Source organism: Grampus griseus (assembly GCF_964374135.1).
Source record: "Grampus griseus genome assembly, chromosome: X".
NCBI lineage: Eukaryota > Metazoa > Chordata > Mammalia > Artiodactyla > Delphinidae > Grampus > Grampus griseus.
Genome location: NC_138999.1, coordinates 106,194,203 through 106,266,291, shown reverse-complemented (window position 1 = coordinate 106,266,291; position 72,089 = coordinate 106,194,203). Strand labels below are relative to the sequence as shown.

The 72,089-nt window shown below is 38.9% G+C and overlaps 2 protein-coding genes across 5 annotated transcripts in view; one reads left to right on the top strand and one right to left on the bottom strand.

Annotated features, from left to right (window-relative positions):
* The window catches only part of TENM1 (teneurin transmembrane protein 1), a gene marked incomplete at both ends in the record, with an annotated part of 571,653 nt that extends 555,562 nt beyond the window's left edge, over positions 1-16,091 (top strand). For all 3 annotated transcript variants that reach the window (XM_082681806.1, XM_082681807.1, XM_082681805.1), the window contains 5 exons: positions 340-636; positions 6,727-7,114; positions 7,966-9,186; positions 9,766-9,908; positions 15,333-16,091. In XM_082681806.1, the coding sequence (XP_082537932.1) occupies positions 340-636; positions 6,727-7,114; positions 7,966-9,186; positions 9,766-9,908; positions 15,333-16,091 (2,808 nt within the window). The remainder of the gene's footprint in view (positions 1-339; positions 637-6,726; positions 7,115-7,965; positions 9,187-9,765; positions 9,909-15,332) is intronic.
* Positions 16,092-25,070: 8,979 nt separating this feature from the next.
* On the bottom strand, positions 25,071-44,008 carry SH2D1A (SH2 domain containing 1A; the record flags this gene model as incomplete). Of its 2 annotated transcripts, none has more annotated exons than XM_082681690.1 (4): positions 25,071-25,299; positions 26,301-26,445; positions 31,071-31,134; positions 43,872-44,008. In XM_082681690.1, the coding sequence occupies 4 exons, from the start codon at positions 44,006-44,008 to the stop codon at positions 25,259-25,261; spliced, it is 387 nt and encodes a 128-aa protein (XP_082537816.1). The 2 variants fall into 2 exon arrangements, with proteins under 2 accessions (XP_082537816.1, XP_082537817.1); XM_082681691.1 differs by having other exon boundaries at positions 25,259-25,299; positions 26,310-26,445.
* Between the last annotated feature and the right edge of the window lie 28,081 nt (positions 44,009-72,089).

Below are 72,089 nucleotides of genomic sequence, written 5' to 3'. Positions count from 1 at the left end.
TCCCGTTCCTTGGTAGGCATCTGACTCACATAAAATAAGATTACATAATCACTGAAAATTGTATCAGCACACTTGAGGCTTGAGTTGGGCAAAAGCAATCAATAACCGTATGTTGAGGAGCTAGCACATACCAGTAGTTAAGACATAGCCCCAACCTTCCAAGACTGTACAGTCTGCTGGGAGAATAAAGACAAGTGTCATCCGAGGAGAAGCCGGTGGATTCAAAGGCAAGAGACACCCCATTGCTGGAGAAACAGAAAAAGCTTTTCAATTGTGAATGCACTTGATGAGGGGAGCTAAGGCAGTGCTTCAAATGTATTTCCTATCTCTTTTTTGTAGGCCCATAACAGAAACCTGCTCTCCATAGATTTTGATCATATGACTCGCACAGGAAAGATCTATGACGACCATCGGAAATTCACCCTTCGAATTCTTTATGACCAGACTGGACGACCTGTTCTATGGTCTCCCATAAGCAGATATAATGAAGTGAATATCACATATTCACCTTCAGGATTGGTGACGTTTATTCAACGAGGGACGTGGAATGAAAAAATGGAATATGACCAGAGTGGAAAAATCATTTCAAGAACTTGGGCTGATGGGAAAATTTGGAGCTATACCTACTTAGAAAAGGTAAGCATGTAGGGGAAATAAACTAGTTCTGAGTTCCCGAATGAGAATATTGAAAGCGGCACTGAACTACCCGCCTTGCTGAGGACCTGCAGGAGAAAAGTCTGTGTTCTGGCTGTTCTGCTCTATAGAAGTAACAACAACAAATTATACCTGTAAGGATAAGCTGTTTTTCAGCTGAAAACTTTCCCCAACCCCACGCTCTGCCAGGTACTCTTTCAAACTGAAGTCAGGATAATGGCTTCGATTTCTCCTCATTTGAGCATATTTGTTCATGCTCCTGAAAATGTATCTTTATTATTATGAAAGCTCACACTGAAGTAAAATAGGTAGAAAATTATAAAATTGCGTGTTAATGTATCGCAGCTCCGGAAAAGAGCCTCTTACGCAGAGGATAAGGACTTCTACTTTTGTTAGGATAGTCAGTAAAAGTTTAGCGGTATACATTTGAAGACTAATTTTCCCAAGTAATCGGTCTGAGGAAATGGTAGCAGTGGGGCCTCGTTGGTAATAGTCCTTTGTATGTAATGACTCTCCAGTAGCATCTGTAATAGGAGCTCGTGGCCTCTGTCTGCTTGGAATGGGCAAGGATTTTAATCCCATCACTGGATCCATTTGTCAAACATCAGCCCCCCACAGCAAAATGATTTCTAGCCGGATCAGTATCAGAAGACAATAAGAGAAATTGATCTCTATCTACCATCTCAATCTCTGATGTCCTAAGATACTGTCTCTTTTTTCCCAAATCTATCCATTCAACTTATCAGTCCTGAATTAATTTCTGGGAAAACTGGAAGATGCCTTCCCTTGAGGATTCAAGGGTAGTCAGTGCAAAGTCACCCCTAGAAGTTCTTAGAAAAGTCATGGGCATTCATAGCTCACATCGCAAAATTTCACTATAATGATGCTAAGCCTTTCTGATATACCCCTGAAAGTTTTTTTTTTAAAAAAGTGTGCCAGCGGTTGTATGTTATTATAAAACTATTGTATTATTTCCCAGAGCCAGTCGCTGGGGAATTTGCCAAGTTGGGAATGCCTAGGAGATAAAGCAGAGCTCCACTTGGGAGCCAGGGTAAAGGAGGGAGTTCTCTGCTGTATCCACCTCCTGTCCTTTTCTGCTGAAGAAATCGATGAAATCTCTATAATCTGTACTCTACACTGGGAACATCTGAATTTTACAGAGTAGATCTTTTATCTTTTGAATTTTAGTAACAAGGATGATTGGCAAAATCGTATGACTACTGTCCACAAAGAGAGGCCACAACAGTGAGAGGCCCGCGTACCGCAAAAAAAAAAAAAAAAAAAAAAAAAATTAACTGAATCCAAAGATTTGGTGTACGTTCACAGAGGCAAGGCATGTAATGATGACCATCATATGAAAAAAAGATGCCACTGATTCTAGCAGAATGTAGGCTGATTAGTCTTTCCAGGAATGAGGATAGGTTTGTGCTGATCCTCCCACAGGTCTACGTGTGACTAGTGAAGGAGCTGGCACTCATTATGAGTATGTACAGTTTTGAGGAAATTCCCTGGTGGTCCAGTGGTTAGGACTCAGCACTTTCACTGCCAGGGCCCGGTTCAATCCCCGGTCGGGGGAACTAAGGTCCCACAAGCCGCCAAAACAAAAAAAAAGTATGAACGGTTTTGAACTCAGAGCCCCAGCCTCATTAGCGCCACAGTCTGGCCACTGAGCTAACTGCCTGTAGACAGTTGCTTCTATGTCTCGTAGAACTTTCCCTTTAGGCTGTCCATACGATGACAAAAGAGCCTGTTGAAACTTAAATTTCAGCCCTGCATATAGTTATTTAGCCTCTTCTCTGACACCAATGAAGCAATTTTATTGTTCCCCTTTTCTGGATTAACTGATTATTTCAGCACAGTTATTTCAGCAAAGAATGATGTGAAGCAAACTTCACATACGTCCGTTTTGCTACAGAAACTTACTTGGCAATAATTCTTTAAAAAAAAAAACACAACAAAGAGAGCTCCCTGAGACTGTCAGTGTCTGCAGTAGACAGAAATAAGACCTTATTGTCACAAAACAATGTATGGAGAAAAGCCCCAGTGACTTCCAAAGACTAGTTAACTGACCAGTGAGACAGCCAAATCGCTTGTGCCTTTTAGTTGACTTTTCTCCCTTTCTTGATTTCACATTTAATTTGTTCTCTAATTACAAGATAGCCCGTGACTTAAGCAATGCTATTATGCAAAACTCAGAACCTACAAAACACATAATTATGGAATGGTTCTTTACTTTCCAAAAATCATCTATCACGAGATTGATTTTATTAACATTATTATTACCAGTGATAATAATTAATTCACTGAATAGAAGCAGCGATTAAATGAAATAACAATATAAAGCACCCAGCACATCTAGTCATTCAATAAAAGTTAATTCCTTTCCATTTAAATTGTGCATTCTAGTATTTATTCTAGTATTTATATGAATCGAAGAACTTAAAGGCTGGCAGTTACTGCTACTTGAAGGTAAATTAAAACAGGAAAGAACGGAAGGAAGGAAAAAAGGAAGGAAATTAAAGCAACTTTGAAATTGTGATTCTAGAAAGAAAAGGTAAAGAATATTCAATTTACCAAAATCCAGTTAACATGTAACTTTTCCAGTGAGGTGATGAGGTTCTGTGCCTCCCCGTGCTCTTTTAAAGTCCTCTCTTTAACATGGCCTTCGCTGGAACATTCTTTCACTATGTCTGGGGCAGAGCAAGACAAAGAGGCTGGCTCTAGTAGTATATTTTGAAGTAAGAGTTCTCAAACTTTAAAATATAAGTCTCTTTTTATACCTCAAAATACTTCTGGTAGTACCTCTGTAAATTTGCTTGCCATCCCTATACCATGATATATTAAAAATCAAACAGCAGATATTTCACCTTAATGTGCAGAAATTTTGTAAAAATTGTTTGACTTCCTCTAGAGTAAGTAAAAACTACTTGTATCATTTTCATGCGCAATGATTTGTAGCCATTAGGAGAAAAATAATTATTTGGCTAATAGCTGCGGTGGCTTAAATGATCTCATCTCTATTTAAAAAAATCAATTATTGTTTCTTAAGTTTTCTCTGTGCGGCCATTAATTCTCTATCTTGATTTATGAGCCTTCCCTGAGTTAATTATATTTTGAAGACTTGTGGGGCTAAAATTTTGTATTACAGTAAATTTACATTTACATCTTTCCGTTTCCTAAAATTGTTCTTAAGAACTTCATTTTTAAATACATTTAAATATATTTTATAATCATTTAATAAGATGCTTTAGTCTGATACATTTACACAAAATTGCCTCTTTGGGGCTGAAATTTTCAAAGGCTGCCTCGAGGGAGAGAATGCAGCCTTTGGCTTGTGCTTCCAGGTGGCCCCAGACTGCCATCTGGTGGTCATTCAAATGCTTTAATTTTTCAAATTTCTGCCATTTCTCATTTCTACTCGTGTTCAAATGAGTATACAGCCATGATTGTTCTTGTTTTCTTCTTTACAATGATGTCACAGTCTTTTCGGATCTCACAATCAATTTTTAAAAAATACAAAGTCTCCCACTCCATTGTTTCAACGAATAAGAAATGGCCTTTTACCGTATAGCTGCACTATGGGCACTGGATGGACTCATAAGTATTGTTTTTGAAAGAGCTGATAATAATGCCCACCCAAAGTGAAAAAGCAGGCAAGTGAGAACTAAATGGTAGTCTGGCAACGCAACGGTTACATTCATGAGATTTCTAATCACATCATCCACATTTTTGCCATTGGCAGGAAGCTTTAAAACAGACCAGGGAGCTTTTGAGACAGCGCAGCATCAGCACCACCCAGGAACAGGGTCAGGCAGTAGTTTACTGCAGCGCAGAGGATGAGAGCAGGGAGAGAACACAATGGCGATGTGCTATAAATGTTTGGCAAGGCTGGTACAGCGACTGGAAAAGGCCTGGCCCAGGCAGGCTGGTACTAGATAATGTGTGCGAGCCATATGGTGATTGTCCCTGGCCCACATCGCAGGTGACAGATGTCATTTGTTCATGGCAAATTGACAGAAGAGAGTGGAAAGTAGCTGAGAAATCTGGCTTTCAGCATAGAGGTGATACAAAGGCATTTCCCACCAATTTCCTCCCAGGTTCTGTTGAGTTCTGCCGTGGTCAAGGACTCAGTGGTCCCTTTGTGTCCTCGTGCCCCCGCAGGAGTTCCAAGTCTCCAGCCTTCTGTTCAGCAGATTTTCTGGAGCTACAGGGTGTCCACAGGTGATGAGGTGATAGGATTTCCACACAGCTCTGTATCCCCGGGCAGAGTACTTGGTGGAAAAGAAGGAAAGGATAAGCAAACAAGCAAATAAGTGCTGACTTTGACTTCACAGTACTGACATGCGATTCCATATCAATTCTCAGACGAGCAGGGATGACGTGCAGTTTCAAGAAGCATGTTCAATATTAGAGTATAATTTCATACTTAGAAGTTTTAAAAGTACATTATATATGCTTATGTAATTCATATTCATAACTATTTATGTAATTTATATTTAGAAAATGAAAAGATACCTATTGTTTTCATAACAGAAACTTCAGAAAATAAAGCTCAACTAAATCTTTTTGCTTGATAAGCCAATTCTCAAGAAAGGAGGGGTAAAAGCTCCCTTAGGGAGATATATCAGAATTCCCAGGGGTGAACAATTTTTATTTTTATTGAAAGATGAGGCTTAAATGCTTTTCAATTAGAAATAGGGTTTGAGTTCTCCCTACAATAGTGTTCTTTTTATGTCTATATTTAAAATTAAAATAAGATAAACCAATATCAATGAAGCACCCATAACGTGCAAAGCATTATACCTCAACAAATAACTGTTTCTGAAATACAGATCAGTTTGGGGGAGAGGGCTTGCATAACCAGAGAAGTCTTCACTGTTAATGGCATGTTTCCCTAATATAGTTTAAAACACGAATTGCAGAGCAATACAGTAGTCCCCCCTTACCTGCGGGGGATACGTTCCGAGGCCCCCAGTGGATGCCTGAAACTGTGGATAGTATGGAACCCCATATATACTGATATTTCCTGTACTATCGGGCGGGTAGCAGATACAGCGTGGATACACTGAACAAAGGGATGATCCACATCCTGGGAAGGACAGCGTGAGATTTCATCACACTACTCAGAACAGTGTGCAATTTAAAACTCATGAATTGTTTATTTCTGGAACTTTCCATTTAATATTTTCAGACAGCAGTTGACTGTGGGTAACTCAGAAAGCAAAACTGCAGATAAGGAGGGGACTACTGTAATAGTAATATTTTATATACAACTTTTCAGAAAGACACCTCTATAAAGTCAATAAGTATTTTTTGGTGACTAATACTTAATATGTGGCATGCCCTGCCCCCCATTTACCTCCCTCCAATCCACCTCCACATTGAAGCAATAGTAACCTTTCTGGAATACCTACTGGATTGCCCTGTCCTTCGATTTGCTTTCAGCGTTTTCCTTGTTGCCAGCAGGTTAAAGTCCAAACTCCTTAGCGTGGCTTAGAAAGCCCAGTGTGATCTAGATCCAGCCTACCTGCCTGGCCTCAGCTCTTGCCATTCACCCACCCCTTCCAACACACCCATACTCTGGCCACACAAAATTCCTGTCATTCCCTGAAAAAGCCATGTTCTCTTTCTTATCCTGACCCTCACAGTGCTATGCCCTGTGTCAGGAATACTCTCCCCATCCTGTTCCACCCACCACCCTGCCTTTATCTGGGCAACCCCTAGTCACCCTTTATGTCTCAACTCAGATGTCCCAGCCTCCAGGACGCCTTTCTTGACCTCTTAAGTCTGAGTTAGCTGCTCTTCCTCCGCTTCCCATAAGCGCCCTGTACTTCCTCTGTCATAACACATTTCACACTATAATTGTCTGGTTATTTGTCTTTCTCTTCCATTAAACTGTAAGTTTAAGATAGACACATTATTGCCCACTACTGCATCCACTAGGGTCCACCACAGTGCCTGGCACACAGTAAGTGCTCCATAAATTTGTGTTGAATGGATGAATGTGTATTTTCTTTAATCTCCTGAACTCCAATGGTACTATTATGCTGTCGTGCCTTTGTCTCGTTTCAGTCTGTGATGCTTCTCTTACATAGCCAGCGGCGTTATATCTTTGAGTATGACCAATCGGATTGTCTGCTCTCAGTCACCATGCCTAGTATGGTGCGCCACAGTTTACAAACCATGCTTTCAGTGGGCTACTACCGGAACATCTACTCCCCACCAGACAGTAGCACTTCTTTTATCCAAGACTATAGTCGAGATGGCCGACTACTACAGACCCTGCAGCTGGGGACAGGGCGCAGAGTTTTATACAAGTACACCAAGCAAGCAAGGCTGTCCGAGATTCTCTATGATACCACCCAGGTCACATTAACATATGAAGAGTCTTCTGGAGTGATTAAGACAATACACCTGATGCACGATGGCTTCATTTGCACAATCAGATACAGGCAAACAGGTTTGTTGTGAAAGGGTGGTGATGTATACAACCACATAAGTCTTATGAAATTTTTGCTGGCCACAGTCTGAGATATAAGCATTAACCTATAGACATTCTTCAATTCAACCAAATTTCACTTGCATTATCAAATTATCTTCCATTGAAAATGAAAAACATAAGTGACATGAAAGCTGATTCCTTAAAAACATACAGTACATTTCTCTTTCTGTGTCTCAGCTCTCAAGAAAGTTGAGTTCTAGGTACCTAGTCTAACTGTGTACCGGTCCCTACTCACCACCAAATCTTCCCAAAGATGCAGCTGCAAGATATGAGTCTCACTGAAACTAACTCAAGCCCTATATAACCTCTATAAGCCTCAGTTGATGGCAACATGTCTTTAAAAGTCACAACTTTTGATTATACTTCATCCTTTCGGTTTATAAAATGCCCAAATCCAGTTACTTGAATGCTGGAATTGGTCAAAACCTGACCCTCTGACTTTGTAGCACAGGTTAAATAAACTGAAAGTATTTTTGTCTGTAATTGTTTTTAAAAAAACATGTTTATAATATCAGTTTCATCACCTCAACTACTGGATGGGTTATTACTTCTAAAGTTCCTATAGTTAAATTATTCTATAACTATAATATACAGTATTTAAAATTTTTTCATATTTGGTGACCACAACTATGAGAATATATATATCTATGAGATGAGATGCCCAGGCATTAGATATCAGAGGTCAATCTCTAATATTTTATTTTGAATGTAAAAGCATCCATACTAAAGAAAAGAACACTAGAACTTTCTGATTGTTCAGTGTTGAGCGCCTAGCTTTGTTCTCATTATTTTTATTTTGATCCCTTCAGGACCTCTTATTGGGCGCCAGATTTTCAGATTCAGTGAAGAAGGCCTTGTGAATGCTCGGTTTGACTACAGCTACAACAACTTCCGCGTCACCAGCATGCAAGCTGTGATAAATGAAACCCCTTTGCCCATAGATCTGTACCGATATGTTGATGTCTCTGGTAGAACAGAGCAGTTTGGAAAATTCAGTGTAATTAATTACGATTTAAATCAGGTCATAACTACTACAGTGATGAAGCACACCAAGATCTTCAACGCCAATGGACAAGTCATTGAAGTCCAGTATGAAATCCTAAAGGCAATTGCCTACTGGATGACTATTCAATACGATAATATGGGCCGAATGGTAATATGTGATATCAGAGTAGGAGTAGATGCCAATATAACAAGATATTTCTATGAATACGATGCTGATGGGCAACTTCAAACTGTTTCTGTAAATGATAAAACCCAGTGGCGTTATAGTTATGATCTGAATGGCAACATCAACCTCTTAAGCCACGGGAATAGTGCTCGTCTTACTCCTCTCCGATATGACCTCCGAGATCGCATCACCAGACTAGGAGAAATTCAGTATAAAATGGATGAAGATGGCTTTCTGAGGCAGAGGGGAAATGACATATTCGAATATAATTCTAATGGTCTGCTGCAGAAAGCCTACAATAAGGCTTCTGGCTGGACTGTGCAGTATTACTACGATGGGCTTGGGCGACGTGTCGCCAGTAAGTCCAGCCTAGGACAGCACCTCCAGTTCTTTTATGCAGACCTTGCCAACCCCATAAGAGTTACTCATTTGTACAACCACACGAGCTCAGAGATTACATCCCTGTATTATGATCTCCAAGGTCACCTTATTGCCATGGAGCTAAGCAGTGGTGAAGAATATTACGTAGCCTGTGATAATACAGGAACCCCGCTAGCCGTGTTCAGCAGTCGAGGTCAGGTGATAAAAGAGATACTGTACACGCCTTATGGAGATATCTATCATGACACTTACCCTGACTTTCAGGTCATCATTGGTTTTCATGGAGGACTCTATGATTTCCTTACTAAATTAGTGCACCTGGGGCAAAGAGACTATGATGTTGTTGCTGGTAGATGGACGACGCCTAATCATCACATATGGAAACAGTTGAACCTCCTTCCTAAACCATTCAACCTCTACTCTTTTGAAAATAACTATCCAGTTGGCAAAATTCAAGATGTTGCAAAGTATACCACAGGTATTTAAACGGTGTAACACTTTATGCTAAGGTAAAGAGAAAACTCGTTTATCACATAATCTCAATGCCTTTGTAAATATGCTTCCTCTTCCTGCCAGCTAGCCCACAAGTTATTGTGCAGTCACTCTCTTCCTTAGTCTTCTAGAGTGAGCAGAACTGTGTATGTTGGCATAAAACATGATGCTTTTGCATCCCAGTACATTTTCTCTTTCCTTTTAAGCTTTCTTTTTGTAGTTTTCACTCTTAAAAGTTTCTACAAATAATTTCATAGAAGAAAAATCGGGATTCTGTTGCATCAAGTAAATCTAATATCACAGTCTGTGTGGCCTTATTACCACTACCACATTGAGAATTTCCACACAGTAAACTGAGCTGATCTCTGTGATTATCCATGAATCAAAAGCTTTCCCTGGGGAACGGATCATATGTTTTGGAGTGGGTGACATAAGGGGGAGTTTATCCCTAACTTACCATTGGCTAAACATATCGAAGGCAGGAGAGGCATCTTTCAAGCTTTCCACAAAATTTGTAAAGTATGGGCTTTAAAATCTTTTTTTCTTTTAAATTTTTGTCTCACAGACATTGGAAGTTGGTTGGAGCTATTTGGTTTCCAACTACACAATGTACTACCTGGATTTCCCAAACCAGAATTAGAAAATTTGGAATTAACTTATGAGCTTCTACAGCTTCAGACAAAAACTCAAGAGTGGGATCCTGGAAAGGTTAGTATATGTTTTACCATCTCTATTTAGCTGAAAAAAACAGAAGAGCATCCAACACCGTGAAACATATATTTGCTTACTTATGTTTGAGTCTTCTTGAATATTCACTTAAATGTCCATGATTAATAAGGAGGTAGAAAAAAGCTTCCATGAGGAAAGGATCAGGGAATTGGAGCTTTGGGAAAAGAAAAGACTAATGTGTGACTTGATGACTGCTGCAGAAGAAAAAAGTGGAACTGAACTTTAACAATTCTAAAATGGGCTACCAAGGGCAATTATGGAGGGGGACTTCCCTGGCGGTCCAGTGGTTAAGACTTTGCCTTCCAATGCAGGGGGTGTGGGTTCGATCCCTGGTGGGGGAGCTAAGATCCCACATGCTTCATGGTCCAAAAACCGAAACATAAAACAGAAGCAGTATTGTAAAAAATTCAATAAAGACTTTAAAAATGGTCCACATCAAAAAAAATCTTTAAAATAAAAAAGGGGCAATTATGGATTCTATATAGAGAAAATTGTTCACTAAGAGACCTAAAACATCAGATCTCCAACTGCAAAATAATTCAGGGCATAGTGCATTAAGAGCATGGGAATAACAAATTAAATTATTCTGATAAATGGGACTTCCCTGGCAGTCCGGTGGTTACGACTCTGACCTCCATTGCACGGGGCACAGGTTCAATCCCTGGTTGGGGAACTAGGATCTTGCATGCCTCATGATGCAGCCAAAAAAAAAAAAAAATTATTCTGATAAAGAAAAAGTATAAAAATACAAACACATGGGCTTCCCTGGTGGCGCAGTGGTTGAGAGTCCGCCTGCCAATGCAGGGGACACGGGTTCATGCCCCGGTCTGGGAAGATCCAACATGCTGCGGAGCAGCTGGCTCCCTGAGCCATGGCCACTGAGCCTGTGCATCCAGAGCCTGTACTCCACAACGGGAGAGGCCACAATGGTGAGAGGCCCACGTACCACAAAAAAAAAAAAAAAAAAAAGGAGGCTAAACAATACACTACTTAATAATGAAGTGATCACTGAAGAAATCAGAGGAAATCAAAAAAATACCTAGAAAAAAATGACAATTGAGACACGACGACCCAAAACCTATGGGATGCAACAAAAGCAGTTCTAAGAGGGAAGTTTATAGCAATACAATCCTGCCTTAAAAAAACAGGAAACATCTCAAATAAACAACCTAACCTTGCACCTAAAGCAATTAGAGAAAGAAAAACAAAAACAGCCCAAAGTTAGCAGAAGGAAAGAAATCATAAAGATCAGATCAGAAATAAATAAAAAAGAAATGAAGGAAACGATAGCAAAGATCAATAAAACTAAAAGCTGGTTCTTTGAGAAGATAAACAAAATTGATAAACCATTAACCAGACTCATCAAGAAAAAAAGGGAGAAGACTCAAATCAATAGAATTAGAAATAAAAAAGGAGAAGTAACTGACACTGCAGAAATACAAAGGATCATGAGAGATTACTACAAGCAACTCTATGCCAAGAAAATGGACAACCTGGAAGAAATGGACAAATTCTTAGAAATGTACAACCTGCCAAGACTGAACCAGGAAGACATAGAAAATATGAACAGATCAATCACAAGCACTGAAATTGAAACTGTGATTAAAAATCTTCCAACAAACAAAAGCCCAGGACCACATGGCTTCACAGGCAAATTCTATCAAACATTTAGAGAAGAGCTAACACCTATCCTTCTCAAACTCTTCCAAAATATAGCAGAGGGAGGAACACTCCCAAACTCATTCTACAAGGCCACCATCACCCTGATACCAAAACCAGACAAAGATGTCACAAAGAAAGAAAACTACAGGCCACTATCACTGATGAACATAGATGCAAAAATCCTCAACAAAATACGAGCAAACAGAATCCAACAGCACATCAAAAGGATCATGCACCATGATCAAGTGGGGTTTATTCCAGGAATGCAAGGATTCTTCAATATACGCAAATCAATCAATGTGATAAACCATATTAACAGATTGCAGGAGAAAAACCATATGATCATCTCAATAGATGCAGAGAAAGTTTTCGACAAAATTCAACACCCATTTATGATAAAAACCCTGCAGAAAGTAGGCATAGAGGGAACTTTCCTCAACATAATAAAGGCCATATATGACAGACCCACAGCCAACATCGTCCTCAATGGTGAAAAACTGAAACCATTTCCACTAAGATCAGGAACAAGACAAGGTTGCCCACTCTCACCACTGTTATTCAACATAGTTTTGGAAGTTTTAGCCACAGCAATCAGAGAAGAAAAAGAAATAAAAGGAATCCAAATCAGAAAAGAAGAAGTAAAGCTGTCACTGTTTGCAGATGACATGATACTATACATAGAGTATCCTAAAGATGCTACCAGAAAACTACTAGAGCTAATCAATGAATTTGGTAAAGTAGCATGACACAAAATTAATGCACAGAAATCTCTTGCATTCCTATACACTAATGATGAAAAATCTGAAAATGAAATTAAGAAAACACTCCGATTTACCAATGCAACAAAAGAATAAAGTATATAGGAATAAACCTACCTAAGGAGACAGAAGACCTGTACGCAGAAAATTATAAGACACTGATGAAAGAAATTAAAGATAATACAAATAGATGGAGAGATATACCATGTTCTTGGATTGGAAGAATCAACACTGTGAAAATGACTCTACTACCCAAAGCAATCTACAGATTCAATGCAATCCCTATCAAACTACCAATGGCATTTTTCACAGAACTAGAACAAAAAATTTCACAATTTGTATGGAAACACAAAAGACCCCGAATAGCCAAAGCAATCTTGAGAAAGAAAAATGGAGCTGGAGGAATCAGCCTCCCTGACTTCCGACTATACTACAAAGCTACAGTAATGAAGACAGTATGGTACTGGCACAAAAACAGAAATATAGACCAATGGAACAGGATAGAAAGCCCAGAGATAAACCCACGCACATATAGTCACCTTATCTTTGATAAAGGAGGCAAGAATATACAGTGGAGAAAAGACAGCCTCTTCAATAAGTGGTGCTGGGAAAACTGGACAGCTACATGTAAAAGTATGAAATTAGAACACTCCCTAACACCATACACAAAAAAAAACTCAAAATGGATTAAAGCCCTAAATGTAACGCCAGACACTATCAAACTCTTAGAGGAAAACATAGGCAGAACCCTCTATGACATAAATCACAACAAGATCCTTTTTGACCCACCTCCTAGAGAAATGGAAATAAAAACAAAAATAAACAAATGGGACCTAATGAAACTTAAAAGCTTTTGCACAGCAAAGGAAACCATAAACAAGACCGAAAGACAACCCTCAGAATGGGAGAAAATATTTGCAAATGAAGCAACTGACAAAGGATTAATCTCCAAAATTACAAGCAGCTCATGCAGCTCAATAACAAAAAACAAACAACCCAATCCAAAAATGGGCAGAAGACCTAAACAGACATTTGTCCAAAGAAGATATACAGACTGCCAACAAACACATGAAAGAATGCTTTAACATCATTAATCATTAGAGAAATGCAAATCAAAACTACAATGAGATATCATTTCACACCAGTCACAATGGCCATCATCAAAAAATCTACAAACAATAAATGCTGGAGAGGGTGTGGAGAAAAGGAAACCCTCTTGCACTGCTGGTGGGAATGTGAATTGGTACAGCCACTATGGAGAACAGTATGGAGGTTCCTTAAAAAACTACAAATAGAACTACCATATGACCCAGCAATCCCACTACTGGGCATATACCCTGAGAAAACCATAATTCAAAAAGAGTCATGTACCAAAATGTTTATTGCAGCTCTATTTACAATAGCCAGGACATGGAAGCAACCTAAGTGTCCATCAACAGATGAATGGATAAAGAAGATGTGGCCGATATATACAATGGAATGTTACGCAGCCATAAAAAGAAACAAAATTGAGTTATTTGTAGTGAGGTGGATGGACCTAGAGTCTGTCATACAGAGTGAAGTAGGTCAGAAAGAGAAAAACAAATACTATATGCTAACACATATATATGGAATCTAAGAAAAAAGAAAAGGTCATGAAGAAACTAGGGGCAAGACGGGTATGAAGACACAGACCTACTAGAGAATGGACTTGAGGATATGCGGAGGGGGAAGGGTAAGCTGTGACAAAGTGAGAGAGTGGCATGGACATATATACACTACAAAACGTAAAATAGATAGCTAGTGGGAAGCAGCCGCATAGCACAGGGAGATCAGCTCGGTGCTTTGTGACCACCTAGAGGGGTGGGACAGGGAGGCGTGGGAGGGAGGGAGACGCAAGAGGGAAGAGATATGGGAACATATGTATATGTATAACTGATTCACTTTGTTATAAAGCAGAAACTAACACACCATTGTAAAGCAATTATACTCCAATAAAGATGTTAAAAAAAAAAACAAGAAAAAACAGTATACAAGGGTAATGAAGCAAAATAATAAATATTACAGAGAGAAAGTCTCTGGAAAAATAGGAATACCAAAACATTCAAGGTTCGGCAGATAATTCCATCACTTAATGAGGTACAAATGACAACAAGAAAAGAACTTTATCTTTTAGCTGAAAGAAAGAGGAATATCTGTGTTTGCCAAAAAAAAATGGCTTTAACAAAATAAAACTGAAACTTGGGGTGAGAGGGCTTGAAATTCAAGTATAAAAATTATAAAGGAAACGAAATTCTAAATAAGTACTATAGGCTTATCCCTTTTTGTAAATACATATAACATGTAAATGCTTTTTGTAATTAAACGTCCTGAAAAAAGTTTAACAAAATTTTGAAAATTTCTGATGCTTTGCAATGGATACTTGGAGGTTCATTATTCTCTTCTCTTTATTTCTTAGTATGTTTGAAATCTGCCATAGTAAAAAGGTTTTTTTTTTAAATCCACATAAAAAGATCCATGGACTTGCTGATTTGCCCTTGTGATTTATAAGGTCATAAGCTACTTGAAAGCAAGAATGATGCCTTATACCGTCTCTTTATACCTCACTGTGGCTAATGTATTACTCTACATCCAATAAGAAACAGCTAGTCAGTGTCCGTTGAATGGGTAAAAATAAAATGTCTTTGTTTGGGGGGAACTAGACCCACTTAAGTGCCTTTTAGCTCTGTGATTCTGTGGTATCAAGTTTTAACGTATTTGCTTATGCTTAACTCTTAACTCACCAAGATATCAAGAAATATATGCCAGGTGATCAAGTCACCTGTTAGTCTTTTCCAAAGCTCTGGTGAAGAGATTCCAAACGTGGCTTGTTTTTAAATCACAAACCAGCAAATTAGAGAGAGAAGGAAGCAACCTGGCAAGCCTTTGCTTTCTACAGTGACCAAGCGTATGCTAGGTGTCTAATCGTCTGCTGCCTTTGCTCTGTGCCTTTCTTCTTTCCTAGACCATCCTGGGTATCCAGTGTGAGCTCCAGAAACAGCTCAGGAATTTCATTTCCTTGGACCAACTTCCTATGACTCCCCGATATAATGATGGACGGTGCCTTGAAGGAGGGAAGCAACCAAGGTTTGCTGCTGTTCCTTCTGTTTTCGGCAAAGGTATAAAATTCGCCATCAAGGATGGCATAGTAACAGCCGATATTATAGGAGTAGCCAATGAAGATAGCAGGCGGCTGGCTGCCATTCTCAATAATGCTCATTACCTGGAAAACCTACATTTTACCATAGAGGGGAGGGACACGCACTACTTCATTAAGCTTGGGTCTCTGGAGGAAGACCTGGTGCTCATCGGGAACACTGGGGGGAGGCGCATTCTGGAGAATGGTGTCAATGTCACTGTGTCCCAGATGACTTCGGTGTTGAATGGGAGGACTAGACGGTTTGCAGATATCCAGCTCCAGCACGGGGCTCTGTGTTTCAACATCCGGTATGGGACAACTGTCGAAGAGGAAAAGAATCACGTGTTGGAGATCGCCAGACAGCGTGCTGTGGCCCAGGCCTGGACTAAGGAGCAAAGAAGGCTGCAAGAAGGGGAAGAGGGTATCCGGGCATGGACAGAGGGGGAAAAGCAGCAGCTGCTGAGCACTGGGAGAGTACAAAGTTATGATGGGTATTTTGTTTTGTCTGTTGAGCAGTATTTAGAACTTTCTGACAGTGCCAACAATATTCACTTTATGAGACAGAGCGAAATAGGCAGGAGGTAACAAAAAAAATCTCTGCCTTTGCGTCACCAAAGACTGCCTGTTTTTAAAACATAAAATGGTTTATTGTATTGGTTTTCTAGATCAGAACTCTGTATATGTAAATATGGAGGAGAAACATATCCAACTGCCTTTCAATGTGACGGAAGATGGTATTTTAATATTGTTTGTTTAAACTCTTTAAGAAATGACAGAGATTTTTAGTTCTTGTGTGGCAGTATTCAAAATAACACAAGTAGAACTCAACTAAAAAAAAATTTTTTTCAGCAAGCACCGCTTTCAATTTGTGGAACCATGCCGATGTTCAAATATAAAGAAAGAACCCAAGGTTCTCTATGTCTGTTGTGACACGTGGTTTCATATTCAGCTTTTGGCAGAACTTGCGGGCTATTTGAAAGGTGGTGCAATCATATCTGAACCTTGCATTTTGAAAGACTGCCAGCTCTTTCACATGTTCCAGATCTGTTATAGGAAACTTTGAAAGAAGTGTAAAATGTCTTCGGCCACCATCTCCTAGAGTCAGGACCCATTTGCCCTTCATCCCTGATGATTCCTCCTTGCTTGTTGAAATAGATGCCATGTTGTTGTGCTGTGTTTTGGCGTGTGGTGGCTGGGTTCTGTCTACCACGCTTCCCTGTGGGTGTGGTCACCAAACCCAATTGCCACTATTTGCTCGTGTGTACATGATACCAAGGCAGCTGGCCAATGTAACTCCTCCCACCCAACTTGTTTTGACTACATTTTGTACTCAGTTGTCCAGCTGTATTAGTGTCATGAAAACATAGCTTTTATTAACCTGGGTAGGAATTTCTCATTTATATATAGGGTGTGTTTTGGTCATAGTTTCACATTCGTGATTCAGTATTTATACACTAATCCAATGGTTTTGTGCACATGAAAGGTAATTTACTACAAAGTGTGATTCTGGTACAAAAAAAAAAAATAGGCTTTCACAGGCATACATGCCTGGGATGCCGACACATTACACTCACTACTACTGCAGAAATTCATAAGAGCCAAAAAAAAAACCTTTAAAAAAAAAATAGACATAGTACTAAGGTGAAAGGAAAGTACCAAAAAGGGAAGACCAAACTAAACATCACGGGAAGTTGCTGCCACATTGTTTCACCCCACTTAGATTTATCTTTCAAATGTGCAATTCTGTATTGAACATCTCCCAGCCATAGGAAATTTAATTAAGTGAGTCCTTTCCAACCTAAAACATTTCAACTAATTATAGAGAGGCAGACTATTTTTTACTAAGATAATTTATATGGTTAGTTATTTTAGTTCTCTGTCTTTGCCCATTTATTTTTGATTTAATCATCTCTCCTGCCTAGGAAAATAGCTATTTTCCAGGAAGGGTTATTTTGTTCTACAATCATTTAAAATGCAGAAAAGATCAGGATTAGTGTTAATATCAGCTGCAGTTTCTCAATCTGTATGAATCCTGTCGTAAAAGAAGCCCCTTGGTGAGCTGGGAGTTTTGTGCCCAGTGACAAAGAGACAGTTTGTAAACTGCTGTGCAATTGTAAGTTACCACAAATGAAAATACAGGACAGCACAATGTGGCCTGTGGAAAATTCTCCTGAGCCAGCTTCAGCACTTTCATCACCAGGTCTGGACACTCACTATGTCTGAAGGAGCATTTATGATGGAATGTCGCAGTTTGGATTCTTTCCAGCCACTACCTAAATGCAGTGTGGGGTCATTGCCTTGCTTTGTGATGACAGTCTTTTTTGAAAATATGCAAAGTCAGAATCCAGGCTCACATTAAGGTTTTTAAAGAGTCTGGCTCCTAACTACACAAAGAGTGAGAGAAAGGCAAGGGCCCGCTGACTGACAGTAGGGGAGGGTGTATCCAGACATTTCATTTTCAAAACCTTCAGGTTGGGATTACACATGTATTCCAAGAGAGAGAAAGAATTCACGATGAACTCATATTGGGGTTTTTTTCCCCTGAATCAGGCCTGTGTTAATGGTATAGTATTTATTCAGGACAGGATCTAAAATTACTAGCAAACTTGTTGAAAATTTGAATACCTCCACACCAGCCTAAAAATGGACCTTAAGTTCCTAGAACCTCTGATGTTCTTTTAAATCAATGGAAAAGTAACTTATGAACTGTATATAAAGAGTGCATTCATAAATGTGATGATGTATTTTATCACTAATCCAAGATGTCAATATTAGAGTCTATTTTGCTTATACTTTAAGCGATTATACTTTTTTGCAATTCACTGATGATGTATCATTTTCAAACTGCTTTAAATATCCATTAGAAACAAGTATTTGAAGCTTTTACTTAATAGTAATTACCATGAACTGTGCATTTCTAGTTTGAAATACATATTTAATTTGTGCCTTTAGTTTCTTAAAGTTATATTTGTATTATATTCAGAAAATGCACTTTTTATCACTTAGAGCTGTGGTTTTAATACTGCCTTGAACTATTACTGTTCTCTTTACCACTTCCAAAGTTTTTTAGGAGGAAAGAGAAAAAAACCCAAAAGGTTAGCACTAATGAGTAGTAAATCTAAGAGAAACATTTTGGCATTTCTTAATAAGAACATGGAGATATTGAGTACATCACTTCCTATTCATGTGAATACAAAGGATGCCTTTATTGACTTGTAGTTCTGAAGTTTAAATTAATGAAAGAACAATTCATTTGTATTTCTTGATGAAAGTAAAAGCATTTTAAAGAGAAATATATGAATTTCTCATACCCAGAAGACAGGTGGCTGACACTACACAGCCACACACCATTCAAGTAAGTTCAAGTGAGAGCACAGCAGTTGGGCTCTCCTATGAAGAATATTCTGGGCCGGAGGCAGGGAATACTCCGTGGTTGTTTCTTTTTCCTAGTTAGGCCCATTTTATTTGTGCTTTGTTTTATTTTGTTTTGACTCTTGCACTACAGTCTAGAGATCCAAATGAGCTGAAAAGTTCAGTTGAACAGACATTTAAATATATTTATTTTTAGTTGTCATTCTAATCATTACTGATTAGAAGCATGATTCCTGAAGGAAAGGGATATAAAGCCCAATTCATACTAATTTTTAGTGAAACACTCACCATATAAATAGGCATATGTTTTATTTTTAACCCAACAAAATAATGTATAAAATAAGCGTGTCCTTTACTGTCAATTTATCTAGAAGATCTATAATATATATACTATATATATAATATAATATATACAACATAGCCAAATGTATGAAAACTTAATGATGTATAATTTGGAATTCACATGCTATGTAGAGAGGTATACAATTAATTCTAATTTTTGTAAGATTGTTCTTTTTCATTACTATTGACACAGTTTCAAGCATCCTATCATGTTGTTTCTACTTTTTTTCCTCTCTTTCCTTTTTTTAAAAAAATTTTTAACCAGACCAGGCCCTACTGTAATAGCACCTAAGAGAGTCAGGGCAAAGTTTTTGCATTTATAAAGATATGTTCCTGTAAGGGCAACTGTAATGGAGTTCAGTGGTAATGGAAGCAAAAGTACAGTAATCAAGTACTGAAAGGAACTTTTGGAGAGACTGGAGAGTATTATAGCTTGTGGAAAAACAGAAGGCTACAGGTTGGATGCAACGTTCTTGTGTTCTTAGAGGAACTCACGTACACATAGCTGACCTGACTAGTACTTCAGATCTCAGACTGCTCTTCCACAGCCTTCTGTAAGGTTCTTTATTCTGCAAAAAAACAAAAAAACAAAAAAAGCAAAAAAACAAAACAAAGAAAAAAACCAGAAAATAACAAACAACAACAAAAAAGAATTCAACCACAAAATAGTGACTGTTTCAGTGTGTCCTTCACGTGAAAGCTATTAAGGACCAACTATACTACTGTGTGTAAGAAGAAATTACTTCCTAAACAGTAACTGAAAATAGTTAGAGTTAAACTTGCTGTGGATTTTGTCTTGGCAGTTGTCATCTTACATTATTTGTCAAAGGAAACGTGTTTGGCAGTTAAAAAAATCTTTCCTTAGATTTAGTGGTGGACTTTAACCTCTTAAATAAATGTTAGTATATCAGATTGTGTCCTTGAAAATATTTTACTTGTATGATTCATGACAATGTCTAAATCTTTACTATTCTTCTGGCAAAAGCATCAGTAAGAAAGAAGGTGAAAAAGAGAAGTATAGCCTTTACGTCAGAAAAATATTCTTTTTAGCTGCTTACTTTCTCATGAGAAGTAAAGATGTTTACAGTGTATGCCAAGATTTTCAGTTTCTATATAACAACAGTTAGAGGTTCTAATCATACAGGAAATTGTGTTATAATGGCCTGAGCCATGTTGCTAGGAAACAATAGGTTCCAGTTTTGTATTCCTGCTCTCAATCCTGTGCTGAAAAGTGACTGGATACTGTACAGGTTCATGTTCTCTGGCTGCAGTTAAATGGTCTTTTGCATTTTGCTCTGGCTTTCAGGCCAGAAGCATGCATTTTTCTACAAGAGCATCACAACATGCTGTAAATATTTAAAGTTAAACATTATGTGTCGATATTTGAAAGAAAAAAGTACTTTGAATATTTCATTTTTAAAAAATAAAATTGCAAATGAACACTGTGTCCCATTTTATTCATGCGCCAAACTGCATTCTCAAGTCAGTCTGGTCACCTGAGATTTGAAAAGTGGCTCCCTAAAAGGGAGCAATAAAACCACATCACCTTGAAAATATAGGTGCATAAGTCAAAAAGGCACTAATCCTAAGCAGACGCCTCTTCACTTTTATTTTTCATACATATAGGATCTCTGCCATAAATGACCATTTAATAAAAATAAAAATAAAAAAAGAGTAGCTGTTTCAAGTTTAAATGCCTCTAGGCTAGGACTCATAAAGGTTCTCTCTCCTGCTGATGCCTTTCTGGGCAATAGAAAGAAAATTAAGAATTGAAAAACAGGGGTGGGAGGGAGCTAGGAGAGCAGGGCAACCCAACGCATTGGCAAAGAATGAATGGGGCAGGGGAGGCAATCAGGAAAGACTAAAAAACAACTCTTCTGAGGCCCGAAGTCCTGGGCAGTTACAATGGCCATTGGCACTTATTTTTCACAAAAAGACATTTACGAGTGACACTGGGAAGGCTGGCCAACAGATCTTCCAAAATTCATCTTGATAGTAATGAGGTACCTATAGTCCAAACAGCCTGTTACTGAAACTTGCTTGGAATCCTGGAATTTACACCACTCTAAAATGCCCTGCTGCCTTTTATTCACTGATATATACAGAGATACAGTGAAAAGATTGACAGAGCAGAAGACAATCCTGATTGTTTCAACACACCAATCAGCAAAAAGCAATGGGGGTGGGGAGTGGAGTTGGGGGATATTAGTAACACCAGGAGATTGGTTTTTCAAAATATGCATCCCACCCTCAGTACAAAAAGAAAGAAGCAAGAGCTCCTACGTGGAGAAAATTATAAAGGAGATAAGGGATTTCTCCATGTTCCTTCCCTATTCACCCTCACTTTTAGAGATCTTTAAATATCAATGCTATTTAAACATTTAGTAATATTACTACCATAAATTTATATAATTCTAGTATCTCAATAATCCTGTGAGGTGAGCAAGACTTAATTGTTCCTATTTGGCAAATGCAATACCAGCAACGGACTGACTTACCTAAGGTCACTGGCATAATCGGTGACAAAGCCGAAAAGCAAATTCAAGTCTCATTTGCGATGTTGATGGGCTCTCTCCAGTCGATCAGGGTATATTCTTTCCACATAAAAATATTCATTTAAAAAGCAAATGACCTAATGATGAAAATTCAGCCTTTTACTGCAAGTTGGGCCAATGACCCCAAATTATGAAAGTGTCCAAACTGGGCAGTTTAACTTCACCCTGAGCTGCAAACTGCAAAATTATGGTGTCCCATTTACTGCAAGGGCAAACATAGGTGACAAAGTTGAATTTATAGCCCACTAACAGGAAGACTAGGCATCTGTAACCTTGAAATGCTCAAGGGCAAATCTGGGTTTTATTATTAATAGACTTTGGATTCTAAACTCAATAAGTGAATCAAATAAAGCATAAGCTGATGTCTAAACATTCTTAACAGATTTTAAAGCTGGTTCTCACATTTTAACTTTTCTATCCATTCTACCACAAATAATATCTTAAATCCAGCCCTTGATTTATACCAGAAGACTTAATCAGAGGCATCCTCTGTAGACCTATTCTACCTATGTACTACCACAAAAGTTCCCTGCCTGTAACAGCCAAATGGACAATTACCTAAGCTTGTCTCCCTACTGACCTTATCTCTTCAGAACAAATTTCAGAGGAAATGAACAAGTATTTGATAAACTGTCATGTTCCTTGTGGGCTTGCTGACACACGTTTTTTTCTGAAGAAAGGTGTGCACTTAGAAATATATGTGCATTTTTCTACCTTTACTCAGCGTCTTACAGGTATATGTTAACATGGCAATATTTTAGATATGGCAAGGATATGACCTTTCTGTAAAGGTGCAAGCTATTATGTACTGGGAAATAGCAAGGATGCTCATGCCAGGAAAGAAAAAGTGCAAAAAACTTGATGAATAAAAGGCCAGCAAAAGAAAACAGTGGGTAGGCACATCAACTGGAAAATTTGACAATAGCAAAATCAGAAAAGCACTTACCTTTTTCAGTGAATCAGTCCAATAAGATAAGATGACCTTCATCGATGCTTTATTTAGTATATTAATAGCACCTATCTTTGAATACTTTTGAAAGGAATATTTTAAGACAAATTAGAAAAATAAAGATTTCAAATACTTTATTAAAATATGAGAAAACATAAATAATTCAAAAAAGGCCCTGGTAAAGGAACATGCAAACAATTCCTATATTTAGGATTATTCCATAATGAACAAATTAGAGTAAAAATTAGTTACACCTATTAAAATTTAAACCCAAGCTACAAATAATTAAAAAGTATCTAAACATATGCATTTTATTTGGAAAGTCAGCTTTCTGAATTCCTTTACAAATTAAAGTGATGCTTTTACTTCCAGAAATGGTAACTGGAGCACAATACATCATTGTGGCTATACCCCACTTTTGCACTCCCAGAGCATCCAGGTTAAATGCTCAGAAGTCAGATGTTGCCAGCAGAGAGAGTAGCTTTGTCTCTTGGCAGTTCGCTAATTATTAACCAAGCTCACCACCTCTCATGTACAACCCAGAATTCCAAGTTACTGGTTTATAATGAAACTTATAATGAACCAGCTTCCTATGGACCATGGGCCAGAGTATTGGGTTAACTCATTCTTCCTTTAAAGACAGATCTACCTAGGGAACCCTTGTACACTGTTGGTGGGAATGTAAATTGGTGCAGCCACTGTGGAAAACAATATGGAGGTTTCTCAAAAAACTAAAAATAGAGCTACCATATGATCCAGCAATTCCACTTCTGGGTATATATCCGAAAAAAACAAAAACACTAATTTGAAAGATACGTGCACCCCAATGTTCACAGCAGTATTATTTACTGCCAAGCTATGGAAGCAACATAAGTGTCCATCAACAGATGAACGGATAAAGAAGATGTGGTATATATATATATACAATGGACTACTACTCAGGCATAAAAAAGAAGGAAATTTTGCCATTTGCAACAACATGGATGGACTTGGAGGGTATTATGCTAAGTGCAATAAGTCAGACAAAGAAAGGCAAATATTGTATGATATCATTTATATGTAGAATCTAAAAAATACAACAAACTAGTGAATATTTTAAAAAAGAAGCAAACTCACAGGTATAGAGAACAAACTATTGATTACCAGTGGGGAGAGAGAAGGGGGGAGGAGCAATATAGGGGTAGGGGATTAAGAGGTACAAACTATTCTGTATAAAATAAGCTACAAGGATATATTGTACAATACAGGGAATATAGCCAATATTTTATAATAACTATAAATGGAGTAGAACCTTTAAAAAAAAGATCTACCTACATGTTGGGACCCTGACTTACCATGTACTTACCACCTTTTATTGTTATTTTCTTGTCTTTTATTGTTATTTTCTTTTATTGTCTTTTATTGCTATTGTTTTCTTGTCCAACTAGGCAGGGGGCTACCTGAGCGTGGAGGCCAGGTGTTTTTACTTCTCTACCCCAGTGCCTATTGTGTTTGCTGGTGAATGAATTCTATGAGGCCCGAAGCAACTTGACATATAATTGAATTGTAAGAGTCATGAAAATATAAATGTGAGAAGAAAATACCAATACCCATCACTGCCTACAATCTTGGCTCTCACTTAGGTTACAATTACTTGGAATTGTTAAAAATTAATGTAACCTGTAAGCTTCCAATGGTCTTGTAAGGCGACCTGATAGGGAGACTGCTTGTAAATCAGCTACTCATGAGCCACAGCTGATGAGCCGCAGCTGCTGTTTTTACATGGAGTGACAACTACTGGGGCAGAGGTAAATGAAAAGAAGAAAAGTCCACTTCATCAGATTTGTAATATAATTTCAAATCCTATAGCATCAAATATAATAAACATTTAGAGCATATTTTAAATTACGGGAATTTTAAACTACAGATTGGTCTGTGGATTTTACTGTCCAACGTCAGAACACTAGGCAAGAAGGTTGCTTTCAGAATTAAACAGAAATTCTTCACTCTCTATCTAGTACTTGTTTTTAGCACACAGTGCACAGTTTCATATATCCCCAGAGAGCCTATAACACTATAGCTATTGGAGAGCATAATACCTAATGTAGAACCGCACATGACAAAGACGAGGGACACGAACCAGCTTCCTGCCATATAATCAAGCAAGACATTTTAAAATCAGTAGCTATCAAATAATATTTCACTAAAAATGGTGCTTTTGAGAAAAACTGAGGATTATTTTTATTTATATTTGGCAAGAATTGACATTAATCTTTTATAAAGTATCATTATGTTTTAAGTCATTTCCCATTTGTAAATACAATAACTGAAAATAACCTGTGGAATTATTTTTCCCCAATCCTCATTTCAAAGCTCCTCATTATCCGAAAAGTCCATTTCAGCTTTAACATCATGCTATAGATGCTTCCATTACAGGACTATGATGGTTTCAGAAATACTTTTGTAGCTCACTGAACTGTATTATCAATTATATATAAGACTTAGCATATATTTAAATTACTGAAAATAAAGTACAAGGTGTGTTTTATTTTTCTTCATGGTGCTTTCAGGAAGACATCAGGATCTTCTCTTCTCCCTAAAGAAAAATAATAACAAAAATCAAGAAGAGATAAACTTACAAGCTATTAAAATTACAGGTTAACTCAAACATAAAATTTCCAACTGCATAAAGTTCACAAAGATACAATCCAATGATATAGCTCAAGCAACAAGTATTTAAAACTGTTATAGAGAATGGCATACTGAGCCAATTTGTAAATTGGAATTCTATTTACATTTCTTTTAAAAAAGCTAACTACTCATTAATTTAATTCACCACTTGAGTCTGAGTCTAATTGTCAGTTTATGCCTGAGCCTGGGTCCCTGTCAAAAAAGGAAATAACAACTCATTTTATTTAATCATAAATATTTATTGTTTCAATCAACGCGTATCCTCTTACTCAAGACAGATGATTAACCCCCTTCAATAGATATCAACTATCACAAATCTGACAGCTGAGGACATTGGCTAGTATTCGGTGATTAGCTTGACATGTCCACTAAAATAGCTTTGCTCAGGAGATGTAACAATTTGCGCTAGTGGAAAAATAAAGTCTACTAACTTCCTTTCCTTTGCTACAATAAAATTGTATTAATTCAAGCACCACAAATTCAGAAATCGGGATCATGTGGACCAAGCTAACATTAGCCTTTCCATCCCTGAAGGGAAAACACTACCTGATAATAAGCAAAAGTAAAGGACAAGTCCAGATGTTCTCTGAATTGTCCCGTCTTTCAAATTATTTGTGTCTGAATTAGTGAAGTGAAATGGTACTCATGGAGCGACAAAACAGGCTGGGGAAAACAAGACGGGATAAGAGAGATTAAAATGTTGTGGGCTCATAGAATTTTTTATATTTTTGCAGAGTTTTATTAAAAGTTTATAGTATAGCATGTGGAAATCATAGTATGTGAATAGCCCCCTCTCACTGGGGCTGCTGGCTCCATCTTCTTATTGCATTTTTCTATATGTTTATGACTAGGGTGACTCATAGCCCTAAGCTTCCAAACCTGTCAAAAATAAACAGTAAACCATACCTGTAGCACCTTGTGTACTTCTAGCTGAGGGCTTCTTCTCAACTGGATACTGCAAAGGTATTACAATACCTTGATCTGGCTTCTGAAATGCTGAAATGAGATTTTTTATTTTCCGGAAAAATCTTTTATGTACCCCAGGTGCTGTCTGGAAAATAAAAGGCCAAGCAGATTATTCATCTACCTCATAATGATACAAAAAAGGGCCTACAAAATGTGCAAGCGATGCTTAGAGAGGTAACATTTGTGTAACTTGTTCAAATATTTGAAAACATAAGGAAGAAGGAAAAACAACATTCTAGAAGAGCTTACTTTGGTTGGCTGAATTTCCCTGCAAGAGGAGCTAATGAGCTGTCATTTCAGTTCTCCCGAGGGTGGTATTAGTTTGTACAAGCTGCTGCTCATCGCCCTGCCCTTCCTGCCTGCTACCCATCATACATCCCGAACCTCTAAGGGTATACAGGCCATTACCCACAATGAATTCACCAACAGAGAGGATGCAGTTAAACAGAGAAAAAACACAGATCCTACAGGTCATTAATAAAAAGCCTAAAGAACCAAAAAAAAAAAAAAAAGCAAACAAACAAATAAAACAACAACTACAACCCATCCTCCCTGCCATCATTCCACAATATAAAATGCTACACAGGAAATTAAAAACTGGCTGTTATGAGGCACACAATGCAAGGCTAGTTAGTCCTCACACTCTTTCACTTCACGATATGTCCTGCCTCATCCTACACATTAAATTTTTTCCTCCTTGGGAAACTTCCCTATCCTCCCCCAAACTGCTCTTTATGTCAACACTTCACTGTGACAAGGTTTTCTCTATGACACGAAAATGAAAGACTAAGGTCACCTTTATTTATTTGTTTGGTTTTGAAGGGATCATTATTTGCAGGTGAGTATTAAAATGTACTCCTCTCCTGACATGAATTCTCTTGTAAAGACACTACTTGAAATCAACAACAATTTCCTGCAAAAGCTTATGAGCCAAGCTTTAAGCGTCAGCTCAAAACTGTCATTTTACATGAAATAAAATAGTATTGCTATAAGCAATTGAACAATGACCAGTTTTTTTAGAAAGCTGTTTTTCAGCTATTCCATCTAGAAAGTTTTTGAGGTGGGAGCTATTTGTTTGTTAGCATTTAATGAGAAAACATGAAGGCTGGCATACAGACGTGTGTCAGCTAGACAAAATGCTAAAGACAGCACACTGTCCACTGTAACTCTTGGTCATTTCCTACACTGGGGTAAAGAGTTTTTCACTGAAAACACTGAAAAAGTTCTTTTTAGCTTTAAATTAGTGTCAGCTCATAGGCTCACACAGCTACTCAGTAGATACAGAATACGCTCCCACTCAGCTCCAGCCTTACAGTCAAAACACCTTCCCAGAACTCTATTGAGACCTCATCCAAAATAATATGGCCATTCTTACAGGGATCCAAACAGTTCTTTGGCTCCAGGATAGAATCTCCAAATGTCAAAGGCAGGCCATAGGCACAAAATAACCTTCTTATGTCTTCCTTGGAGTACTTGTTCATTTTCAAAGCACTTTCCCATCTCCTGGCAGTTATTGGCTGATTTGGTTACTCCCATTTGACAGATAAGAAAATGGAAATACAAAGAGATAATTCAGCTTGCCCAAGGTCACACAGATAACCAGAGGCAGAACTGGCTCCAGATCCCAGGACTCAGTCTCTTTCCTTTCAGATTAGGCAGATTAGAGACCAAACAGGTTCTAGTGAAGTTAGAGTCACCAACCAGAAGAGAAACTAATCCACTCTCCCGGTGTGGAAAGATTTCAAACCACACATCTTTTTACCTGTTCTTGTGGCTTGTAAAACCATTTATCAACAGAAGCATCTTTTTTATGAGGATTTGTATGCAGTTAACACTTGATTCTCCATGCCAATGGAGAGGAATAATAGCACTGAAGGTAAAAAAGCAATTTGAATTTGGCATGCAATGTTGCATTGGCAAATAACTGACTGAATTTATAGTGCTTTGCTTAGGTCAATAAGTAAAATTATTTAACATCCACTGATCTACTGATGATCAAATATCCAGAAAAGCCCAAAAGCACAGAAGTCAGCAGGAGGATGTTAGTACATTTTTTACAAAGTACCACAGACAATGAACATATTAATAAATGATAGGTGACTGTACATGGAATTCTTTGAATTAACAATTTGGCAAAATTTTAGCCTGAGTCACATGAGATAAATTAATATACTAGGCAATGATAAAACCTAAAAGTCTACCTAAAGCTAGAAAATCACATAATATTTGTCTTTCGTAGTTCAGTGGATCCAGGGTTCAATTTCACTCCACTCTTTGAAACAAACTGCAGACACACCTAGATTTCTAGCACAATCTTTGCACAGAAAATTTAGTGCTACTGTCAAGATTTTTCCCGCAATGTGGCAAACTAAAGCATTGTTCCAAAGAGCAATATAAATTATCTGTTATTTACCCCATTCTGAAAATACATTTACCACAAGAATTGTACCACTGACATCTCCCATCCTGTCGCTGAACTCAGCTATTGTTCAAATTTGCACATTTCCCATACAGTTATCCATGGAAACATGCTTTGGATCATAGCTGGTCTTCAATATGCTCTAGAGAAATTTCTTCCAGTCAGATGATATGAGCTCTAAGAATACACACTAGTTTAATATTCACCATAGAAAAACATAACTAGAAGGCAAATTTAGTAGATAGAAAAAAATGCAATATGCATTTCAAAAATAAATCTAAAGAGTTTTTTTTTTTAAACTGTTTTCCCTTTGGAGAAAACATGCCAATCTTCTGCTCTCTTGGTGCAGATAATTACATTATTATTAGATAAACGGGTCAGACCAGACAACAGAATGAGAGAGCATTTGTGTTCAATAAGCCCTTTCTTCCCTAACATGATCACAAACATGTAACAATCTGCATATGATGTTATACTTGAAATGGAAGAAAACAAGTTTAAAGAAAACGTTACCTAAGCCCTACTAATTTAAGATCCTTTCCATAAAGAATATTCTTCAGCAGCTGAAGGCTACTTCTCTAGGAAGAAGGGCTATTTCTGGTCAAATTATATACAACTATATATGTATATATCATACACTACTATTCCTCATAATAAATGAAATTTAATAACCTATTCAATCATCTCTGCAGTGATGCAGAGAACTTTTAAAAATAAATGGGTATAAACAGTTTTGATTAGAAATAGTACTGCTTTTCCTCTAATTAGAATGGTAGCATCAATTATCCTGATATAAAGCAACAATGTGTTTGAAAACTTGCCCTAATTCATCTCAGTAGTTCAAAACATTTGTAGTCTGCAATTTGTGCTTTCTAGTTCACCAGTGCATCTGTAAAGGTTAGAGCTATTTTACTTTTTTTTTTAAGTCTAGACTTCAGAGTTTCTTAAATGCATAGACTGAGTTATTAATACAGGTTGATATTAGCATTTACGTTTTCAAACAACTCATAATGAAGTCCTTTCATTATAAAGACAGACTGTTTTTATAAAAAGTCAGATATCAGAGAAAGCATTTGAAGTCAGAAGTTTCCATTGTAGAGACCTCTACTTTGCTAGCATGGTAATATATTGATACTACCCTGGTATGTGGAAAGAGATTCACTCTACAGGCATTTCTTGCAATGGTACTGTGACTTTCAAATGTTTTCAAAGCCATAAGAACCCATTTTTCTAATGAAATTTTTCTCAGAGCCCCAGTTGATAAGCAAACTAAAAGGGACTGCTCAGATTAAAGACAAATTGGGGACCCAAAGCATACCCACACATCCTCCTATCCTTCTGTAACCCCCTGGGCAACTCCAAGGCACTCAAATGAAAGAACTTCAGGATTTTGCGGAGCATAGCTTAAGAGTCACTGGAATGTTCCCTCTCTCTCTTTTCTACCTATCCTTGTCCTTCCCATATGGCTAAGCTGGGAGTCCTGCCTCCACAGAAGAGTAGCCTTGATTACCCTAATACTTGGAAAATTCTCTATTCTTTAAATGCTTGTGCTAGATAGCACTTGACTATAAACAACCATATTGTTCAGCAACTTGGGTGAGTTCTCATTTTCGAGGGCTTGCTTGCTAGTCCTGTGACTAAGAGCTTTCTTTATATGCATTATCTCATTTAATCTTCAAAATGAGCCCTATGAGTAAGGGACTATTTTTAGGCTTATTTTACAGATGAAGAAAGTGGTTCAAAGAAAAATTAGGTAACCTACCCAAGGTCATAGACCTCTCAGAAAGGGGTTGGGGGTAGATAAGACCTGGAACACACATCCACCTGACAGCAAACACCAGGCTCTCACATTGCTGTTTAATTCATGTTGTATCTCTCAAGGGTCTTACAGGCTGTTAGAAAACAGGAGTCATGTTGTTTAATCCCCCATAGAGCCAACACTTGCATTAGTATCATTTGGTAAATAATTGTCGATTTGATTTTTTAATATATTTTTGATACGCTATCTAAAATTTCACATAGGCACCAAAAGTTTGACACAATCCTTTAACTTTGTTATCTTTCCCCCAAAGTGAGACCACTCCATACAGTGGTGGCTGAACAGAACTGGGACCAAAATTCTCTAAAGGCTTCTTAATGATCCATGAGCAATTTTGGATTGGAGCTTTAGTGATTTGAATCTGATGAATATTTTGGGAACGTAGGATTTGACAGCTCTTTTATAAAAGCAGTCTAAATTTCAAATACCTCCCTGATACCCCCAGAAGCAAAAATAAATAAAAGAGCTATACCTCAGCACTCCAAGAACCTGTTTCTGTCTGAGACACTCGGTATGTATAAATGTAACCTTGATACCTGTGAAAGAATAAACTTCCATTACTGAAAAATTCCAAAAGAACAACGGATGCTCTAAATTTGAGCTTTAACTATTACATATAAATGATACATATACTGGGACACACGTATATTGCACCACTGCATTCATAGAAAGAAAAGCCTGTGGAATCTAACTTGCTTGCATATCACAGTTTCTAGTACGCCTTCTTTATCTTTTCATTTTTTTTTCAAACGAGGGTGCTCACACTTCTAAGGATTTGTCAAGGTGAGAGACTGTTGGGACAGAAAGAAACTAGAGACCTATTGTAATTGGTAAAAATTATGAATTATTAAACAGATTCAACAAAGCATAGTAATATTATTTTTTGAGTACATACAGAGCCTTAAGGTGAAAACATTTCACTGGGGATAAGATACTATCAGGCCCACTTAAGTTAATAATAATATTAATTATAAATATAAATGTGGTATATTCCTATGATATTACTATTACTATATAACTTTATAATACATAATATAGTACTAATAGTAATTCGAATTAAAAAGGAGTCCTGCTAAAGTACTTGAAATTAGCTTGTCCTTTTAGATGGGGTAAACGTTTTCCCCCATTATTCACTGTGTACGCATATTGTACATCTGTATAGTTGATTTCTACTACATGCCAAGAGTTTTACATGTTGTATTAGTTTGCTCAGGCTGCCATAGCAAAATACCAGTCTGTGTGGCTTAAACAAAAGAAATTTATTTTCTCACAGCCCTGGAGGCTGGAAATCTAAGATCAAGGTGACAGTAACATAGGTTTTATTCTGAGGCCTCTACTCTTGGCTTGTAGGCAGCCACCTTTTAGCTGTGTTCACATGACCTTTTCTTTGTATGTGTGTGTGTGTGTGTGTGTGTGTGAAGAGAGAGATTTCTCTTCTTATAAGTCCACCAGTCCTATTGGATTGGGGCCCCATCCTTACAACCTTGTTTAACCTTAATTACATCCTAAAGGCCTATCTCCAAATACAGCCACATCGGGGGTTGAGCTTCAACATATGAATATGGGGGGAGAGGGAACATGATTCAGTCCATAGCATTCCAACACTGGTACCTCCAAATTCACATACAAAATACATTCATTCCATCCCAACAGCCTTAAAAGTCTTAAACACATTCCAGCATCAACTCTGAGGTCTAAATAAAGTCCAGAGTCTCTTCTAAATATCATCTAATGAGATACAGGTGAGACTTGGGGCTATGACTGCTGCTGAGGCAAAATTCTTCTCCAGCTGTGAACCTGTGAAACCAGACAAGTCATGTGCTTCCAAAATACAGGAAGACAAGAATAGGACAGATATTCCCATTCCAAAAGGGAGATATCTGAAGGGGAAAAGGGGTGACAGGTCCCAAAAATGTCCGAAATCTCATAAGGCAAATTCCATTAGATCTTAATGCTTGAGAATAATCCTTTTTGGATTGACGCTCTGCCCTCCAGGCCCACTGGGTGGCACTGCCACCCCCACGGCTCTGCAGGGGCAGCCCCACCCACTTGGCTCTGTTGGGCAGCTGATCCCACCTTTGAAATCTAGGTGGAAGCAGCATTGCCCACCTGGGCTTAGGCACTCTCGGCCTGTGGTGGGAGTGGTAACCCTGATGATCTCTGAAACAACTTCAGGATCATTCTTCCATTTTCTTGAAAGATAAAGCATGTTTGCAGCCAAACTGCACTATTGTCCTGCCCTATTCCCTTTGGTCCAAACTGACAGTGTCTCTGATGCTTTGGTCCAAACTCTATTCCTGGCTTCTGTTGAGATGACTAGTTAACATCATGGGCAATCTCCTTAAGGAGTGATTATCCAGCCATTCCCTTGGTATTCTCTCCAGACCAAGCTTCCTCATTTTTTGCCATATGAGTAGGCTGAGAATTTTCCAAATCTTTGTATTCTGGTTTCTTTTTGCTTAACAATTCCTTCTTCAATTCATGTCTCTCCTTTTGCATTTTATTGTAAGTAGTCAGGAGGAACCAAGCTATTCCTTCAACACCTTGCTTAGAAATCTCTCCAGCTAAATATCCACTTTGCAAGTTCTACCTTCCATAAAATACTAGAACACAGTTCAGCCAAGTTCTTTGCCATTTATAATTAAGGATGGCTTTTTCTTTAGTTTCCAACAACACGTTCCTAATTTCCATCTGAGACCTCATCAGAATGACCTTTAACATCCATCATTCTACCAATACTGTGTTCACAGTATTGGTAGGCTTTTTCTAGCATGCATCTCCAAACACCTCTAGCCTCTACCCATGACCCAGTTCCAAAGCCACTTTCACATTTTTAGGTGTTTGTTACAGCAGCACTGTACTTCTCAGTACCAAAATCTGTACTAGTCTGCTCAGGCTGCCATAACAAAATACCATAGGCTGGGTGGCTTAAACAAAAGAAATTTATTTTCTCACAGTTCTGGAGCTGGAAGTCCAAGATCAAGGTGCTAGCAACATAGGTTTCATTCCAAGGCCTCTTCTCTTGACTTGTAAACAGCCACCTTCTTGCTGTGTGCTCACATGACCTTTTCTTTGTGTGCATTGAGAGAGGGTGCTCTCTCTCTTCTCATAAGGCCAGAACGCTATTGGATTAGGGACCCACCCTTATGATCTCATTTAACCTAAATTACCTCTTAAAGGCCCTATTTCCAAGTATATCCCCATCGGGAGTTAGGGCTTCAATACATGAATTTGACAAGGACACAATTCAGCCCACAGCACATGCATTATCTCTTTTGGGCCCCACAGTAATCTTATGAACTTTATATTGTGAAATTGATTTTATAGATGAGGAAACTGAGACTTTGAGAAGTTAAGTAACCAAAGCCACACTACAAATCAAGCATCAAAGATGGGATTTAAATCAGGCATCTTTGACTCTAGAGCCCTGGCTTTTGATCCCCACACTGTAATGGATATAGATTATTTATTATATTTTAGTATCTATGGTACTGCTACTTAACTTGCCTAACAAACCTTTGCTTCCTAGAAAAGTATGGTAAACTTTATGCTGAATTACTTCAAATTATGAATCTGAATCTTCACAGAGTTTTATTTCAGACATTTTCTGATTGCTATTCTTTGGCACAAGTTTGGGTCAAAATATATCTTTGATTAGAATACATGCTGGGACTTCCCTGGCAGTCCAGTGGTTAAGACTCCACACTTCCAATACAGGGGGCGCAGGTTCCATCCCTGGTTGGGGAACTAAGATCCCATATGCAGCATGGTGCAGCCAAAAAATTTTTTAAAAAAAGAAAAAAAAATACATGCTAAAGTCTGGTAAAATTAAATGTGTTTAAACCTAAAAGAACCTAAAGTATCTCAAACAGGGTCAAGCTTGAGTAACTGACCTCACTTACCATTAATCCCCTATAGAACTAAAAGTCTTTATGTGGATTAAATTACTATATTTTTAATCACTATCCATCAGTACTATTACCTAAAGGATGAAAAAATTAGGTCTAAAACACTCTAATCACGTTCATTCGATTTGTGAAACCCAAAAAAGGGTCAATTTAGTTTGCTGGTACAATTACAGGAAATGTTTCATTTTTGTTATAAAGATCTGCCAGAATACTTAGATCATATATGAAATAGCTTGATATATGCATATAGTATACTTTTTAACATATATAATATGCTAAATAAATATAAAATATTACATTGTAAAGTCTTTTGTTTTTTTAAGCAATTGAAATGTACCTCACTGATTTCAGTAAGTACGCTACAGGGAACAAAGCAAGAGCTTTGATTTCCATTTTTCACCATGGGGACTCCAAACATAAGGGTTTAAGTGGTTTTCTTAAAGTCGCACAGCAGAGAATTCCCTGGCAGTCCAGTGGTTAGGACTCGGTGCTTTCATTGCCAGGGCCCGGGTTCAATCCCTGGTCGGGGAACAAAGACCCACAAGGTGCCGGAAAAAGAAAAGAAAAAAAAAAGTCACACGGCAAAATGGAGGTAGGAGCAGGGAAATAGCATAGGCCTTTAGTTCCATTTTCCCTATGGGAAGAGATGAATGGCAATAATTCAGTATCATTAAAGGTGTTGTGGAAATGCATTATTTAAAATTTCAGCAACGATGCAAACAAAATCATAGGCAACCAGTTTTCCACTTTCTCAAACAGTGGGTTTCTAAAAGATACAATGAATCTATCTCCCTACTATCATTCAGCCTCATTTAGTCAAAATAAATGAGTCTGTTTTGAAAATGATTTCCTAACGAATCTGATCTTATCGCACTTTCAGTTAAGCAGCAGGAACCTGAGTACCACTTCAAAAGTCCTTACCTCCTTCAGTCTTGAACAACCTGGTGCTAGTGGCACATAAAGCTCGTTGTGATTAACCCATCCAATTTTAACAATCTCCTACTCCACAACTCCTCAAATTTCTGAATGAGCAAAATTGTTTCACCCCTCAAACAAGCCAGCAGTTCATCTCTTCCACTTCCAAGTTGCTGAAGTCACTGACCAAAGATCCCCTGTAGCCAACTGTCATTGATATACTCTCATATATCACTGATGGAAGAGATTTAAAACAGTGCGATTCAAATTATGTTCCCAGGGTAATAACAGTGCATCACCTGGGACCTTGCTAGAAATGTAGACTCTCAGGCCCCACTCCAGAATTGCTGAGTCAGAATCTGCGTTTTAACAACATTTCCAGATGATTTGTAGGAACATTAAAGTTACAGAAGGATTGATTAAAATGCATGGAAAATGCTCACACCTCATTGGGAATATTGATGGCAATTTCTCCAAAGTCAAGCTGGCTTCTTTCACCACCCCCATAGTCACTCAATTTTTTTTTTTAGTCTATGCTTTAAGAATGAAATTTTATTTAAATAAAAGCTGAAGCTTTTTCAATGCTTTTGGTCTTCACAGAACAGTGTTTCTGAACTTTTTACTCCCTCTTCCCCAACAAGATTTCATAGTTTTGTTTTCTGTAGCTTGTATTATGAAACAATAATTCTATAATACAAAAGTAAATGAAAATATTGATTATGTTTTTTCCAAACTACACATACTCTCTCCCTGTCCACTGAAAAATCACTCTTTTAGGAAATAAACTGACAAATTATAACAAGAGCCATAAAACTGTGCGTATTTTTACCTAATGACCTTCTTTATCTTCATATACTCTAAGGAATCAAATGGAAAAAGCAATTTGACAAAGATTTTCATAGTAGTTCTATTTTAATAATGAAAAATGGAATTAACCTAAGGAATGTTACTCAAAATAAGGAAATGGCAGCAGAAAGAATGGTTCAAAACTATACCAAAGTTCAAAGGTATTAGAGAGCTACATTTTTCAAAAAATTTTAAACACCTGGACCATGTTGATATAAAATGATGGTATGTGAAAGAAGTGGACTCAAGGAGAGCCGCCACTCTGATTACTGTTCAAAACTATCCCCATATGTATATAAACTAGAAGTAAATTTAAACTAATATAAATGCATCCTTGCATATTAATTTTCCATTTTTTTTTCTTTTGGCCACGCCACCGCATGCAGGATCTTAGTTCCCCAACCAGGGATTGAACCCGTGCCCCCTGCAGTGGAAGCACTGAGTCTTAACCACTGGACCACCAGGGAAGTCTTGTAATTTCCCTTATAAAGTTATACAAATGACTAACAACATTTTTTTAAAGAAACAGAAGTAAAATTACAACCTGGAGCTTTACAAATCTAGCCTAAGCAAATCACAGATCAGAAAAATATCATTCGTCTTTAAAAACTGTTACATCCCTTTTAGGATTATTTTTCCTCTGACTCCCCATTAATATAGACAAACCAAGAATGTAGTGTAATTTTAACTTCCTTCCTCCATCAAACCTTTTTGTCACACTTGATGATAAGCCTGGAATTTTAAATTTATCATGAAAAAATCTAGAAAATAAATAATTGGTAGAAAACAATAGAGATTTCTGTTGTTGTTGTTGCCATTAATTAATTTTCTTAAAAAATTAATTTCTTAAAAAATACATTTTGCATTTTAATGACACAAAGCATGTGTTGATTCAGTCCCTGCTAATATTAAAATTTGCCTTTAATTTTTCAAAAGCTGTCCCCAACTCTTAAAAAAGTGTTCTGGTTAGAAAGAGACAAGAAGAAAGCAACCTGACTTATTTTTTCTTTTCTCAAAGGGTCAGCGTTGGGGACAGGTCTTGCTTTACAATTGACAAAACCACATCAATTCCTTCTTTATACCACTTCAAGGACTACACAAAAGAAAAGGTTTAGGTACATCTGACTTCTTCATGACACCACAAATAAAGCAAGCTAGTGCCCAGGCTGTCTATGTCTATACAAACGAATGTTACATGCAAAATTCAAGGCACAATTATGATGTGACTGTTTTTGTAACAAATATTTCAGAGCTTTTATACCCAGAGGAATGGTATCCTATAGAAAGCCACTTTGATCCAAGAAGTTTTTGAATTTCCTATGGCCCAATCTTCATTCTTTCAGTGAATTTGAATTTTTCAGAACCATCAAAAGTCATTCAGCTTCAAGTTTGATGGTAAAACTATGTAATACCAGTTTCGATGAGTCATGACAATAAATATAATCTCTTCTTCCCTTGAAGTGCCACAGAACGTTTTATTTAAGTACTCATACAATGGTCTAACTTTGTCTCACAATTATTTATGGAGCTTTTATTTATATTAACAAACACCTACTACATATTAACTTTATAAATGTTAACTCATGCAATAATTCTCATAACAACCCTATGAGGTAAAGTACTGTAGTATTATTATTGCCGTCACCCTTTCCACAGATAAGGAACCTGAAACACAAAGTTTAAGTAACTTGCTCAAGGTAAAATAGCTGGTTAAGGGCCAGAATTGAGATGCACACCCAGAGGGTCTGGCTGTAAGATATGGGCTCTTAACCATCTTTCTATGCTGCCTCTCTCTTATATCAGAGGGAATGAGTTAACAAATTGATCTTAAGGTGAATCCAAAAGCATAGTTCTCAAAAAGGGAGGGAGTCTGCTTGGCCTTACGACCGGAGAGAAAGGGCAAAGGAAGGGTATAAAGCATAGAGACAAGATGGGGAGAGCCCAAAAGAGGTCAACCTAGGCTTCCCTTTTGCTTTAAACTAAATGACATCTTCAGACTAATCTTGCAACTTAATTTTACATTGTCAACCAGAGTCAGCACGTGATTTATTGGCCTGTGAATTGTCCATTTGGTGGTTTGTGTATTTGCACATTTAATCCTAGGCTGGCCTTCAGGCTTGCTCTGCCATTAATGGATTGTACTTAGATAATCCAAAGTAATTCTAGTGGCCTCAATTATCATGAAGATAAATGCGGTGCCAACACACATATCCAATTGTATTCAAAAATTAACTAAGTTTTATAATTTCTCATTCTTCTGTTCCCTGCAATTACAACTGATACGCTGGAGTTTTATTTTGTCACTGTTCCTTCACCCATTTCTCCAGTTCAATTGTTTGATAGGCACTTTATTCCCAGTCATCCTTTAAATCTTAAAGGACAAAAAGATAATTATCCTTTTATCTAAAGACGTATATGTCAAATGACTTCATTATGTGTCCTTGAGGCTAAAGAATATAATAGCATTTCTTTTTCCAAATCTTCCATCAGATAAAAGTAGCAAACTGAGATATGTACAGAGGATGTACAGAAATAAACTATTTCTTCAAAGTAATTATTTTAAATATTTTAAATTTGTTTTTCTCTTATCACCATCAAACTATCCCAGTGGGCATTTAGGACTTTCCCAATGGCTGTCTACATTAGGGGTGAAAAGGGGAGAAATGTGAGAGCTCACATGTACCTTAGTGAAAAGAAACTTGATATACCTTGAAAACCAAAAAGAGTAAAATTAAATTAAATTAAATTTAAACTATTTGCATTAATAAGAACATTTAGTATACTGGATGGATACAAAAAAACCCCATAAAGTCAGTAGCTTTCCTGTTGCAAAAGAAAATATAGTGGGAAAAGATTCCATTCATGATAGAAACAAAAAAATAGACACATACATTCATACTCACAATAACTAGAAATAAACAACAAAAACTATGCAAGAGCTATGGGAAGAAAACTACAAACCTCTATTGATGGATGTAAATGAAAAAATTAATAAATGGAGAGACATATCAGGTTTTTGGATAGGAAGACTAAATTCTTTAAAGATGACAATTCCTCCTTAACTTATTAATGAGTTTAAGGTAACCCCAATGGGATTTTTTTCATTTAACAAAATCATTCTAGATTTCATCTTGAAGAACCAACAGGTAAGAACAGCAAATAATTTTTTAAATGTATTAAAACATTATCATACTATATATAGTGCTAGTGGTATAAGAATAAATAGATCAATTGAGCCAAATAGAGAACTGCAAAACAGTAACTGTTATATGTAAGAATTTAATGTATAGTAAAGTAGGCTAATAAATCAATCAGGAATGAAAGTTCTATTTATAAATTATTAGCTATTTCAAAACAAAATCAAATTGGATCCTTTCTCCACATAAAAATATAATTCCAAATGGAATTAAAGAGTTAAGTATAAACTAGCCAAACCATAAATTTAAAACAAAAATTGAAGTGAAGTTTTATGACATCTCTGCAGGTCAAAGAACTTCCTAAGTTGGGAAGCAAAGGGGGAAGTCAAACACAAAGAAAATGAGTGACGGACTTGACTACTAAAAATGTTAATTTTTTGTGTGTCAAAGAAAAGTAATGGCAAACACCAAACTGAGAAAAGATACTTTCAATAGATCAAGGATTAGTATATAAACACTCATTAAAAAAAAAAAAAAAGGGCTTCCCTGGTGGCGCAGTGGTTGGGAGTCCGCCTGCCGATGCTGGGGACGCGGGTTCGTGCCCCGGTCTGGGAGGATCCCACGTGCCACGGAGCGGCTGGGCCCGTGAGCCATGGCCGCTGAGCCTGCGCATCCGGAGCCTGTGCTCCGCAACGGGAGAGGCCACAACAGTGAGAGGCCCACGTACCGCAAAAAAAAAAAAACCTCATAATGTGTTAAGAAAAATAGTAAGATCCAAATGGTTAAATAGGCAAAGTACACAAAGAGCCAATTCATGAACAAGGAAATACAAGTTTACCAACCATATAGACACTCAATCACTAAAGAAATATGAAATAAAGAGTGAGACACCAAATTTCAAGAAGAATTTTTTTTTTTAACAAGAATACCCATTTCTAGGGATGGTGCGGTGAGACAGACACTTTCATGCAGTACTGGTGAGCATATATATAAACTGGAATAACCATTTAGGAAAAAATATTTGGTGATCATGTATACATCAAGAATCTTAAGCTGTTCATGTTTTCTGATCTAAAAATTGCACATCTTGAAATTCATTATAAGGAAGTCATAAATACAAGGAAACCTTTATGGATTGAAATATGAATCATGACGGAATTTATAATAGCAAAAAACTGGAATGATTCAAATGTCTAAAAATAGATGACTGGTTAAGGAAAATATAGTTGGACTGGTTGGACTATCATGAAATCATTAAAAATAATGTTTTAAAATCATTTGTAAGAACATTATATATAACTGTGTTTTTTTCACATTAAGTGGAAAATGCAGCAGAATACAATAGTGTAAGAGCACATATGTTTATAAAGCAATTTGTTTTATTAAACTACAGAAGAAAAAACACTTAATTTTCAACAATAATTGTCTTTAGGTTATAAAACTATAGATGATTTTCCCTCATTTCCATTATCTACATTTTAAAAACTTTCTACAATATGAATAAGTGTTTAGGAACTATTTTTAATAGACTTATACCAAAATCTAGATTTACTTATTGAAAATAATTGGAAGAAAAACTTCTCGCTTTAAATGAAGGTGAGCAATCCTATAAATGGAAAATTTCTTTAATACTTTATGAGATTCAATTTCCCAAAATGAACAGAGGAAAAGGCCTTATCTAAAGGCCAGGATTGGGGGTTCAGAACTGGGGAAAGGAGCAAACCTAGTTAGAAAGTATAGTTTAAAGTAGAGTTAGAAAGGCATATGCAATGTGTTATTTCTACAATAAAAATACAGAAACTGAAGCTCAACCAAACCTTCTTGGATAATGAGAAGAAACAAAAGACAGATTGAGAAACTATTCTGAGTGAACCCTACAGTCAAATATATGTTTGTTAGCTATACCTTGCTGTTCATATATATATGACACCATTTACATTGTTATTTCTGCTGTATATCATAACCATAGATGTTTTGGTTTAAAATGAGTATGTGGTTTGTTTCAAAATAAAATCTGATTTTGTTACTACAGCGTAGTAGTAAAAAGGAGGAAATGAAATGTTTACGTTTATCAAAAGGGATCCTTGGCTCAAAAAAGGCTGAGAAACTGTCATAAAAGGCAATGCATCCTTGTGTCTTTCCTCTGGAGCAGTCTGGCCATCACCCTCCAGGACTCAGAGGCCTCAGTGTGCCCATCGTAAGATATGCTAGGGGGACTCCCAATTTGCTGACAATTTTCTGCTACTTCATAAGGAGGTGTGCACGGAGAACTAAGAGTCATAAAAACTGCATTTATGCAAGATTTACTTTGGGTGAAAACTTAACTTGAGAAATTCCCACCTGCCTAAATTAATACCTTATGTAGTTCTGGCCTACTTGGGAAAAAGGCTAAGATTATCCTTCTCTCTTGCATCTTTTACCAACTGTAATCTTATGCAGAAGGTAGAACATACATTACTATTCCTGTTTTACAAATATGGAAACCAAGACCCAGAGAAGTTGAGTGATTTCCCCAGAGTCCACACCCTGGCCTCCTGATATCAGCCCAAAAGCTTTCTGCAGTAAAGAACAGTATTTGTCTTGACAGTTCATTCATTAATTCAAAACCGTTTATTGAGCACCTATTGCGTGCCTCACAATGCCTGTTACGTGCCAGGCTGTGTTCCTGGTGTGGGAGACAATGTCCCTGTTCTCACGGAGATTACATTTTAGTAGGAAAGCCCAGCAAGACATAAGTAGACAAGCAAATGTCAGATAGTTTAAAGTTCCCTGAAGAAAAATAAAGTGATGGAGTGTAACTGGGACAGGGAGAGGGCACTTATTTTAGATAGGATGGTCAAGGAAGTCCTCTCTGAGGGAAGAGGCAGAAGGAATAGTTAAGTGCAAAGATCCTAAGCAGGGAGCAGCTTGGCAAGCTCGAGAAACAACAAAGAGGCCAGTGTGTCTGAAGTCTTAAGAGCATCCTGCCACACACTGTCCCCTGCTCTTCCACCCCTTCCTAGGCTTCTTTTGTACCTTATTTTTTACCTCTAGGTTAAGGGGCCCATTACCTCCTTTATCAGCTTCCCTAAAGAAGCCCCTTTCACCAGTCTACTCACTCCTTCACCTTCTTTTGATAAGAAAAGAGCCTAGGAATACTAGGTGGCTTTCACTGACTGTCTCCAGTTTCCACTTGAGAAAAACAATAATATAAAGGAAACATAAGATCTGAGCCCAAGAGATTCAATAGCTTGCACGTATTGTCCTGGAAGCTTTTATAACAAATGTATCTAGCGTGGCCTGATAGTTGCCACAAACATGTCTTGACCGTTTAAAAAAACACAATAAACAATGAAAATCCTCTAACACCAGGCTCAATACAATCTCTCTTCAATGACCCAGAAGGAACTTCAAAACCTTGCAGTGTATCGTCAGACACCGAAATTACTACCAAGCATTTCCCCTCATTTTGTTTCTGTCTAGAAGCTACTGTGGAGGGCTGGTGTTTTCGTGGATGTTTTTGTCCTGCTAACAAAGAGTGATCGAGCTAGGTACTTCCGTAGAAATGCCCTGTGAGTACTTAAAGATATAGACTGAAAAAAACAAAGAATATAATAATAATACTGAGTACCGAAAGAAACAGACTGAAAAAATAATAATATAATAATAATAACAACAACAACAACAGCTTACTTTTACTGAACATTTAGTATGTGTCAGGTCCAGTGTTAAATTTTCTACCTGCATATGGCATTTAATCCTCACACGCCTATGAGGTAGGTAGTAATATTATTTACATTTTATGGACAAGAAAACTGAGGGGCTGAGAGGTTAACCTGCCAAAGTCAGCATCAGACCAGCACAAGATTAGGTCTCAGATCTGCCTGACTCTGGAGCCCTGAAGCAAAGATGAAGGTGCATCTGATTCAAAATGGGGCATTAGACTAAGATGCTTAGGTAAAGAGCAAAACTGAATCATACAAGGGTGTTTTCCCTCCATTCCCTTTATGACTATTGTCAGTCCAAGCTTTTATCAAGAAAGGCCCTATTTCTGAAACTCCCCTCTGCCTGCCAACTCCTCTAAAGAAAACTCAGTAAGTAGATCCAGAGAGGTGGTTTTATTCAGAAACATCCCTCTCTCTGCATCCTGACCTAACTGGTATTGATGTCTTAAAGTAATAGATTCAGTTTCTTAGTCTTCTTCCTCTCCTTGAATTTGACGTTCCTTTGGGAAGGCACCTCCAAAGCCATTTCAAGAGAGCTGGAGAGAGAGGCTTCTCCTTCCCTGAGGAGGTGGCCCCAAAGCTGGCCGCTCCACCATCGCAGGCCTCCACCTTGCTGGCCTCTATTAGAGGTCAAAACTGAAATCGGGAGCCTGAGTCCTTTCGGCAGCAAAGGTAAATTCTACACTGCATTTCCCCACCCCAAAGGGCATCCGCCGGGCCTGGGCCGCACGGTGGGCAGTGGAGGCTCCCACCATGTACTCACAGAACACACAGGCAGTACACTCCCGGGACGCTCTCGCTGTCCCTCAGCAAATAGCTGCCGTCCAGACCCGTGGCAAGCAGGAGCTTCTCCCCCGTCTCCCGGCTGATTTTGCCATGATACACAGCCACCGCCTCCATGGCCTGGGGAACTCTTGGGAGGACCTAGGCGTGGAACGGCAGCGGACAGATGCCACCGCTGCTGCTGCTGCTGCCGCCGCAACCCAACACGAGTCAGCCACCCGCCTCCCAGTTCAGCCAGATGTGCAAAAAAGAGAGAGGAGCGCCCGAACAACAGGATGTTGTCTACCTGCCTGAAAACCTCCCTCTCACGGTTCAATTAAAACCAGCTCAGCAGTTTAGCAGCTTGGTTATTGCCGTAGGGTTCCATCCCCCTCCCAGGCCCACCCACGCAACACAGGGTTCGGATGGACGGGTGGACAGAGAGGGGAGGACCATTGGACTTTGCAAGATTTGGCCTGTACTCCCAACGCACGCAGACAGGAATGCTTGGTAATGCTCCTGTCCTTGCGGTTTTCCCAGGGGGCCACCATGACTTAGCTTAACTAACTGACTTAACTTAATTAGCTTAACTAATCAGTCCCCAAAGGGGTTGATGATAGAGGCAAGTTGTACATGACCTTCATGTGGGGCAGAAACACACTGACAGAGAATGAAAGGCCCCAAAGTTCTGAGACCAAAACACAGAAGCTCTCAGTACTGTCAGTGAACAGACACCCCTGAGCACAGCCAAGAGGCTCCTACAGAATCAGAAGTAGTAAGTGAACAGCGGACTTGGGACAAGTGCCTCCTCTCGCCCTGCCCTAGTCATCTCCAGCAATCTTGATCCTGAACAAATCAAAGTTTCCCAACCTTCTTGTCCAAGATCCCAAGGTGCTGGTTGAGGTACAAAAATCAGTCTGCATCCAAAAATGTTCCAGATTTATCTATTTGATGGGTCTTAGATGAGAGAATAAACCATTTAATTGGTGCTTTGTCTTTATGTGGACTTGTACGTGCCCTTTGATGTATAGGGCCCACCTTTTAGCATTTGGGGCATTGAACTTGTTTTAAATCACACTGTGAGTGTTGAGAATTGTGTTGTAACTTTTATCATCTGTTGTTAATAGAGAATATGGTTTTAGTTCAGTTGATGCTAAACTATCATAAATTTTTTAGAACCTTTCAACCTTTATTTCCTTCTCTCTTCTATTTCAAGTTGTGCAGTTAATATTTCCCCCAAACTTCCTCCTTTTTCACTAGAACAAGACTTTGTTTAATGTTTGAAGCTGAACGGTCTTCTACATTTTTCCTTTTGAGTATGTAAAATAATTTTTTAAATTGGAATTTAAGTAGCCGAAGTTATGTTGTCTGTTGTATCTCTTCAACAACATCAGCACCTAGCTCCTTGAGAACCTGGTACAGCTGGGAGCCCAATAGGGAGAACAATTTTTTTTTTTTTTTTTTTTTTTTTTTTTTTTTGCGGTACGCGGGCCTCTCACTGTTGTGGCCTCTGCCGTTGCGGAGCACAGGCTCCGGATGCGCAGGCTCAGCGGCCATGGCTCACGGGCCCAGCCGCTCCGCGGCATGTGGGATCTTCCCGGACCGGGGCACGAATCCGCGTCCCCTGCATCGGCAGGCGGACTCTCAACCACTGCGCCACCAGGGAAGCCCGGGAGAACAATTTTTAAATCTTCACTAGTCCTACAGATGGATCAGATGTGCAGAGTTGCCTTACGCCAAAAGCCAGATATTTGCTGTCCATCTGCTAGGGTTGAAAACAATCCTCTACGATTTCAGTGGCAGCTCATAGTTACTCTCCTTGATTGATGCATACTCGGCCTTAGAATCTATCAACCTTGGTAGATAAACTGTAAACATAAGCCTCCTACATTCATTTCCAACACCAAGAATAAAAAAATAAAACAGCATTCAAGATGATGTTGGGGCATGGCTCTGGGGAACTGAGCCAAGATTGTCTCATTATCTGCCTACCTCACTTGCTATGGCCAACTCCACCTCTCACCCTTTTTCATGCTTTGGGTCAAGGAAGAAATTGATCTGATAAGTGAATGCATACACCAATGTTAAGTACTTGAGAAGTTAGTCCACCCTGAACTCTTTATGTTTTGAGTGGGCAAATGATTAGCCCAGAGATTAGTGGGCAAATGATTAGCCCAGAGTGGTGGAATTTCAAACCCGAAAGGAGATGATAGGGAAGGGGATCCCCACATTCACTCCCTATGGACAACAGCCCACCTATGAGGTGAACTGTGAGAACATTCAGTGTCACATAGGCAAAAACAAAACCTAAGCTTTTTTGTCTCTGAACAACCCTGAACAAATCATCCACAAATTTAGGAACAGGGCAACCTCAAGCTGACAGCAAAAGCGTACCATGCATTCTTCTTTTCGTTCTCTGTTTTGTCCTGTGTTGCTAAAATAGCACGCCTGTCAAAGCAGCCAGGTACGATGGGGTTCAGCACAACTAAAACTGTATAAAAAAGGAACAGATAAATTATAAGGTAATAGCACAACTCTCACATCCCGTCCCTCGTTGTCATCTCACAAGCAGCCTGACAGCTGAGCCAGCCCACTACTGCAGTGTTGATGAAAAATACTATCTTCGCCCTAGTGCTACACCAGTACTAAACCTGACTTTAGCAAATTCAAAACCTCACGCTGAGCTTGAAGTATAGAGAAAGAAGAATTGTAATGGCTTTCTTCCCTCTCACCATACCCACAAGAGAGGAAAGGGCAAAAAATACAAGAGGGGAGCAATAGAGATAGCAGAGGCACCAATAGAGAAAGACTTAGGAAGAATGGGCCCCGTGATACAAATATAGCTCCCTTAGAAGCAGAATTATCTGATTGTTTATTGTCTGTCTCCCCCACTAGAACATAGGGTCCATGATGGCTAGATTTTGTGTACCTTGGTCACCATTGTATCCTCAGTGTCTGGAACATATCAGATACTAAATGTATTTGCTGAGTGAGTGAATGAATGAGTGAAATTAGTGCTCTCAAGAAAATAAGAGGAAAAAATACACACATGCACACACACAAATTTGGTTCTATGTGCCTCTGGCCCACTTTTGAAATAGCAAGATGAATTGGAAGCACTGGTCCAGCAATTATGAGAGTCTGATTATACTCCATATTTTGCCACTAAATCACTTCCTCTCTCTGAGCCTCATTTTCTCCATCTGTCAAATGGAGTTGAACCAGATGACCCCTAAGGCTACTTCCAACTTTAACATTCTGTGCTTTAAACGAAAGCCAAGCATACTTTAGAGAGAACCAGAGGGGGGAATGGACTGAACTCATTTGTGTGCAAGAAGCAAGAGCTGTTTCCTCAGGTCTTACCCAATAGAGGAAAGATTTTTGTTCTTGTTGTTTTTAAATAACCTAACAAATAAAAACCATGAGGTAGAGGAAGAGAGCTTCACAGCTTAAAGCAAACTACAACCTTTTAGAATATAAATGCCATTTAAATCAAATATAAAAGCATTGACAAACTGTCAGCCAAGGTCAAAAGTATCTTCTTATCTAAACTTGTCACCTCCTGAGGTCTCTGAGAGGTGACAGCATTTTGTTTGTGGATGCCCTGTCTGAGGTGCTAATTGCCTTCATTTCAAATGCCCTAGGCTACTCTCAAACCCAGATAGATTAAAAGGATGATGGCAAGGGTGGTTAGTTTTATAGAGTGGATCTGACATTTCAAAATCTTTTTCTCTAACCTTTCAAAACTAACTTTGTTCTTCAACTAGCTCATCTATAGGTGTGAATTCTCCTGTGACAGTGTTATGATATTGTCACCTGTGGTGAGTTTACACATTCTCTCTTACTAAAATTGACTTCCTTTACAAAAATGAGAAAAGAAAAAAATTACATCTTTTAAAAAAAAGAGCACCTCCTTTTGATATGTTGGTTTACCTATGAGGTTAATTTTCCTAATGCCCTTTTGTAAGTGAAGATTCAGAAACAGTGTTGTGTTTATTTAAGCCTTCTAAAAATATGTTTATTCTTTCAACCAACATTTATGAGCATCTACTGTATGATGGACACTGTGGTAGGTACTTAGGTTAGAGAGAAGAAAAGCATATACCTGATCTCAAGTAGCTCATAGTGTAGTGAAGACAGACAAGCAAACAAACAATTACAATTAACTCAATAAGAGCTGTGATAGAGGGAAGGATGGGGCTCTAGAGGCACAGTAATGGGACATTTAACTCAACTTACATTCTAAACCTGCACAACCTGCTCGAGACAGCAATGTCTTTATCTTTCTGTCTGTTATGTACAGTTCCTTTCACTTGTCCTAAGTTTACCTCCTTCATGACTCAGAAGGTACTCCCTAATTCTAGCTGAAACTCTGCCTGCTTCTGAGGTTTTATTCTTGGAAAAATAGCTTATATATGTTAACTGAATACTACATTCCAGGCTTTCCTGCTAAGCACTTTGCATATATTATCTCATTTATTTATATCAACAACCTTATGAAGCAAATACTATTATTATCCCCATTTTACCAATGGGGAAGCCAAAACTCAGAGATCCTGGGTAGCCTGCTCAAGGTTTCACAACTGGTCAGTGTGAGGCCTGGGATTTGAACACAGGCAGCTGACTTCAGAGCCTGTGCATCTCACCATATCCTCTTCTGTCTCCCAATATTAACTCTGAGGTCACTGCACCAGACTGGTCAGGCTTCAGTTTCCTATCTAGCAACTGTAATTTTGACTTCTAGAATATTCTTCTCACACTTCTCAAGTGTCAAATGTTCCCATGCTCCGACTTGTAGCATGTCTATGTCTATCTATATATGCCTTATGAGATCAGATACACTGCTCTATCCTGGGCCTCATTGGTCAGTATGCCTTGGAAGGCTCTTCCAGAGTCAAGGTCTATTCGTCCAGGCTTTAAGATCTGGGATCTGGAGCATCAGCTTATCCATGCAAAGTAATAGATCCCTGAGTAGTTTGTTTGTTTGATTTTTAAGTGGTCTGGACATCTTCTATCCTGGGAAGACCTGGATATACTGGTAAAGTCTTATTGCCCAATTCTTTTTCTACACCAAATGAAGGCCACTCCTAGCCAGTTTTTACTTATCTTTCCTTGTGAAGATAAAATGAAATGACATATGTGATGTACCTGGAAACTAAGAGACACTCAAAGTTTCTTTTCCTCCTAGTCTGTGAACTCCTAGAAGACAGGGATGATGTCGTATTCCTCTTTACATACCCAGATCCTAACACATATTCTGCACCTACTTAGCTCCCTTGCTTTCCCCTTCCTCTTTCCCTTCGTAGAGAATCCTTTGCAAATTTGTCGCAAGGAGTATATCATTTCTGACATTGACTTCTTTCACATCCACTGTTTATCAATGACAATCCTGTGGTCTGCCTCATATGGGTTTATAGAAACAACAGTTCATAACTCACATCTCAGCACCTGACAGACAAATAAATCATCATGTAGCCCTTTAGGTCTCTTCAAACCCATTGCCTTTGGATCGTGTCTGAATCTTCTTCCTACCTCCCTTCATCTTGGCTGTGGGCACTCAAGGTATGATATCAGGACAAGAAAATATCACCTCTTTGTAAGGGAGGCTCCAGCGTTCCTCGTAAAAATCTATTCTTTTTCTTGGAAGCTCAAAAAGAAAGTTCTACCACTGATGCTTAAACTAAAAGATTAAAGTCCAAAAGACTATTTTATCCATACTTTTTTTTTCCCTGAACATTTTTTAGGAAATCTCTGGTGCTTTGAAACATGGATGACCAGTTTGAGCTATACACCACAAACACCAAAATTTGGCAAAAGAATGGAATGAAATGGACTTTATAAATGTTTCCCTAAGCAGCTTTGTAAATACAAATGAAATATTATATCCCAGGAACTTCCCTGGTGGTCCAATGATAAAGAATCTGCCTTCCTATACAGAGGATGCAGGTTCGATCCCTGGTCAGGGAACTAAGATCCCACATGTCGTGGGGCAACTAAGCCCGTGCGCCACAACTACTGAGCTTGCACGCCTCAACTAGAGCCCATGTGCTGCAAACTACAGAGCCCATGCGCCCTGGAGCCCGCGTGCCACAACTAGAGAAGAGAAAACCCGCACACCACAACTATAGAGAAGCCCACGCACTACAACGGAAGAGCCCGTGTGCCGCAACGAAAGATCCCACATGACTCAACGAAGATCCTGTGTGCCGCAACTAACAAGACCCAACGCAGCCAAAAATAAACAAAATAAATAAATAATAAATAAATCTTAAAAAAAAATTATATCCCAGCAAGGAAACTAGCTAATGGATTTCTGAATGAATTTTGTAGTTACAGATGCAACATTGGCATTATTTTTCTTTTCCTTCTCAATAATAAATATGTCATGAAAAAATGTTAGAAACATTGATCAACGGGGAGTTCAATAGTATGAGTCTTTTACAAAGCAGGTCATATATGTTCTGAAGTTTCAAAACTGTCTAGACAATATCAGGCATTTTAGTGGCAAAAGCATGAAATTTTCAATATTTGCTCAGTCTTTTCTTTCCTGGAACCAATATGGCTCATTGAAATGATCAAAGTAAATACATATCAAACAAAAAAGTAAATGAGGTTAAATATCCTAAAACTTTTACTTACAGACAAAACCCTCAGAGGGCTCTTTGTCATCATTTTATAAACATTGGAGTATGGTTTACTGCTGCCTGCCAGAAAAGTAATCACAACTTTCTGCCTTGTGTGCAATTATTTTTGTAATGTAGTGCAGAATGAAGAATAAAACATAAAATAGTAGATATAAACATAAAAACAAAAAGCTGCAGAATGTCACAAGTGAAGCTGTAATATTGCATATTATTTTGAAGTAAAACAAACTCAACTTTTCTAGCAACTGCTTCATCAAATGAGGGCACAATCTGAAACCATCTGGCTATCATGGAAGTTTTGCAAACTAAAATGATCCATACTGAACTTGGACTTCTCTAAAATCCTTTAGCACTTACTGGTATTTAACATGTATTAAAACTACTAGCTTTCTATACACCTTGTTCCTAACTTGTGTTCCCAAGGTTCATAGAAGTTTAAGAAGGCAGTAATGATGGATTCTGAGGTACTGTCAGTATTACAAACAGCCTAGTAAAATGGTCCATTTGCCTGCGATTAGGCTGCATGTAATAATAATAATATTAATTGAATCCTCACAAAAATCCTAAACTTAAATGGAAAGTGACTGCTCTTAGTTGGAATTATATCAACCTTGTGCAAGGAAACTTTATACAAGCTTTCCTAATTTTTTTAAAAAATTTATTTATTTTTGGCTGCGTTGGGTCTTCGTTGCTTCACGTGGGCTTTCTCTGGTTGCAGCGAGCAGGGGCTACTCTTCGTTGCGCTACACGGGCTTCTCATTGCAGTGGTTTCTCTTGTTGCGGAGCACGGGCTCTAGGCACGCGAGCTTCAGTAGTTGTGGCACACAGGCTCAGTAGTTGTGGCTGGTGAGCTGTAGAGCACAGGCTCAGTAGTTGTGGCACACGGGCTTAGTTGCTCCGCGGCATGTGGGATCTTCCCGGACCAGGGCTCGAACCCGTGTCCCCTGCATTGGCAGGCAGATTCTTAACCACTGTGCCACCAGGGAATTCCCAGCTTTCTTAATTTTAACTGAGAAAATAATCATTTATTAAATAATGCTGTTTGATGCACAGAATCCTTCGAAAACCAGCATCTACAGGCCAGAAAATATGTTGGAAAAATTGAAGAAAAAAGACTGATAAATGGTGTCTGGTGTATATTTGTCTTATTTCTTCTAACAGGACAGGACATCGCTGAGGGCAATAATGATCACCTTCACAGAGTCTAACACGCTGCCTAGTGCATAGGAAGTCTTCTTTCCATGGATGCTGTTTGCTTGATCTGTAAAGTACCATGATTTTAAAAACATCGATTCCATACACTACCAAACGTAAGGTAGATAGCTAGTGTGAAGCAGCCGCATAGCACAGGGAGATCAGCTCGGTGCTTTGTGACCGCCTGGAGGGGTGGGATAGGGAGGGTGGGAGGGAGGGAGACGCAAGAGGGAAGAGATATGGGAACATGTGTATATGTATGGCTGATTCGCTTTGTTATGGAGCAGAAACTAACACACCATTGTAAAGCAATTATACTCCAGTAAAGATGTAAAAAAAAAATAAAACATCGATTCCATTACCATTTGCAACATGAGTCTGGAGCTTTTGAAGTCTCCTTTCCCCCTACTTCCTCACTGAAAAGTACGTATGCATATCTATTGGACTGTTACTGCTGGCACCTTACCCACTTAAAAACTGAGTAATTCAGACAGACTTTAGATAAGCAATCAAGATGGGCTCTATCTTAATAGTACTGAACTCGGCTCAAAGATCTTTTCATAAGGCCAGTCTGCTGAATCAGATACAAGCCACTCCCACTGCCTAAATTACCATTCCCCCCCCTTTCTACTTTTTGCAGTCCTGAGATAAGGGGTCCTACTTACTGGCAGCCTAGATGATCACGTATCCCAAAGCCTGAGAGATTCTAAAAGAGCAGCTCCTGACCACCAGACTGTCACTATGCCTCAAAGTCTCTCCATTATAGTCATTTCATTGAGCTTAGACATTGATAATCCATGTTAACATACAAATGCATTACTTAGTAAGGGTAAAAGGTTAAGGCAGTGTGATATAATGGAAAGAGCACAGACATTAGAATCAGTAAAATTTTATTTTGAAGCCAGGCTTCACCAATTCCCAAATTTTTGAGTTACCACATCTATAAAATGGGGGTAATAATATTCACTTTGAAGAACTATTAATACAGGTACCTATTATACCTTACAGTCACCAAAATGGTAATGTGCTTAGAGTGCCTAGCACACAGTAAGCACTCAATGGTATTAATGATTTTACGACCATTGATAATCCCTTACACTCATTCCCACAGCATCCAGAGCAGAACCCTGAGGGCAGGGAAAGGGAACAACCACTCACTGGGGCTCAGAGAAGTTCAATAACTTGTTTAAGTTCACATAGCTAGTGAACAGCAGAGCAAGTATCTGAACTCAGGTCTAATTCCAAAGCCCAGGTTCTTGCCTAAGAAACCTCCTGCCTTTTCTTGTGTGTACCCATTCCAGAAGAAAGTAGTGATTTGACAGCCTCAGTTATTCAGGTTGCTTTGGAAAAAGTCAGCCCTGAAAGACTGTAATCATATTAAACTATATAAAAGCTATGCACAGGGTGAGTGCTTTCATGTAGACCTAAAGGCATGCCAATGAATAGCAGAGTCCATTTGAAACCATAAATTAAAGCAAATGTAGTGAGATCTAAAATGATCTGCTGGTACACCAAAATGGATTATGCTGGAAAATTCCCAAGTCTCATCTTCCCAGAATTCTACAGAGCTATCAGCATACACAAGTGTATCACAAAGCCATTCTCCAACCCAGAAAGCCTAGCTTTGGGTCGATGTCCCTGATGGTCCCCTTCCTCCCCAGCGCCCTCCCGAGTTACCCAGGCCTCCTGGTAATCAGGACTCCGAGGGAAGAGAGAATGCTGGTGGGTCAGGTTCACGTCTGTTCTCTGCCCCTTCCCTGTCTCTACACCAAGCAGGTAGCCAGACTCTACCCCCCTTTGCCTCAGGGAACATTTGTCTTGTTAGCTGACTGTCTAAACCTGGCTGTTCTCCAGAATCCTGAGCACCTTGATGGGATTATGCATAGGAGGGAGGGGGCAGTGCCTTGCAGGGCAGAAATGCAGGGGGGAAATTTCTGCTCAAGGGACCTCTGGGATACAGGGCCTCAGGGAAATGGCTTCTCGGTGCCTGTAGGGAGGCTGGACACCAGGCATTAGGGCTCCCAGCCTAGGCAGAAGCCCCCTCCTCACCTCACCTCTCATGCCCCACGGGCCCAGGAGTAGCAGAGATGCCCACCTTCAAGGAACCGTGGGGACTTGGACAGTGAGGGGAGCAGGGACAATCACAATGGATTGACGACCCTGTAGAATACCCTCTGCCCTCCCATTCTTGAGTAACTCACAGAAAGAGGAGGGGCCCTTCAATAGTGAATGAGATTGGATTTTCTGTCACCTCAGTGGGATGGAGGGAAAATGCAGATTCAAACTGCCGCTTCTGAGCAAACCTGCCCCGAGGTACACACTACACAGAAGACACAGCAAGTAAGTGCACACTCTTTATTACTAGTTAGAATCAGGAAACCTCTGACAAAGGTTGAGCTTGGTGAGCTGGAATCTCCTGGCGGAACTCGAGGACACGTTTTGCTCAGACTGGAGGCTGATCTGACTTCCCAGCCCCGGGGCTCCACTTGCCTCTGAGAAGCTGGCAGAGAACACACCAAGTGGAAGAGAAGGGCCCACGAGCATTCTCAAGCGTGCTCGTCCCAGTCCAGTTCTAGTTTTAATCCATTTAGTCCTCCCAAGAGAAGCGCCATCCAAAGCACGATGTCTGTCCTTGGAATCCATTTTGTTCTTCATCCACTGAACAGAAAGGGGCTTGGGATGGTGGCTGCCCGAAGCTGAGGGCTCAAACACTCCCCCAAGCACTGTCCTTCTTTAAGATAGTCGCCCAGTGGTCTTTCAGGCAACCAGGAAACTAGCTGTCCCTCTCAAGGGAGGAAATGAGGAGAGTATCAGAAAAGTCCTGCCTGCAATTTTGTTAGGCCACTTTTCCACTCTTTGCCACTACTCACTTGTCTCACATGGGACCAGTGAGATGAGCAGTTCGGCAATCAAGTCCTTCCATTAAAGTCTCTTTGTTGCCCCCGGAACTGCAGAAATATCTCGATGTTATTTCATTTGGGCTTACCCAAAGGTCACACTACATGCAAGGCAAAGAAGTCACTCCTGATATAACTTGTATCCCAAATTAGGCTCTCTCCTGTTATCTAACCAAACTCACCAAATCAGGTTATAATGTGTGCACCAGATAATAACATGTAAGTCTAGCTCCTAACACATATCAGACAATAACTGTTTAATGAATTAAATGAAATTCATCACGTTTGCTATCATCTATACAATTTAACACTGCAACCACCACATCTTATGAATTAATTCTTTGTCCCAACAGAGAAATTACATCCTAACAAAATTATTTTGCCCCCCTTTTCCCCCAAGTGCCAAAGCATCTCTTCTTCCCTGACTTTTCGCTCTTCTCGGCTCCAGTCAGTAGGGGTCTCACTGAGTGTGGGTCAGTCAGAAACGAAGAGTTTTTTCTTTAGGCTCTTGGAAGATCTTCTAATGGGATAGGTTCAGATTCTTCAGCAACAAGCAAATTCCGTGGGGCTCAGAGACATAAAAACAGACCCTCACCTATAAAACTTAGAAAACGAGAACAAGAAGCAAACATGAACACCGCGGTAGTTTACAAAGGAACGATAGCATTTTCAAGGAAAATCAGTGCTCCTAAAATTCCTTATAGCTTATAACCAAAAACGCATGGCTGCTCCCAGCCAAAGACATGGCATTTTCTGGAAAACAAGGTTAATAAGAAAACAGAAAAGAGTGAAAAAGGAAAAAACAGTCTTTTTTTAAAAAATTTTTTTAACATCTTTATTGGGGTATAATTGCTTTACAATGGTGTGTTAGTTTCTGCTTTATAACAAAGTGAATCAGTTATACATATACATATGTTCCCATATCTCTTCCCTCTTGCGTCTCCCTCAAAAAAACAGTCTTGACTTCAGCTTCTGCAGGGTGTCAACCAATCAGCTTCAGCCACCCAGAATTCAGCACCTGCAAACATAAATGCATTAGGAGAAATTCCTTAAAGAGTGAGTGTGATACTCAAAAGCAATCCGTCTTTGCTCAAGTAAATGAAAAAAAAAAAGAAAGCATATAAATACATATGTATCTATGTGTGTACTCAATGATAAGTTGTTATTTGGGGTAATGGGACAATGAATTATTTTATTTAATTTTCTATATCATAATTTTAGTTACAAATTTTCTGTGAAGTAAATGAGTTACTTTTTAATCAGGAGGGGGTCTTAGAAAACTGGTTTTTCTTTGGAGTGTTTCCATTCTTACTTACCTTCCTGAAATCAGTGGGTTTGTCCTGGGTCGGGGCCTCCACTCTCAACCGCCATGCAGACTTTCTTGCATTCATAGCAAGCCTTGTGCCATGGAAAATTCATTGCTTTACACCACAGGGCACTCCCAATTCACTGAACTGCAGCCTGAGGCAGACTTCTCCTGGTGGTGTGATTCTGAGGCTTTTTTCCCTTCTGGCCGCTTGGTCTTCTGCCCCTGAGGTTGTTGTTTCTTTGGGTTTTCTCTCCCACTAGGGCTCCAGCTGTCCCCCTGGGCGGTTGCCTGAGGCCTCTCTGGACCTCCTTCCTGGCCATGTCTCCTGTTGAACAGCGGTGGGGGCATCCCCTGGGGCCCTTGTGGACCTCCTTCCCGGCTCTGGCTTCTGCTGACCCCCAGGGGGCCAGTCCCCTGGGGCCTCTCTGGATCGTCTTGCCTGTGACTTCTGCTGTTCCCCAGGGGGATGGTCCTCGGGGACCTCTCTAGGTCTCCCTCCTGGCTCTGGCTTCTGTTGTCCCCCCGGGGAACATTCCCCTGGGATCTTTTGGGAACTTCTTCCTGGCTGTAGCTCCCATTGGCCCCCAGGGAGACCATCCCCCGGGGGCTCTCTGGACCTGCTTCTTGCTTGAGACTCCAGCTATCCCTCAAGTGGACCATCCCCTGGGGTCTCTCTAGGCCTTCTTCCTGGCTGTGGCTCCAACTATCCCCAAGAGGGATCATTCCCTCAGACCTCTCTGGACCTTCTTCCTGACTGAGACCACAGCTGTCCCTAAGAGGGACCATCCCCTGGGGCCTCTATAGACCTTCTTCCTGGTTAAGACTTCTGATATCCCCTAAGGGGACTGTACCCTGCAGGATCTCAGGACCTTCCCCCTGGCTGTAGCTCCTCTGGTTCCACAGTGGGGCCATCTCCCCCTGAAAGACCACTGCAGCCCACGGGCCAGGTGGAGAGATGCCCAGAGGAGGCACCTGAAATGGGACGACTCCAGCTTCTGTTTCCATATGGCTACTGCTGGTGGTACAGGTGGCAAGAATGGGAATCCCATCGGGAAGGGTGCATGGAATGGAAATGGGTATGGTATCGGCACTGGCAGAGGGGGTTGCACGGCCTGGGCCCAAGGACTCGGGGGTCCCGGCACATAAAGGACATCTGTCGGGGCTGGCATCTGGCTCTTGAAATACAGCCTGTCATGCTCCCCCATGGCTACCACATCTCTCTGCTGCTCTACGCTCATGGGCCACTCTGCAGCCCCAAGTTGCTCGGCTCGAGGCCCAGGCAGCAACTCTTGGGCCAGTGGGGTGACCTGTGCCGACCTCTCGACCAGGAGCAGCCGCCCACAAAGCACATCGCGCTGTTTCAGCGCCTGCTGCAAGGCGGCCCGCGTGAGGCGCAGCTACGTGACCACTCCTCGCGCTCCTCGCGCAGGCGCCGCAGCTCAGAGGGCCCAGGAAGCCGCCTCGCGTTCCCCTACCTGCTCCTGCAGCCACTGAAACCGGAACGCCTGCTGCTCCCGCTGCCTCGCGCCCACACGCACGCTCAAGGCCAGCGCGCTCCAGGCACAGGCCCTCTTGATGGCGCACGGCACCTGCGGGTCAGCGACGACGACGCGCAGCCGATCCTCTACCTCATTCCAGGACCGCGAGCAGAAGGCCACGTAGAAATCGGGGTCTCCCCCGTTCATGAGGACTTCAGTGTTGATGAATCTGATCACCTCGTTGTGGCGGAACCCGCTGGCATGGTCCCCAAGGCCCACGGCCATGGCCGCTGCGGCCTAGTCAACCAACCGCCTCACGGGAGATGCCGCTGCCGCCGCCGCCGCCACCGGCACCGTCGCCGGTAAAGCCCCTCACCTCCCGGCTCAGTCCTCCTTCAGTTCTAGCCCAGTCCTGGCCTCCTCCTCGGCCTCTTTCCTCTGTCACGGTCCGGCTTTCCTCACAGAAAGTAAGGCAGATCCCCTCGCTGCGCCAACCCCCAAAAGGCAGACGCAGGCGCCACGGGTCACACGTGAGCTCCGAGTCGCTCCGCAAGGCCTGCTGGGACCAACCTCGCTGCCAGAGCCCCTCCTACCGGGTGAGCAGGCCGGAAGCTGCACTGAGTGCCGCAGTGAACCCAGACGTGGCAGAGGCCGGAAACTGCACTGGGTGCAGCAGTGAATCCAGACGTGGCAGAGGCCAGAAGCTGCACTGGGTGCCGCAGTGAACGTCTAGAAGGCTTTAGTGTTTCTAAGAATTTCAGAAGGACAATATCCAGCATGGTGGAATGAATTTCTAGCTGGGTGGAGCTGCACAGGTGGGTGCAGTTCTACTTTTGTCTCAGCTTCATCTTAGTTCTTAGATACACTTCAGACCTTTAATACAGTCAGTCCCACTGTCGGCACGCTTCCCTCAGCATCCTGCACAGGTAAACTTAGAATCCCTGTCATCAAGAAAATCCGGGGACTGAGCCATGAATTTTTCCTGAACTCTCCCTGTAATTTCACTCTCATGTTTACCTGATCAACTTTGTTCTCAGACGATGTCTCTCTTATTTTAAACTAAATGCTTCTCTCTTGATCTGTGTTTTCCATACAGGAGATGCTAAAGGAGTTCTGCAGGCAGCCCTAAATGGTAACTGGAATCCACGCAAAGAAATAAAGCACACGCTAAAGGTAACTACATAGGTAAATACAAAAGACAGTATTACTGTATTTTGTGACTCCTCTTTTTTAATATAGGACTTAAAACATGACTGCATAAAACAATACAAATCTGTCTTCATGGGCACACAATGTATAAAGGTGTCATTTATGGCAGTAACAACATAAAGGGGGTGGTGCTATACAGGAGCAAAGGTTTTGTATACTGTTGAAATTGTTTGTATTAATCCAAAATATACTGTTATAATTTAACATGTTAGTTGTAATCCCCAGAGCAACCACTAAGAAAATAACTAAAAAATATACAGAAAAGAAAATGAGCAGGAAATCAAAAAGGTAAACTACAAAAAAAAAAAAAAGAAATCAATGAAACCCAAAACAAGGCAGTAATGGAGGAATGGGGGGAGATATAAGACATGTTAGAAAACAAATAGCAAAATGTCAGAAGTCTTTCCTTATCAGTAATTATATTAAATGCAAATAGATTAAACTCCAATTAACAGGCAGAGATTGGCAAAATGGATACTTTTTAAAAAACATGATCTAAATGTATATTGTCTACAAGAGATTTATTTTGGATTCAAAGACTTGAATTGGTTGCAAGTAAAAAGATAGAAAAGGCTATTCTGTACAAACTAATTAATTAAGAGCTAGAGCAGCTCTCCAAATATCAAAGTATACTTTAAGACAAAAATTAGGATTAAAAAAGAGGATATTATATAATGTTAAACAAAGGGTCAATCCACTTAGGAAACAAACTTTTAGTTACCAAAGGGGAAAGACAGTGAAAGGGAGGGATAAATTAGGAGTATGGGATTAACAGGTACACACTATCACATATAAAATAAACAAGGATTTACTGTATAGCACAGGGAACTATAATCAATATCTTGTAATAACCTATAATGGAAAAGAATCTGAAAAAAGTATATATATATAACTGAATTGCTTTGCTGTATACCTGAAACTAACACAATAGTGTAAATCAACTACACTTCAATAAAATAAAATAAAAAATTTAAAGGGTCAATCCATCAAGAAGGTATGTCAATTATAAATATATGTGCACCTTATATATGCACCTAACAACAGAGTCCCAAAATACATGCCAAAAGTAGACAGAATTGAGAGGAGATAGAGGCAGTTCTACAGTAAGAGTTGGAGACTTCAGTACTCCATTTTCAATAATTTATAGAAAGACTTGATAGAAGATCAAGAAGGAAATACAAGACTTGAAAAATACTATAAACCAAATAGACTTAACAAACATCTGTGGAACAGTCAAGCCAAAAACAGCACACTACATATTCTTAAGTGCACATAAAAGATTCTCCAGGATAAACCTTTTGTTAGGCCACAAAACAAGTTTCAATAAATTTATGAAGATTGAAATCATACTAAGTATGTCCTCTGACCACAATGGAATGAAATCAGAAATTAATAACAAGGAAATTTGCAAAATATACAAATATGTGAAAATTAAATAACTCTACTAAATAACCATTGGGTCAAAGAAAAAAATAACAAGGGAAATTAGAAAATATGTTGAGACTAATAAAAACAAAAACACAACATACCCAAACTAATGGGACTCTGAAAGCAGTGTTCAGAGGGAAATTTATAGCTACAAATGCCTATGTTTGAAAAAAGAAACATATCAAATTAATAACCTAACTAGCCCACCTTAAGGAATTAGAAAAAGGAGAGAAAACTAAACCCAAAGCAAGCAGAAAAAAGGAAATAAAAATTAGAATGGAGATAAACAAAATAGAGAAGAGAAAAAACAATAGAAAAAAAAGGAAACAATAAATGGTTCTTCAGAAGGATCAACAAAATTGACAAACAAACAGACTGTTCAAGAAAAGAAAGATTCAAATTACTAAAATCTGGAATGAATGTGGGACATTTACTATCAACCTTACAGAAATAAAAAGAATTATAAGAAAATACTATGAACAATTATATGCCAACGAATTAGATACCTAGATGAATGGACATATTCCTAGAAACACAAAAACTACCAAAACAGATTCAAGAAGAAATAGAAAATCTGAACAGACCTATAAGAAGTACAGAGATTGAGTAAGTAACCAAAAACCTGCCAACACAGAAAAGCCCAGGACCAAACAGCTTCCCTGGTGAATTCTACCAAATATTTAAAGAGGAATTAACAGAAATCTTTCTCAGGCTCTTCTAAACATATAAGAGGAGGGAACACTTTCTAGCTCATTAATGAGACTAGTATTATGTTGTTACCAAAACCAGACAAAGACATCACAAGAACAGAAAACTATAGACCAATATCCTTTATAAATATAGGTGTAAAACTTCTCAACCAAATACTAGCAAATGGAATCCAGCAGCACATTAAAAGAATTATAAAACATGACTAAATGGGATTTATCTCAGGAAAACAAGGATGGCTCAATAAATATTGGTGTAAAACACCGTATTACTAGAATGAAGGAAAAAACCCACATGATCATCTAATAGATACCAAAAAAACTTTTGAAAAAATGCAACACACTTTCATGAGAAAAAAAAAGAACTCAAAAAACAAAATAGAAAGGAATGTCCTCAACCTGATAAAGGGCATTTATGAAAAACCCACAGCTAACATTATACTCCACGGTGAAAGACTCAAAGCTTCCCCGCTAAGATCAGGAACAGATGAGAATGCCAGTTGTACCCCTGCTATTCAACATTGTCCTAGAATGTCTAGCCAGAGAAATTAGGCGAGAAAAAGAAAAGCTATCCAGATCGGAAAGGAATAAGTAAAACTGTTTCTCTTTATAAAGGACATGATCCTATATAGAGAAATTCCCAAAGAATCCACAAGAAAGTTACTAAAACTAATAAACAAATTCAGCACAGTGGCAGGGTACGGGATCAACATGCCAAAATCTGTGGTATCTTTGTACACTAGCAATGAGCGATTTCATTTCCAGAAAATGAAGAAAATGATTTCACTTTCAATACTATCAAAAGAATAAAATACTTAGGAATAAATTTAACCAAAGAGGTACAAGGCTTATACACTGAAAACCACAAAACATTGCTGAATGTGAAGGAAACGTTAAGTAAATGGAAAGACATCTCATGTTCATGAATTGGAAGATGTCAAAGTGATCTACAGATTCAATGCAGTGCCCCAACAGACTCTTTTCTTTTCTTGCAAAAATGTAAAAGCTGATCCTAAAATTAACATGGAATTTCAAGGGACCCTAATAGCTAAAACAATTTTTAAAAAGAAAAATAGGGACTTTCCTGGCAGCCCAGTGTTTAAGAATCCATGCTTCCACTGCAGGGGGCCCAGGTTGGATCCCGGGTCAGGGAACTAAGATCTCGCATGCCGCGCAGTGCGGCAAAAAAAAAAGAATAATGTTGTAGGATTCATGCTTTCATGCTTCCTGATTTCAAAACTTACAAGGTTAGAGTATCAAAACAGAGTGATACTGGCATAAAGATAGACATGCAGATCAATGGGATAGAGTTGAGAGTCCAGAAATAAATCTGTCATCTCTGGTCAACTGATTTTTGACAAGGACACCAAGACCAGCCAATGGGAAAGGAATCGTCTCTTCAACAAATGGTTTGGAGATAACTGGATATCCACAGGTAAAAGAATGAAGGTAGACTACTACCTCAGCTCATATACAAAAATTAACTCAATTTTTTGGTTTTGTCTGTTGTTGCTACTTGTTATTGTCATTTTAGTTACTTTTCTAAATTATTTTTGTAAAATTTCCATTTATCATATGTGGCCACTGAAGTCTGTGTTCCATTAGTTTAGTGGTCAACTAGTGTATTGACAGAGTATCTACAAACACCTAAAGCCCAATAATATTTTTTAAAAGAATTTTTAAAACTCTCCCCACTCCCTGAAGATTGTCTGTGTTGGGACACGCCTTCAGTGCTTAGCCAGGCCATTTACAATACTGCCCTCACCTTTACTTCCTGCTTGTGCAGAGCCTGAAGGTTAGCCAGAGGTGAAAGTTTAGGATCTTTTCTGAGGATTAGGCCTTTTCTGAACTTGTGTCCAGTCTTGGGCATATGCATGGCCTTCTCAATTCCCTGACTTAAGCAGGAGCTTTTAAAAACTCTCACTCCCCTGTAGATTTCCTTTCCCAAATTCTTTCTTACCAGGCTTTTTGATCTGTCTCTTGCTTGTCCTGACTGCTATCCCTTGCCCTAAGCTGCTCTGGCCAATACTTTTGCCTTCAAGTGCTTTTGGCAAATGCCATTTGGGAAGCCACCCCAGACCTGGGAATGCTCTGAACCGGGTGAAACAAAGGCAAGCCCTTGTGTACCAGTCCTTCCAGGAGCCACTAGACAGATTGAAATAAACAACCACAATTCTTTGAGAATAAGGTCTGTAATTGCTCCCTCAGGTACTTGGCAACCTGCACCAGGGGTACAGGCTGCTGTCTTCATGGCTGCCTCCCATCTGGTATGTGGGGAAGGGTTGGTAGACAATTTAAAACACCAGAGAACTCTGTTGCTGCAATGCAGCAGCTTCTTTCTTCATTAAGCTTTCCCCTGGTTGTTATAAGTTTTCAACTAGACTCCAGAGTTCTGTAAAAGTTGATTCTGACAGGTTTTGCCAGCTCATTAGTTGCTTTAATGGAGGGATGGAGCCCTGGGGTTCCCTACTCTGTCATCTTTGGTATAAAGAAAGCTATCATAGCCCCAAACCATTAATAATCCAAGTAAGATTAATTTCATCTCCTTGTCATCTCTCATTCATCCTTCCAGCTCAGCTATCACCTCCTCCAGGAAGACCACTCTACAAGCCATACTGTAATTAGTTTTTTATTCTTCTTTTTCACCAACTAGGCCTAGTCGCTCCAGGGCAGAGACTGTATCCTTTCATTTCTGGATCGCTAGCACCTAACATAGTTCTACTTACATGATAGCGCTTATAGATGCCAAAGGGAAGGAACACCAGAATAATGGAAGATGGGGGGAAAGAAAGAGGGAGAAACAGACAATTCCATGACTTCTATAATCCTGTTTAAAATTCAAACTGAAACCTATAAAGGGATGTCCTTGTCATGGTTTCAATTTTTTAAAAAAGTAATTTTGGGAATTCCCTGGTGGTCCAGCGGTTAGGACTCTGTGACGCGACCACCGCCCCCCCAAAAATAGTAATTTTGTTAAAGACATACACATCCCTAAAGAAAAAAATTCACCATAGCCAAACTGATGCATGTATCTTGTGGGGAAGTGCTTTCATACAATGTTAAACTTCATAACAACGTCAAACTATTTTTAAATTAATGCAACAACACTTCATAAATGCCAAGGTATTTTAAAATTATTAAATTTAAGATACATTTGACCTTTAAGACCTTTATGGAATCAATTTCCACTGTATTGAAACAGGAAAGTGATAGATAATGGCCTGTAAAGTGAGATTTTAAAAGTAACCTGACTGAGTTATCATTCTTGATGAAACAATGATAACATCACAAATACCACCACACTTTACTTTGCAGGTGTGCAAGTTTGCAAAGTGCGAATATATGTTTACAAGAGAATAGAACAATTCAATTGCATAAATTAATCAATCTGAGAAACCACATTAAAAACATAGCTAATTTTTACATGATTTTCAGTAAGTTCATATACTTTCAATTTTAGTGTAACCTCTGTCACAAAGCCTTCATAACAACTTTAAATGATAATCATTGATGATAAAGGAAGGAAAATAACATTTTAAAGTTCATCATATTAGTATGTATCTACGCTTGTGAAGATTTAATCTCCCAGGAATCAGAGGTGGTAAACAGAATAGAGAAAAAGCATATACAGTAAATATAAGCTATATATGCTGAGTACTGAGGAACAGTTTTATACGGCTTTAGGAAAATTTACACCTTTTATTACATAGGCTTTCTTTTCTTGTACTTTGCACCCACAGTGACCTCTGCGATATAGCTGCCCAGAAGATGCCAAAAGAAAAGAGAGGAGGCACCTGGGCAGTTAATCTCAGAAATACTAGAGCCACGTTCCCTGAATTCTTTTCCCCATGTGAGCACAATACATGGGCAGGAAACCATAGTAGATAATCAACCCAAGTGTGAGCATAGCTGAACACAATATATCACATTGTAAGTAAATATAGCTTACAATTAATTTCATCTGACCCATATTGACAACTTGCATAGTTATTATTGTCTATATGGTAAAATTAGCCACGAAGAGTAAGCAGATTCTGTAAATTCATTTTACACAGACAAACTGGATTTTTGTATTTCCTTTCTCCATGTTAGTTTTCAAGTATCGGTAAGTAACATCACTATTGAACATTTTCCCTGAAATCACTCACAATTTTATGTCTTCCTACCCCCATTCCCACCACAAACACACTCATATACACAACCTCTTACATCTGCTCACATTCCAAGGTGCCCTGGAGAACTCAAGGAGGCAGGAACTCTGGGGCATTAAGCTCCAGCTGACTAACTGACTGGCAAGTCACGCTTGGATCACCACACTTGGAGGAGAGGGCAAAGACAGATGAGCCATCAACCAAGTGCCGCGGTGTGAAACAAAGAGGGATGGACTCTCAATCCCCAAGGATCTGAGAGTCTTAAGGTTGGTACAGAAGGTAGGGGGCTGAAGCAGAAGGGGAGGAACCAAGTAAGTGGCAGATCTGTGAGCAGCTAGTTATCTCAGGACAAGCATAGGCTGACTGGTACAGAAAAACTGGGGATGCAGCCTTTGGGAAAAATCACTGGACTAGAATTGGAGAAAACTGACAGGCCCTTTTTGCCCTAGCAGTTCTTAGAAATAGCTTACCAATAGCACCATCTCCAAAATACATTTATATTATTAATATAAATTCATTTATACTAGAGTGTAAAATGACTACTGCTCTGGTTTTGATCTGAAGGCAAGGAGGAGACTTTTGAGGGCACTGGATACCTAAAGGTCAATAGGCTATAGCTGATGACTGAATAACAGGAAGAGGTGAAGTCAACTTCTGTTTTCCTCTGGTGAGGGTAGCACTGACAAGCCTAACCCCACACCACCTCACAGCCTTTTTTTTTTTTTAAATGCCACTTAAGGTATCCCTGTGATTTTTCCATAACCTTTTTGACCCTTGCTCAGTGGATTCCATTTAGCTATTAGAAAGGAATGGGCAACAGGCAGTGCTGATAGGACTTTATCCAGAGTTCCCGAACCTGAGAAGGACATAAGGCCATTGGTAGAAGAAATCAGTTATCCTTCCAGACTTGCCTCAAGGCTGAGAAGAGAGGATGGTGACTTCTTCACCAGCTCTGCCAGGGGCTGAGTTCCACACTCCACTACTGTCCTGCTCTTCACAAGTCAGTGGCTAGGAAGACAGCAGACCACTCTAGAGGCACCACCTCTTTCTATGGAAATTTGAGATTAAAACCTTGTACCAGATAGGGGCACTCATTACCCACCACCCCAAGAAACACAGACTTATACAAACGCTTCAGGGGAGACAGACACTGTACCCAACAGAGCAGCACAATGAGAGGGCAACATTCCTGCCTTGCTCTCTCTGCTCAAGGGCACGCTCGGCACTGTACACTCACCAGAGGTGTTCCTGCTCTGAAGTGCCACCCAGCATCTCTCTCCGGAATGCACTTTTTCCCATCTGCTCTGACCAAAGCTGAGTGAATGCTTTGGACACTTTCTTGCTGGTAATAACAGCTGTGATTTAGGGAATGCTCACGTGGTGACTATGCAAAAAAAAAACAACAACAACTATATATTACCTCATTGAATCCTCATAACAACTTTATGAATTACAGGTACAATTATTATCCCTTTTTACAGATAGGAAACTGGGGCTCATAAAGATTAAGTAATTTGCCCAAGATCACACAGCTAGGAAGTGGTGGATCTAACACTTTGGTGAAGATGGCATACTTGTTTTCAATCTTTTTCTTTAAAGAACTTTAATGTTAGTGATACAACTAAAGTTCTCCTCCATCACATTTTCTCCCTCTCTCCCTTCCTCCTTCTTTCTCTGAAAGTAACCCAAGGTTGGTGTATATCTTCCTGGGTATGCTTTTATAAATATGTATTTACCCATAAATAATATATAGTATTACCTCTGTGGTAAATGATATTAACTGTTTTCAAACTTGCATTTTTCACTTTACGTGATGTTTTCTAAATCCTCACATGTAAATGAACTATAAATCAGTTCATTCATTTTTAACTGCTGTTTAATAGTTCACTCTATGAATGTGCATTTTCCAGTTTTTTCACCATTAGCAACAGCTGTGATCAACAACACTGTACAAGTCTACTGGTGTATATATGTGAGTATATGCCTAGAAGTGGAATTTTCCCCATACAGGCACCTCCAATTTTATTATACATTGCTGAATTGTTCTCCAGAATGGTCTTAACAGTTTATAGTTCAGTCTGATTACAAATACAGAATTTCTGCATTTCAGAACTTACTAAACAGAGTCATCTTAAACATAATAGCAGAGCTGAGACAACTGATGCCTAAGAGAAACAGTGTAAGATAGTGGTTCCCAAGCCATTGGTTCCCATCCCAATGTCCAGTAGAATTATCCAGTGGACTTATAGAATGCATATCTCCAGGCCTGGCCCCAGACAAAATGCTCCCAGGTGATCCTGATGCAGTTGATCTGTTAATTAGAGTTTGTAGACCACTGGTCTCAGCTACATTCTGACCATACACTCACTATTCAAGATTTTTTTCACCTTTAACCATATGTTAATTTAGACTATTAGAAAGCAACACATATGGCTGCATTAGCTGCTCCCCTTTACACATTACCACAGAATATGTGTTTGGCTTTTACTAAGGGCTGTCATAGAAGAACCATGTAAGAATTGGGAGGGAAGAGGGTTGAAATTAGGTAATTCTGCTTCATTCTGCTGTATTCTGTATTAAGATTGCTAATTAAGAAAAGACAGTCTTGTTTTCACTGCCCCAAATTCATCAACAGCAGCCAGACAAGGAAAGGAGAAGAACCTTATGCTGTAAATTTTCAAAAGAGATAACCAGGGGAAAAGAGTATCTGGTGCTTCCAAACCCACCTCCATTCCCATAATTAGTACTGAGGAAAGAAGGAGTGTTCACAAAAACCTGACAACTTTTCATGAATTTTCTTCAATTTATAGAGACACGGCATGCAAGGATGAGTAGGAGTAAAATTGCCTAATTTTTCCTGAGTCAGTTTTGATAAGTAATATTTTTCTAGGAATTTTCCAATTTCATCTAATGTTTTCCATATAGTCTTTTATAATACACTCTTATCATCTACTTGATGTCTGTGGCATATGTAGTGATGTCTCATTTTTTGTTTTCGTATTTTCTTGATCAGTCTTGCTACAGATTTGTTAACTTTATTGTTCTTTTTGTAAGAACTTTTGGTGTTGCTGGTCTACTCTGTTGTATTATTATTTTATATTCTGTTTCATTAATTTCTGTTCTTACTGACAATGTTGAACATTATCTGAGCTTTGTGTTCCCACCCTTTAGTACTCCTGCTAACTTGCAAAGGACCACCCTGCCCTCACATATCCCTAAAGAAGACATACCTTCTCCACTCTTCCTCAACACCTCAAGTAAGATCCATCTTCCTCACTCCTCGTGAATCTCATAAGACTTACCTACAATTTCCTTATTTACCTGCTTCTATAAAACCCCAGACCCCTTCCTTTTAAGACATTCTTAAGGAATATTCACCTGATTGCAATAGCTTGTATAAAATTATCTCCTTAAATGTCCAGTGATTTTGTCTTTCACATCATCTTTATTGTTTTCTTCCTTCTGCAATCTTTGGACTAATTTTTTTTAACTTTATGAGCGTAGCTTTTTAAATTTCAAGCTTCTTCTTTTTAATATATACACTTAAGGCTGTAACTTTCCCTCCAAGTACTACTTTAACTGCATCCCACAGATTTTGATATGTAATATATTCATTGTTGTGAAGTTCAAAATATCTCTTAATTTCCAATGTCTTATTTGATCCAAGTCTTATTTCAAAATCTATTTCTTAATTTCCCAAATGTGAGGGTTTTCTGGATATATTTTTGTAATTCATATCTAATTCAATTATGTCAAAGTTGGAAAGTATATTCTCTGTGATTTTAATTATTTGAAATATTAGGCATATCATTACAGCCCAGTTCATGATCATATTTGATAAGTGTTCCACATGTCCTTGAAAAAAATTATATTCTGCAGTTTTTGGTATAGTATTCAATATCCTTTCATTAGCTCAAATTTGTTCATTGTACAATTTGAGCAACAAAGTAAATAATAATATTGGATTATAACTCAGAATAAAATAAATATCCATGAGTCTCTACACATATAAATAAATAATTGAATAAACATATAAATGGGGGAGAAGAAACAAATCTCCCATGCAAAAGAATTTGAAATAAACTATGTAGATACCCTACCCTAAAGGAGGGGGAGCATAACACCCCATTCCTTGAGTACAGGCTGGACTTAATGGCTCAATTCCAAAGAATAGACTATGAAAAAGGGAAAATAGTAACTTCACAGTGGAAAAACCTGGCAGACACCACCTTAACCAAGTGATCAGAGTTAACATCATTGGTGATGAGTCATATTGAAATCACATACCCCCCTCATAAGATGCAAGAGATGGGTACTTCACTTCTATGGTGTTCTTTCCAAAAACCCATAACCCCAGAGAAATCATGAAATTTCAATCATGACAAAATATCACATCAAACAAACCCAAATTGATGGACATTCTACAAAATACTTGATCATTCAAATTTAGCCAAGGTCATGAAAGACAAAGACTGACAAATTGTGACATACTGGAGGAGACTAAGGACACATGACAACTAAATGCAATGTGGTATCCTGGATTGGATACTGGAAAAGAAAAAGGACATTAGTGGAAAAATAGGTGAAATCTGAATAAAGTCTGCACATTAATTAACAATATATCTACCAATGTTAATTTCTCAATTTTTACAAATGTTCTATTGTTACTTAAGATGTTCATATGCATAGAAGCTTGGTGAAGAGGATATGGGAACTCTCTATACTATCTTTGCAACTTTTCTATATATTTAAAGTTATTCCAAAATTAAAAGTTTATTAAAAACACATTTATTTATTGTATTGTCCAAATTTTATACACACACACACACACACACACACACACACACACAGGGAGAGGGAGAGAGAGAGAATTTTTTTTTCTGCCTGTACTGTCAACTATTGAGAGAAGTATGTTGAACTCTACCACTGTGATTGTGGATTTGTTTAATTCTCCTTGTAGTATTCTCAATGTTTGCCTTTATGTTTTGAGGCTATGTTATTAGGAACATAAATGTTTTACATTTTTATATCTCTTGGTGAATTGAACCATTTATTTGTATGAAGATTCCCTTTTCATCTCTAGTAATGATTTTTACCTTAAATTTTGTATTGTCTGTTATAATATTGAGCTTCCATGCTCTTTACCATTTTCCCTTCATTTTTGACATGATAATTCCTTACTGTGTTGTCAGTTTTCAGTGTTGTGGAGAAGCTGTCATTCATAATGTCAAGACAATTCAATGGGGAAAGAATGGTCTTTTCAACAAATGATGCTGGAAAAGCTAAACACGTGCCAAAGAATAAATTTGGACCCCTACCTCACACCATATACCAAACTGAACTTAAAATGGATCAAAGACCTAAATGTAATAGTTAAAGCTATAAAACTCATTTAGGATCCAATGGGGGTGGGTAAAGATTTCACAGAACACAAAAAACTTTCATCATAAAAGAAAATATTGATAATTTGGACTTTGTTTAAATTAAGAACTTCTGTCCATCAAAAGAGACCATTAAGAAAAGGAAAAGACAAGCCACTTGTAATACATATATACCAGCGGTCCCCAACCTTTTTGGCACCAGGGACTGGTTTTGTGGAAGACAATTTTTCCACGAAAAATTGGTGGGGGTTGGTGAGGATGGTTCAGGCAGTAATGTGAGCGATTGGGGGGATGGTTCAGGTGGTAACGCGAGCTATGGTTCAGGCAGTAATGTGAGCGATGGGGAGCAGCAGATGAAGCTTCAGTCACTTGCCTGCTGTTCACCTCCTGCTGTGTGGCCCAGTTGATATATACAATAACAGACTCATGGCAGACTAAAGAAAGAACTTCTACAAATCAACAAGAAAAAGACAGACAACCCAATTTTTTAAATGGCACGTCACAAAAATACTGAATAAGCACTTCACAAAAAAGATAGCCAAATGACTGTTAAACACGTGAAAATATGTTCAGCATCATTAGTCATCAAGGAAATGCAAATCAAAACAATGATATACCACTAAATACCTATTAGAATGGCTGAAATTTAAAAGTCTGACAGTACCAAGTGTTCACAAGGATGTGGAGCAACCAAAGCTCTCATACATTGCTTATGGGTGTGTAAATTAATGCAATCACTTCAGAAAACTATTCGGCAATATTTTCTAAAGCTTAATACTAGCCTACTCCCAGATCCAGTAATTCTACTCCTAGGTACATAGCCAAGATAGTTGATACCCAAGATAGTTGAGTGCATATGCCCTTCAAAAGACATGCACAAGAATATAATAGCAGCTTTTTTATAATGGCCACAAACTAGAAACAAGTCAAATGTTCATCAGTAATAGAATGAATAAATAAATTGTGGCATATTCATACAATGGAATATGAGCAGCAGCAATAGAAAAGGACCGTCTACTGCCACACACAAAAACATGGTTGGATTTCAAATACATAATGTTAAACAAAAGAAGCCAGAAACAAGAATACTTTCAGTATGATTCCATTTATCTGAAGTTTAAGAACAGGCAAAATTAACGAATTGTAATGTGATGAAAAAAAATGGCCACAAGCTTTTTTGCAGCTCCTGCCATCAGGAAGTAGAGTTTATTTCTCCACTCCTGGAATCTGGGATGGCCTTGTGTCTTACTTTGACTGAAAGAATGCAGTGGGGGTGATACTGTACAACTTCTGGGCAATTTGCTGTGCCTTCTTGCTGCCCTGAGATCTCCATGTGAAGCAGCCCAGTCTAACCTCTTTGAGGATTAAATACCCATGTGGAGAGTGGGGCCCAGCTGACAACCAGTACCAAACCACCAGATACATGTATGACACCATCTTGGACCATCCAGCTCCAGTCAAGCTGTCAAATGACTGCAACCAAATGAGTCACCACAGGTGAGACCAGCAGAAGAATTTTCAGTTGAGTCCAGCGTAAATTCCTGACCACAGAATTATGAGCAAATAAAATGGTTGTTTTGTTGTATTGATCCACCAAGTTTTGGAGTGGTTTGTGATAGACAACCGATACATTGATATAAGACAGAATACCGGTTACCTCTTGGGGGTGGATATTGACTGAGAAGGAGCATGTGATAGCATGGTAGATTTATTTCGTATCTTGATTTGAGTGGTGGTTATGCAGGTGTATATTTACACACTACACAGGCGTATATTTATATAAAGTTCATCAAGCTGTACACTTAAAATTTGGGCATGTTT